This window comes from Triticum urartu, chromosome 7, assembly GCF_003073215.2.
Source record: "Triticum urartu cultivar G1812 chromosome 7, Tu2.1, whole genome shotgun sequence".
In the NCBI taxonomy this organism is placed as follows: domain Eukaryota; kingdom Viridiplantae; phylum Streptophyta; class Magnoliopsida; order Poales; family Poaceae; genus Triticum; species Triticum urartu.
In genome coordinates this window covers 639,018,127-639,090,215 of record NC_053028.1, presented here as the reverse complement: position 1 = coordinate 639,090,215, position 72,089 = coordinate 639,018,127, and the positions used below count along the sequence as shown (strand labels likewise).

Here is a 72,089-nt window from a genome sequence, read left to right as displayed (position 1 = left end):
TCATCCATAGCAATTGAGCACAGCAAGAACCAGCGGCAATATACTCAGCTCCAGCAGTACATAGTGATACGCAGTTCAGTTTCTTCGAGGACCAACAGACCAAAGATCGTCCGAGGAAATGACATGTACCAGATGTTGACTTGCGGTCCACACGATCACCAGCATAGTCAGAGTCAGAATATCCAATGAGATCAAAAGCCGAGCCCTTGGGGTACTGAGGGAGTCCTGGATTAGGGGGTCTCCGGATAGCCGGACTATCTCCATTGGCCGGACTGTTAGACTATGAAGATACAAGATTGAAGACTTCGTCTCATGTCCGGATAGGACTCTACTTGGCGTGGAAGGCAAGCTAGGAAACACGGATATGGATATCTCCTCCTTTGTAACCGACCTTGTGTAACCCTAACCCTCTCCGGTGTCTATATAAACCGAAGGGTTTTAGTCCGTAGGACAACAACAACCACAACATACAATCATACCATAGGCTAGCTTCTGGGGTTTAGCCTCTCTGATCTCGTGGTAGATCTACTCTTGTACTACCCATATCATCAATATTAATCAAGCATGACGTAGGGTTTTACCTCCATCAAGAGGGCCCGGACCTGGGTAAAACATCGTGTCCCCTGCCTCCTATTACCATCCGGCCTAGACGCACAGTTCTGGACCCCCTACCCGAGATCCGCCGGTTTTGACACCGACATTGGTGCTTTCATTGAGAGTTCCTCTGTGTCGTCGCCGTTAGGCTCGATGGCTCCTCCGATCATCAACAACGATGCAGTCCAGGGTGAGACTTTTCTCCCCGGACAGATCTTCGTATTCAGCGGCTTTGCACTGCGGGCTAATTCGCTTGGCCATCTGGAGCAGATTGAAAGCTACGCCCTTGGCCATCAGGTCGGATTTGGAAGTTTGAACTACACGGCCGACATCCGTGGAGACTTGATCTTCGACGGGTTCGAGCCACAGCCGGGCGCGCTGCACTGTCACGATGGGTATGACCTAGCTCTGCCGCTGAACAGTACCCCAGAGGTCGCGCCCGCATCAGCTCCGACCCTTAGCTCGGAGCCAACTACGCAAATCGAGGACGGGTGGCTAGACACCGCCTCAGGAATTGCAGTCTCAACGACGATCGAGTCGAACACCAGCCTAATCCTCTGCGAAGCCCATGACGCCAAGGTGTCGGACTCTTTTCCGGACTCCGAACCATGCGCGCCCCTGCCAAAAGAATCCGATTGGGCACCGATCATGGAATTCACCGCCGCAGATATCTTTCAGCACTCGCCCTTCGGCGACATTCTGAATTCACTAAAATCTCTCTCTTTGTCAGGAGAGCCCTGGCCGGACTAAGGCCAACAGGATTGGGATGCGGATGATGAAGAAATTCAACGCCCACCCACCACCCACTTCGTAGCCACTGTCGATGATTTAACCGACATGCTCGACTTCGACTCCGAAGACATCGACGGTATGGACGATGATGTAGGAGACGAACATGAACCAGCACCTATAGGGCACTGGAAAGCCACCTCGTCATATGACATATACATGGTGGATACACCCAAAGAAGGCAATGGCGATGAGATAACGGAGGATGACCCCTCCAAGAAGCAACCCAAGCGCCGACGTCAGCGGCGCCGCTCTAAGTCCCGCCAAAGCAAAAGTGGTGATACCGGCACGGGAGATAATAACACTCCGGATAGTGCCGAAGACAACAACAATCCCCTCCAGCAAGATTTAGAGCAGGAGGATGGAGGAGCCAGCCCTCCTGAGAGAGCGGCAGACGGAGAGGAGGAGGATGACAATTACATGCCCCCCTCCGAAGACGAGGCAAGCCTCGGTGACGATGAATTGGCCGTACCAGAGGATCCCGTCGAACAAGAGCGCTTCAAGCGCCGGCTTATGGCCACGGCAAATAGCCTGAAGAAAAAGCAGCAGCAGCTTCAAGCTAATCAAGATCTGCTAGCTGACAGATGGACTAAAGTCCTCGTGGCCGAGGAATATAAACTCGAGCGCCCCTCCAAGAATAACCCAAAGTGCAGGTTACTACCCCGACTGGAGGAAGAAGCGTATGATACGGCTGATCGGCCACCTCGTGGCCGCGATAGAGAGGCATTCCAGCCAAAAACTCATCCTCCACCCCGACGCCATTCAAATAAAAAGGCATGGGGAGATACGCCAGTCCTGTGAGACATATTGGAGGACAAAGCAAAGCATGCAAGATCGATCTACGGATCACGAGGGCGCACAACTCTGCGAGACGATAAATGTCACGCCGGATACAGTAAAAGCAAATCCGGCCGGGCCGAACACAGCGGGCAAGACCCATTCGAGCTGCGTCGCGATATAGCCCAATACAGAGGCGCCGCACACCCCTTATGCTTCACAGACGAAGTAATGGATCATCAATTCCCAGAAGGTTTCAAACCTGTCAATATTGAATCATACGACGACACAACAGATCCCGCGGTATGGATCGAGGATTTCCTCCTCCACATCCACATGGCCCGCGGTGATGACTTACACGCCATCAAATACCTCCCACTAAAGCTCAAAGGACCAGCGTGGCATTGGCTTAACAGCTTGCCAGCGGACTCCATTAGCTGCTGGGAAGATCTGGAAGCCGCATTCCTCGACAACTTTCAGGGCACTTACGTGCGACCACCAGACGCCGATGACTTGAGCCACATAATTCAGCAGCTAGAAGAGTCGGCCAGGCAATTCTGGACTCAGTTCCTTACAAAGAAAAATCAAATCGTCGACTGTTCGGATGCAGAGGCCTTAGCGGCTTTCAGACACAACATCCGAGACGAGTGGCTAGCCCGGCACCTTGGTCAGGAAAAGCCAAAATCTATGGCAGCTCTCACGATGCTCATGACCCGCTTTTGTGCGGGAGAAGACAGCTGGCTGGCTCACAGTAATAACATATCAAAGAACCATGGTACCTCTGATACCAAGGACGACAATAGCAGGTCACGTCGCAACAAACATAAGTGCCGCATTAACAGCGAAAATACCGAGGATATGGCAGTCAATGCCGGATTCAAAGGCTCTAAACCCGGTCAGCGGAAAAAGCCATTCAAACAAAGTACGCCGGGTCCGTCAAGCTTGGACCGTATACTCGATCGCTTGTGTCAAATACACGGCACCCCAGACAAGCCAGCCAATCACACCAACAGGGATTGTTGGGTGTTCAAGCAGGCCGGCAAGTTAATTGCCGAAAAGAAGGACAAGGGGCCGCATAGCGATGACGAGGAGGAGCCCCGGCAGCCGCACACCAGAGGACAGAAGAGGTTTCCCCCGCAAGTGCGGACGGTGAACATGATATACGCAACCCACATCCCCAAGAGGGAGCAGAAGCATGCGCTCAGGGACGTATATGCGTTGGATCCAGTCGCCCCAAAGTTCAACCCTTGCTCCTCCTATCCGATCACCTTCGATCGCAGGGACCACCCCACTAGTATCCGTCATGGCGGATTCGCCGCACTGGTCCTAGACCCAATCATTGACGGATTTCACCTCACTCAAGTCCTTATGGATGGCGGCAGCAGCCTGAACCTGCTTTATCAGGACACGGTGTGCAAAATGGATATAGACCCCTCAAGGATCAAACCCACAAAAACGACCTTTAAAGGCATCATTCCAGGTGTAGAGGCCCATTGCACAGGCTCAATTACACTGGAAGTGGTCTTCGGATCCCCGGATAACTTCCGAAGCGAAGAGTTAATCTTCGATATAGTCCCGTTCCGTAGTGGTTATCATGCACTGCTCGGGCGAACTGCATTTGCGAGATTCAGTGCGATACCACATTATGCATACCTCAAGCTCAAGATGCCGGGACCTCGCGGGGTTATTCATCGAATGAATACCAAGTCTTCAAGGTCACACCAATTTCTTCACTTTCAAAGTCTTCAGAAAGTCTTCAAAAATCCAGAGTCTTCAGTCGAAGAACTTCATTTTTAGGGGTCAACTTTCTCTGTAAATATCAAACTCCTCATAGACTTATAGACCTGTGTACACTCACAAACGCATTAGTCCCTTAACCTATAAGTCTTCAATACACCAAAATCACTAAGGGGCACTAGATGCACTTACAAGGTTACTACTATTCTCTAGAACCATCGTTGTACTATCAATGCAGGGGAATTAGTACACCTGCGTAGTGGCCTAGTGGGTACTCTCGGTGCTCTATTCAGCCGCTCCTCTCACGTAGCTGGCCTACTCAGTCGCTCCTCTCACGCACACACTAGCAGCCTGTTTATCAGCGACGGTTACTGCAGGGGCAGAACATTTGAGTTATTTGATACAACGAGACTAGGCTTTTCGCTTCCATTTGTGGAGGTGTAATGGATCTCGTCGAACTTTGTTAGTAGTTCCTTCTTTATGAATGAGATGAAACAAAGCTTTTGCCTCCATTTCAAAAAAACATGTTAAGAGGAATTTCTTTCATAGTAGAGCCGATAATGGAGTGAAGTCCATGCGTGCAATGCCACAAGCTACAGAGTAGTAGTACTTCCTCCGTCAAGGTGTGTAAGTCATCTTACATTGTGCATCGCGACCAAGGCGGAGAGGAAAATGAGAAAACTTAATGTATTTTTGCTAATTAATAGCATTGCATGCAATGAACTAACCACTGCATGTTATGTTTGGTAGTCTCAAGTCATTGAAAGCATGCACAACCCACATATCTTATTGGTTGATATGCCACAAAACAAAAAACGAGAAGGGAGTTAATGTACGGTGCCTAAGTGTTTTGGGATTATTTGGTTTTCGTAAGGTGACTTACACACCTAGACAGAGGGAGTAGAGCACTTTACGTACAGAGCCATATTGCATAGTTCCCAATGCCCCGCCAGGCTTTTCCGGCTCCTCGGGCTTAATTGGGAGGCGCTAGTTTAAATATGCTACTAGCTGATGAGGAAGCTACAAGCGAGGTGCGGCTAGGGCGAGCACGCGAGCCACGGGATGCTGGGAAGGAAAACCCGTTCACGTGGCTGGGTTGTCCAGTGCACCCAGATGTGGGCTGCACGTCTGTTTGACTTCAAAACTCAAACTACCCGTGTAAAATATTGGCTCGCAGTAAAATATTTAAAAAAAAGGCTGTCGTGCGTTCGGCCGGGATCGAACCCACAAAACGAGGTATACACTCCCGCGACCACTAGTAGTACTCGTTGGAGTACAACGCAACCTAGAATCGCCTTTTGTCGCTAGTAGTATGTACATTGTTCCTTACAAGAAACCCCTATCATCTGCTGCTGGCTATAAGCCAATGCCATGTCATCTACATCCCATCTTATAGCCAACATGTACAATAATAGATCAAAAGAGTGTACTACTTTTTTATTATGTGGCCCACTTCTCATTCTCACAAAGTGCCTAGGAGCACGTGCTAGAGCTGGCTCTTCACGAAGAGCCCACTTACCTTCTCTCTCCTCTTCTCTTTCCTCCAACTAAGCAGAAATATACTAGTTTATTTCTTATAGCCCGCTGACTCAGCTCTATTGTACTTGCTCTAATAATGCAAGAAACCACTAAAATGCCAAGAAACTACTACCACTTGCATACGTGGCAGACTTAAGATAAGACTACCTTATCAACCATTGTACATGCTCTTACCAACAAAAATCCTCGAGTGACCTCCTACCTTCAGCTCGTCCACCTAGTCATCCTCGGCCATGGGACGCAGCTACCGCCGCCGGCAGAAGGCGAGGTCAAAACCGCCGGCAGTGCGGAGCCCATGTTGCAGCAGCCCGGATGCCAGCTCCGTCCGGCGCTCGCGGCCGCTAGCTAGCCAAGATAGCTCCGTCCAGCTGCTTGTCTTCAAGGTTTGCTAGCTAGATTGGCACGACAGCGCGGCGGCTTGCTCGCGCGCGCCGCGCTAAGGCCAGCCATCTGGCTCGAGCGAAGGCCAGCGCGGCGGCCGGCCCATCCGGCGGAGCGGCGGCCAACTCGCTCATCACCGGCGCCACCGCCGAACACGCATCAGTACTGTTTGAAGTAATGTTCAGGAAAAATAATGATTTGAGGGGGATAACAGGATAGAAGGTCAGATGTGGGTCCCTCGTGTCAACGATCAAACAAAATGTGTTGGTTTAAGTTGCCTCGTCAGCACGGACGTGTGGGCCAACCCTGTCATAAATGGGTTTAAATGAACCTAATCGGTAGGAGTACTAGGTAGTTTTTGGCGTGGATTAAGAAATTTTGGGTGTGTTTTTGCTATTTTTTGTACAATAGATTCTTCCTAGGGCTGGTTGAAAGTGGTAGTTTTTTGTTAAATACTCTACATATTGTAAGTAGGAGTGAAAGTTAAGCTTTGGAAGCCAATAAAAAAGGCTAGTTACATAGTGCATATGTGTACATGATTGAAAGTAAATATCAACCATGAGTGACTAATATCTTGATGGAAAACTCGAAACTATGAATACTAGGAAAAAATGCATGGTTGGAAATACTAGCAATGTTCATGTCTGTTGCAACGAATCATAAATAGAATAATACTTATTAGCAAACTTGGTACAAAACACTCTAATTTTGATATACATATGTCACTAGAGATATATTATGTTTCAATTAGAATATATTCCTTGGGCTGTTTTGGTGAGGTTAGGGAGGGATGTGGTTGGTTTTAAGATACTAATTATGGGTTTTTCTACAAATTGGTAGACAAGTGGGATGTTGGTGAGAAAAGGCAACAACTTACCTCACAATCGTTAGATGTAGATCTAATGGTCAGAAACAACGGATGGCAGACACACCAGCATCACCAACTTAGTCTTGTGTAGGAGTACTAGCAAGATCCGTGCATTGCACAGAACATCAAGATGCATTTTTTTATGAAACACTTGTTGTGATTGACTCTTGCGGGAGTAATCCCATGTGTAAAAACTAATGATATCTCGAGAAATATGAGATAAGGTGAAGAGGAGTGGGGTGTGGTGGTGGTTGGTGGTCGGACTGAGCGGAGGCATGGGGATTGACGATGCCGACAGTGGCCACCAGGCCAGTTTGTTCCAGAGGCTTCCTTTCTTAATTGCTCAACAATGAGGTTTGTTGGAGATAAGGATGAACGAGGGAAGGCCTTGTCTGCAAATGTGGAGAGGGGTGCGGGTATCGTTTAGTTTAATTTCCATCCGTCAGATATAGATCGGACGGTCTATATTGCAAGATGGCACACGTACCATCACCACCAACTCGGTTTTTTATAAGAGAAGAAATACAAGTATGGAGATACAAACGTATTATCGATACTTGCTTCCGTAAACTAGCATCTACATTCTATTCAACGCCTCGGCATGTGGGGCCTTAGCACAATGACTTCTCGACTGTGTAAAACAAAGATTTTCCCGTCGCCGACAAGGAGGGGGTGACGGCGGCGCGCTTTTTGGCTTCCTCTAGTCCTAGTAGTCATACTAGGTGGTCTAAGCACGTGTAGATTTATTCTTTTTCACGTCTCGTGTTCGCCGTACTGCCATGACTGTTGATGAATAGATGGTAAGTTATTCACGGGGAAACCTTTGTTGAGCGTGTTTGCGAGAGAGAGAGAGAGAGAGAGAGAGAGGGAGGGAGAGAGAGACAGTGTGCGTGTGTGATATGTTAGAGATTAAGGCAATGATAACAGATTATTTGTGTCTATGTGTGTGGAGGATAGAGAGAGACATGTACATGGGGCTTTGTGTTGTGTAATGTGGAGACACATATACATAATTAGAGAGTGAGTGTGTGAGATACACATGCGGACATGAGGAGAGATGAGGATCCAGATAAATGGGTGTTTGTGCGTGTTTGTGTGTGTTTGTGCACGCGTTTGTGTGTGAGAGTGAGAGAGTGTATGTGAGACCACTGATGATGTAAACCTAGTATAAGGGAAGGGGGAATGGTGTGACATGTGTAGTAGCGAGATAGCACGGGTGTGGGCGGGGGGAGCAGACTATTTGGAAGAGACGTCGAGTGTGTGTGTGGGAGAGGGGTGTGAGAGCGAGAGAAAGAGAGAGCTAGCGACAGAGAGAGAGAGAGGAAGAGAGGGGGCGAGAGGGGTCGTTTGTGTCCATAAATGGCGTATAGATAGGGAGACAATGTTGATGTTGTCCGAAATTGGCCTATGAACGGAGACGCAAGGGAAGCGAGTCATCATGTGTGTATAGGGACTTCATGAGAGATCTAGAATAGATGGTGTAGAGAACAATGTGCGAAATCGAGAACGATTATACATTAGGGAGCTATGCAAAGAGTCACGACATATATGTATACAGGGAAGGAGCTGGGGCGGGTCCGCATGTGGGAGAGATAGAAAGAGGAGAGTGGTGCACAAGGAGACAAAGTGTGCTTGTTTGCAGTGGGGGTGGTGTGTGAGGTGAGTGCGCGAGAACCACATAACTAGGGAGATAGACGTTTGGGGGTGACTTTTTGTGTGTATGGGAAATATACACTCTACATAGTGTGTGTGCTTGGGTAAGAGAGATAGCGGGAGACCTAGAGAGTGAGGGAAGAGATGTGTGCATGCCCGAGAGACAAAGTGATAGAGACCTATGTTGGGGTCTGGACTTTACAAGAGAGAGGGGTGTTAATATGCTAGTGTGTTGGTGTTTGGGGGAGAGAACGACTTCTCTCTCTCTATGTGTGTGTGTATGTGTGTGTGGTGGTGGGGGTGACTTAAGATAAAGAGTGAGGTGTCTATATTTGAGGGACTTTAGCGTAATTGAGATATTGTGCACTCATGATTGATCAATTTGTTTCACAGTTTGTACTATGAGATAACGATACTTTTGAACATGCGTGATATACCTTGATGTACCAGAATTACAAACCTAAGATTGGAATTTTGGAATTCGACTCCTTCATTAGCTTTTGTAATTCATTTAAACAGAGGTACATTTTTTAAGCCGGGATTTCGTGATTTCAAATTCATATATCAAACCTAGAGATATACACATATGGGCATGTTCAAACTTTATAATCATCCACTTTATTCATACACATACACATTTTTGCTTTTGTCATCATATTTAGGATAAAAACATTTGGAATTTCATTTGAATTGGACCGTATGATGGTATTTGCTTGTAGTAGCTCAATGATCCATATTTGAATTGAATGGACAATCTAAGTTTCGAGTTGGAGACATTGATTTTCAAAACTTGCACATTTTTTTACGTGCAAAACAAACAAATTGTCGGCCATGATATCATAGTCGGTCGTATGAGAGCAGAATACTTATAATTTTAGGCCCCAAAAGCTTTCAAACTTCCCGCTCACATCGAAATATCACGCACCCGAAAGTTTAGCCCTGCGATATTCCTGTTTTACCGCTGCCACATGAACGGAAAAAGGCTGCTTTGGTAACTCCATTGTTTTCCCCTCTTTGCCCCCAACATTCTTCCCCAGAGCCCCTCCCCTTCCCCTCCCCGGCCCCCCCAACCACGGCAAGCCGCCGAATCTAGTCCTCCGTCGCAGCGGTGGACCTCACACCCCGCCGGATCTACCTTCCGCACCTTGGAACCCCCAACTGCCAACTCACCACTTCACCGGAGCTGCTTCAGCGACTGGCTTGTCCACCACTCCAGATCTCCTTGACCGCCATCATGGTCCACCACACCAGATCTGCTTAACCGGCGCCCTCGTCCACCACAGCATAGGCCCTTCACTGACTCCCTCGTCCGCCCCTTCGCTGGCCCTTCATACAAGACCTCATCCGCCGCAACAGATCCGCCTCACTGAAAGCACTGTACAACGCGCCCGCCGAAGCCTTCGTCCACTGCACCGGACCCGCTCCACGGACGCCATATTCAACTCCACCGCCCTGCTTTACCGATGCCGCAGCCTCATCAGGTTATTTCAATTTGTACTCCTTTGGTTTTTCTCTTCATCGTGCAACTGTTCACTTACCACAGATGAGCTTTCCTGTATGTCGACAGGCGCCGCAACCATAGCACCGAAGCCACTTCAGCGACGGCGACAGCCGGCCCAAACTCAACCGCAACACGACCACCATCGACGATCCTTAGCTATCAAGTATGACAACGATACCCATACACCGCCGAGAATCAGGTACTATTATCCAACGGCCGGCGCCTATGTTCACTTTCCTAGCATAAGCACCGCACCTTTGAATTTCTTCAGGGCATCATTCAGTTTTTCATGAGACGCGTTATTCTGCTTGCATCTGTAGGGCCATACTTCTGGCATTGAACATGTTACATGTGCTAAATTACATGCCAGTGCACATATAGTTAATATGCTTTAGTTTTGTTCTGATGCCACCTGTTGGTTCCATCAGACTGCTTAATGTTCTCTATGCTTAATTACACATCAGCAAACTAGCATGTGGTTCTGCTGTTTTTTGTTCGTTTTACCCTACATTTTCTGATGCTAGCTATTACATCACTGCTCCGAGCCTCTGTTCATTACTTGTTTGTGTGTTCTTGATCTTCCCAAGTTGCATGACTAATTTGATGCTTCTATTAATTATGGATCTGCCAACCCCATCAAGCAAAAAAATTGTTCTTTTGGGGCTGGCACCTTGAACAAGCATAAAAATAGAGGGAAGCAGATATGTTGTCGTGTATGCACACACCTTTCTTTCATTAGTTTAGATGAACCATTGATGATCAATTCGGACCAGTGCATGCGATTAAAATTAATTTTACCTAAATAGATGGTGCAGAATAAACTACAACAACTAGATTTGCAACCATGGGATGCTCACGATATCTTCAAAGAACATTGCAACAGCAGCTAGGCTTCACAGCAACATATGGTAAGCCAGTGTGTTTTAGTACATGTGAAATGTAATGCGAGTGGGCTGCTTTCTTGGCTTGTGCCCTCAACGTGTAATCCTACCGAATTACAAATAGTTCAGTTGTCTGCTTTGCTGTATTGCTTGATTCGAATGCTTATTTGTTGTTACGCTATACCTGAGTTGGCCAATATGTCAGCAGTGCCTGTTGTACTATCGTAAAGAAATGCATGCCTATTTCATTTGAGTCCTTAACTTTTCCTCTCAACTTCATCACAAGACTGTCTTCGTAGTTTATATGAGGCCACACTGTTAAGTGCTTTCTTAGATTATTTCAACTGCTTAGATGCCTTGGCAACTTAAATATAGCGGTTGTACACTCCCTTTCAACTAGGGATGTCAACTGGGTCCCGTTTAATCCTGATTAAAGTCCACTAGTGGTATGATAGTTCAAAAGAGTTTTTGTTTTTTGAGGAAAATGAACTAGGGAGGTAGCAAAAACTAACTAGATGGGACTGGCGGATGTTGTTTATTTGCCACTTACATCCCTAGTTTCATCTTACCATTTTAATTTCTTTTCGGCTGATGCTGCTTCGAACCATTTAAATATAGTTTGCCATGCTCGGCAATAATTCGTCCGTCGTTTACCATGTAATCTTACTGCCTGGATCATACGATAACTATCTCTTACTGATGTCCAGCGGAAACCTTTCAGGATGCCGTTCACACTAGGACACAATGTACAACCCCAGAATCTATTTGTGGAAGCAGTGTGCCATCCACGTTAGCAGATAGTAGCAGTTCAGAGGCAACACCGCCGGAGAGCAGTCTGAGCACAGATATTATAGTGCTTGAGGCTCTACTAGAGGCAGAAAGAGATGGTGTGGCTGCCATGAATGAGGTAATCTTTATCTTGAGGCTGGAAATTACGGAATTAGCGGCACGCATTATGCAAGCAACCCAAGAATTGGAGGAAGTAAGAATGTTGCATTTGAAGACGGAGGAGGTCCTGCTATTTCTGCTATCTGAAGCCCAAGGTAATCCCGGTTCTTCTTTAGATACCAGTTGAAATTGTCATTAGATTATTGTACTTGCATGTTGTGTCATGTCTCTAAATGGATTATGTTGCAAGACCCCTTATGTTGTCCATGTATTGTAATGATCCGAATTTTTTAGGCGAGGTAATCCTCAGTAATTGTATGATTGACATAAGATGAAATAACTGTTTGACTCGGAGTGTATCCAACCTACTGAATTCGAAGATCACGGCATTTCTAAATCATAATCATTTATAAAGGTGGAATAAATCTTTGTTGTGGTTTTGAAGAAATAAATAACAAAATGTATAATTATCTGTGGATATTCGTAATCGAATACAAATTGGATTTGAATTTAGTTTGCCAGGTCCCAGGGCAAACGTGAATGCTAATTCTCCCAAGTTTTGAACAAAGCGGCTAAACACCCACTATAATGTGTGGGCTGCCCGAAGCAAGTGTTTGCGAGATGGAAATTATTGTCTCCCCCTGACACTTGACATCCTTATCGACCGGATTTACACTGCTATCGATAGGGGTAGACTAGTAACTTCAATCAGACGTGACACGACGGCCTCTGAGCCCATTCAGACACGGTGGGCGCCAAACGTGGGCGGCAAAACACATTTGATTCAAGCTCGTCCGAAAGACATGTGTCTCTTCCTCCATTTCCCCATTCATACACGGTGGGCGGCAAAACAAACTCTCCTCGTCCAAAATTGATGTAGGCTAATATTTTAAATAGGGGCAGATGTGTAACTTCCATCAAACGTGACACAACCGCCCTACCTGTCAGCCCCGTTCATAAACCGTGGGCGCCAACCGTGGGCGGCAAAACACCCTCTCCTCGCCTGAAATAGTTACCGGCAAATATTTGGGAGATGCGAGATTACCGTCCTATCCCCAACCGACGCGATGTCCGAAATTTTAAACGGGGGATAAGTTCGTAACTTTCCCCCACTTCAGAGAAGCGCGTCCCAAAGTTTGAGATCCCCCCTCCCCTCCATTTCCCCATTCATACACCGTCGGTGGCACGACAAACTCCGCACTGCGGGCAGCCTCCTCCGTCCGCCACCCCATCCTCCACCTTGTCGGAGCCGCTACCCCTACCCCGTCGTCCACTGCAAGAGATGGACGTCTCTCATCCACGGCACTGGACTAGGATCCTTTCATCACCTCCTCTCGCTTCATCGGCGTCGTCGTCCACCTTGCCGTTGCCGCTCCTACAACCGCCTCGTCCACGGCAACAGGATATATCCCCCGACCCGGCCGTCTGCCGTCTAAAGTCTTCTTCCCCGCCGCCGACAGCCATCGCACCCGCAGCACCCTCAACGTATCAGCATAGGCCTACAGGGCATCGCAAGAGAGGTGGTACTCTTCCATATGTGCTTAAGTTATTGATCTCACCCGAAAAATAGATCGTAATTTGTTTACTGTACTTTTCTTGTCCGTACCAAATCGTAGTGGCTAGTTGAAAGCAAACATTGGTTGCGAAGTAGCTTTGTCCGGTTTGCACCTTCAGATCCGCCATGGCACGGGCACTATACTCGTAAAGCTTATGGTTCCCCCCCCCCTTTATATTCACTACCATCATCGTAGGTGCTTCGTGTCATGCTAGCACTGCTCCTCAAGGCCTTAACCCAAAGCTTACGTGTTGAAATACAAATCTGATGTGATGCTCATATCACTAAAATAGAGAACGTTTAATTGGTCGCCTGATGTTCCTATATTCGTTTCGAAAAGCATGTGCGCCACCCACTGGTCCAGCTAGTTCCACTTTCCTGATTTTTCTCTTGATGCTTAGGGTTTTCCCCTTTTATCTACTCTACTATGATCGGCATAGGTGCTTTCTGTCATACTAGCATTACTCCACCCTTCAAGCTAAACAACACAACACTCAGAATTCGAAAGCTTAGTTGTTCAAATATGATTGTGATATGATACTGATATTAGTTAACTGACATATTTAATTGGTTAGCTAAAGGTCCCACTTGAGTTTCCAAATGCATGTCGCGACATATAGAGATACATCATAATTGCATTTCTTTGTCACTTGTTGACCGTACTTTCTTGTCCATACCAAATCTTAGTTGTTATTTCAAAGAAAACATTGGTTGCTAACTACCCTTTGCGTGGTTTGCAGCTTCAGATCTGCCATCCCACTGCCACGGTCAACACTGTACTCATCATGCTTATGTTTTCCCCATTTTATGATGACCACAATCAGCCTACGTAGTTCGTTTCGTAATAGCACTGCTCCACCCATCGAGCTAAATAAGCTTAGTTGTACAAATCCATATCTGATATTATTGCTGATATTAGTAAAACTGAGAGATGTTTAATTGGTTAGCTAAATGTTCCTACTTTAGTTTCGAAATGCATGTGAGCCACATATGGAGAGACCATAAAGAATAGTATTTCTCTGTGCGCTCTGGTTCATCATGGGTGGCCAACCGACATTGTATTGAAAGACTTGTAATATCTTCAGTCTGCTTGCTTTTCTGCTCTTCTTTAAGATGATACTCTTCTCTTGCGGTCGACTGGTCAGGTCGAGTTGTTCTCCCTTAGTATATTTTGAATTTGTCAGGTCAGGTCGACTTGTTCTTCTTTACTATATGTTGAAGCTATCATCTGCGAAGTGTCATCACTTCTGGAGCTCTCATATTTTGAGTAGTAGGCCACATTATATTAATGCACACAACAAATTACAGCATGCATGGCATCTTTTAAAAGAATTGCAGAGATAGCACAAAGGGGTTTACAGGGAGGCAGTATTGGATTAGAATCACTTCTGCATTACAAAGAAAATCTCACTTGTTTTTTATGTTTTCATGCATGTCAGATATTGAACATTATCAAAATGAATATGAGAATGGGCGCACGAGAGGAATATTGCGGAACGATCCATTGGCTAACAAACTTGGCATGGTGGAGGATGGCCTATCTTATTCACCCATCAAGGTGCTTGCTCTAACTTTGCAAAGTTGTATTGGTCGCACAATTTTTGCATCTGACCTCTTGCATTACTTCTACTTTGTTACACCATCTGCTTAGTTTAAGCATCATATATGAGTATATGCCATACCTATCCATTTTCTATACCTATTCCATGTGTCGTCACACTATGTTTTTCCAGTCAAATGTTGTTCTTTCGTAATAGATGTCCAAAATGAAGAGGGTGCGTGCAGATCCTCTAGGAGTACAAACTAGGTATTTGGAAAAGGTAGTGATACCTGTTAAATCTGATAGATCAGCAACCACAGAAAACACAGGCCCAACTGTACCACACTTTACCCCTACTCCAGTGGCCAAACCCCTATTAGAACTGTTGGGAGCCCAGCGTCAGGTACTGTCTATGATATCAATTCAAAATTTGAACTCCTAAATTTCTGCTTGTGCCGTACCTTCTCTCTTGTATGAAAACTAATTTCAGATGAATCTCCTTGCTCAAAGGATCATACGATCTCAAAACAATAATGGGCTCTGCATTGCTCTTGTTAGTACCTCTCTCCCTTTTGCCTTGTAACGTTGTACTTAATTATTTGCTATTTGCTTATGTATCATCAGTCTGCACCTGAGCTTCATTATCCTCTGTTTCTTCCAATATTATTTGATCTATATTTACTCTTTGCAAAATGTAGAATAATGGCAACGCTTATAAAGAATTTTCTTTGGGGAATTTATTGAATTATCCTTCCATCAACATGGAGAAGGGCTTTGTCCAGCCCGTGTTAACATGTAATGTAAGTTCATCCTTCTCAAGCCTTCAAACTTTGTTCTAGTATAGATTTGGATAGGCATCATTTCCTCCACTGTTGTTTGCTTTGCTGTTTACATCTGATTGGATGTTTGCAACACCTACCAGTTTCAAATTGTAGTTGTAAAAACATGTTCCTTATGCAGAATAGATCCATTTATTTGCTTATATAATTGTGAAACCTGTTACGTGTCTCCTCGTTTCTCTTTCAGACTCGTATCTCTTACGCCAGGCAGAACTTTAGGGAAGATAGTGAGCCAAACCATCTTGAGGACAGCGAGATTACCCCAAGGTCCTGTCTTGATGAAGACAGTGAGTTGAAGCTACTCACCAGCAGGTGTGAGACAACCTCTGTGCAGTCGCTGCCTCAATCAGTCCGACTTATTTAGTCTCAACTTAAAGCGGAAAGGCTTGCTTTAGCTCAGCTCCAACTTGAAGTCAAAGATGCAATGAAGATGTCAGAGGACTGCCATGCGCACCATCATGCCTTAAATCTAGTGTTGATGCATCTATCGTTGACACAACTGAGGTCTACTCAGCTTCTTCAGCTGTTTGGGGGGGCCTGACCTGGCCAGGCCTAGTGCCTTCTGAGGTGCTCTCAGTTTTGTATATTCTTTTGTCGGCGCGTTTATTTGCACTGGTGGCGAACTTTGATGCTCAGTGGATGTAATATGTGTGATAGCCGTGATAGCCTAGCGTAAGTTGCTTTCTTATTTATTTCCTTGTTGTCTTGTTTATTTATTTGCTTGTAGTCATTGCAGTTCTTTTTCCGTGGTTTGCTAGTGGCTGCAATAACCTATTTTTTAAAACTAGGCCACAATAACCATGGGCTAATATTTACTGTAGTGACACTGGGCCTCTACGGGCCGTAGAAATAGTGGGCCTTCTACGGGCCGTAGAAACAATGGGCCTTCTACGGGCCGTATCATCAATGGGCCTTATACGGGCAGTATGATAGATTGGCCAAACATGGGCCAATAACAGGCCGCATTATGGCCGTAAACGGGCTAGAGTTGGAATCATCTGTTCATGGGCCGACCATAGCGGGCCATCGTTAATAGGCCGTATTTGATGACACTATGAAAACGGCCCAACATATTAACGGATCACAAACGGGCCGATTGTAACCACGGGCTGAATTTGGCCCACAAGCAGAAAATGACAGTAACGGGCCGTAAGTAAAAGAATGCTGGAAATGAGCCCAAGAATAAATGGGCTCTGAGAAGGCCGAAAGATAACATGGGCTGGAAACGGCCCAACGGAATAACGGGGCGTTAATGGGTATAAAGTGATACACTGTTCATTACGGGCCAGTTTCACCACGGGCCGTTAATGGGTGTAAAGTGATACACTGTTCATTACGGGCTAGTTTCACCACGGGCCGTTAATAGGCCAAGAGTTACATAGGGCCTCGTATGGGCCGAAAGACGTCATGGGCCATACATGTGCCATAAGTGAAAACAGGCTGGAATCATATTGGGTGGCCCAGATGACACTACTGGGCCTAATTCGGATAGGGCATAACGGGCCTTGGGTTAGCGGGCTGTAAATGGGCTATATGCGAACAGGCCGTTAACAGGCTTTACATGGGCCGGCCCGCCACCTTTTGACCAAGTCAAACGGGCCGGCCTTTTCACAGGAATGGGCCTCTGTTGGGCCGTGCCATGTGTCGACGTATCATCGGCGCCTTCTGTCCAATGAGTGGATGACATCTGTCCCAACGATGAGCCGACACGTGTTTCCTCCAGCCAATGATGATTTTACATGTGGAAAATCACCATTGGTCGGGGCTGTTAACGGGTTATCGGATCCAAAACCCGACCCGATAGCTTAACGGCGTTCCGTTACGGTGGATGCCACGTGTCGGTCACCCTTGACGAAAGCACTTTTGTGACGCGGGATTTATCGTCATGGAAGTGGACACTTCCGTGATGATAATTTTGGTAATGTCATGGAACACTTCTACGACAGCACAGGTATGACTATCTTGATTCTGTCATAAACTCGTCATGGATGTACATGCATGACAGAAAATGTGACCTACTGTGACAAACACGTATCATCACGGAAGTGTATTTTTTTGTAGTGTAGATGCATGTTGGATAGCGGTCGATGAGTGGAGTAATAGTAGTAGACGCAGGCAGGAGTCGGTCTACTTGTCTCGGACGTGATGCCTATATACATGATCATACCTAGATATTCTCATAACTATGCTCAATTCTGTCAATTGCTCAACAGTAATTTGTTCACCCACCGTAGCATACTTATGCTCTCGAGAGAAGCCACTAGTGAAACCTATGGCCCCGGGTCTATCTTTATCATATTAATCTCCTACTACTTAGTTATTTCCTTTGCTTTCTACTTTGCCTTTATTTTACTTTGCATCTTTATCACAAAAATACCAAAAATATTATCTTTATCATATCTATCAGATCTCACTCTCGTAAGTGGTTGTGTAGGGATTGACAACCCCTATTCGCGTTGGTTGCGAGGATTTATTTGTTTTGTGCAGGTACAAGGGACTCGCGCGTAGCCTCCTACTGGATTGATACCTTGGTTCTCAAAAACTGAGGGAAATACTTACGCTACTTTGCTGCATCATCCCTTCCTCTTCGAGGAAAACCAACGCAGTGCTCAAGAGGTAGCAAGAAGGATTTCTCGCGCCGTTGCCGGGGAGGTCTACGCAAAAGTCAACATACCAAGTACCCATCACATACACTTATCTCCCGCATTACATTATTTTCCATTTGCCTCTCGTTTTCCTCTCCCCCACTTCACCCTTGTCGTTTTATTCTCCCTCTCTCTCTCTATCCTCCATCTCTTTCTCTATTTGCCTCTTTTTGCCCGCTTGCTTTTTGTTTGCTTGTGTGTTAGTTGCTTGCTTGTTACGATGGCTCAAGATAATACTAAATTATGTGACTTCACCAATACCAACAACAATGATTTTATTAGCACTCCGATTGCTCCTCTTACCGATGCTGAATCTTGTGAAATTAATACTGCTTTGCTGAATCTTGTCATGAAAGATCCGTTTTCCGGCCTTCCTAGTGAAGATGCCGCTACCCACCTAAATAGCTTCGTTGATTTGTGTGACATGCAAAAGAAGAAAGATGTGGATAATGACATTGTTAAAGTGAAGCTATTTCCTTTTTCGCTTAGAGATCATGCTAAAGCTTGGTTTTCGTCTTTACCTAAAAATAGTACTGATTCTTGGAATAAGTGCAAAGATGCTTTTATCTCTAAGTATTTTTCCTCCCGCTAAGATCATCTCTCTTAGAAACGATATTATGAATTTTAAGCAACTTGATCATGAACATGTTGCACAAGCTTGGGAGAGAATGAAACTAATGATACGTAATTGCCCTACTCATGGTTTAAATTTGTGGATGATTATACAAAAAATTTATGCCGGATTGAATTTTGCTTCTAGAAATCTTTTAGATTCGGCCGCGGGAGGCACTTTTATGGAAATCACTTTAGGAGAAGCTACTAAACTCCTAGATAATATTATGGTTAATTATTCTCAATGGCATACTAAAAGATCTACTAATAAAAAGGTGCATGCGGTAGAAGAAATTAATGTTTTGAGTGGAAAGATGGATGAACTTATGAAATTATTTGCTAATAAGAGTGTTTCTTCTGATCCTGGTATGCCCTTGTCTACTTTGATTGAGAATAATAATGAATCTATGGATGTGAATTTTGTTGGTAGGAACAATTTTGGTAACAATGCGTATAGAGGAAATATCAACCCTAGGCCTTATCCTAGTAATCCCTCTAATAATTATGGTAATTCCTACAACAATTCTTATGGAAATTATAATAAGATGCCCTCTGATTTTGAATCTAATATTAAAGAATTTATTACTTCGCAAAAGAATTTCAATGCTTTGATTGAAGAAAAATTGCTTAAGATTGATGATTTGGCTAGGAACGTTGATAGAATTACTCTTGATGTTGATTCTTTGAAACTTAGATCTATTCCACCTAAGCATGATGTCAATGAGTCTCTCAAAGCCATGAGAATTTCCATTGATGAGTGCAAAGAAAGAACCGCTAGGATGCATGCTAAGAAAGATGCCTTTATAAGAGCGTGTTCTTCTAGTTCCTATGAAAATAATGATGAAGATCTAAAAGTTATTGATGTGTCCCCTATTAAATATTTGTTTTGCAATATGAATCTTGATAATGATGGGACTGAATATGATCCACATTTACCTAGAAGGCGTTCCAAGAATTCGGAATTTGTTGATCTTGATGCTAAAATTGATAAAAGTGGGATTGAAGAAATTAAAACCCTAGATGTTGCTAAACCCACTATTATGGATTTAAAGGAATTTAACTATGAAAATTGCTGTTTGATTGATTGTATTTCCTTGTTTCAATCCGTGCTAAATTCTCCTCATGCTTATAGTCAAAATAAAGCGTTTACTAAACATATCATTGATGCCTTGATGCAATCTTATGAAGAAAAACTTGAATTGGAAGTTTCTATCCCTAGAAAGCTTTATGATGAGTGAGAACCAACTATTAAAATTAAAATTAAAGATCATGAATGCTATGCTTTATGTGATTTGGGTGCTAGTGTTTCCACGATTCCAAAGACTGTGTGATTTGTTAGGTTTCCGTGATTTTGATGATTGCTCTTTAAACTTGCACCTTGCGGATTCCACTATTAAGAAACCTATGGGAAGAATTAATGATGTTCTTATTGGTGCAAATAGGAATTATGTTCCCATAGATTTTATTGTTCTCGACATAGATTGCGATCCTTCATGTCCTATTGTTCTTGGTAGACCTTTCCTTAGAACGATTGGTGCAATTATTGATATGAAGGAAGGAAATATTAGATTCCAAATTCCATTAAGGAAAGGCATGGAACACTTTCCTAGAAATAAAATTAAAATACCTTATGAATCGATTATGAGAGCCACTTATGGATTGCCTACCAAAGATGGCAATACCTAGATCTATCCTTGCTTGTTATGCCTAGCTAGGGGCGTTAAACGATAGCGCTTGTTGGGAGGCAACCCAATTTTATTTTTATTCCTTGTTTTTTGCTCCTGTTTAGTAATAAATAATTTATCTAGCCTCTGTTTAGGTTGTGTTTTTTGTGTTTAATTAGTGTTTGTGCCAAGTAGAACCGTTGGGAAGACTTGGGAAAAGTCTTGTTACACTTGCTGTAAAAAACAGAAACTTTAGCGCTCACGAGAACTACTGCCATTTTTATTTGGAAAGTGCTATTTAGTTAATTATTTTTGAAGATGATTAATAGATAAATTCCTCACGTCCAGCAATTTATTTTAGAATTTTTGGGGTTCCAGATCTTGCGCTAGCTACAGATTACTACAGACTATTCTGTTTTTGACAGATTCTGTTTTTCGTGTGTTGTTTGCTTATTTTGATGAATCTTGGCTAGTAAAATAGTTTATAAACCATAGAGAAGTTGGAATACAGTAGGTATAACACCAATATAAATAAAGAATGAGTTCATTACAGTACCTTGAAGTGGTCTTTTATTTTCTTTCGCTAACGGAGCTCACGAGATTTTCTACTTTAAGTTTTGTGTTGTGAAGTTTTCAAGTTTTGGGTAAAGATTTGATGGATTATGGAACAAGGAGTGGCAAGAGCCTAAGCTTGGGGATGCCCATGGCACCCCCAAGATAATCTAAGGACACCTAAAAGCCAAAGCTTGGGGATGCCCCGGAAGGCATCCCCTCTTTCGTCTACTTCTATCGCTAACTTTACTTGGAGCTATATTTTTATTCGCCACATGATATGTGTTTTGCTTGGAGCGTATTGTATGATTTGAGTCTTTATTTGTTAGTTTACCACAATCATCCTTGCTGTACACACCTTTTGAGAGAGCCATACATGATTTGGAATTTGCTAGAATACTCTATGTGCTTCGCTTATATCTTTTGAGCTATATAGTTTTGCTCTAGTACTTCACTTATATCTTTTAGAGCACGGTGGTGGATTTTTTTATAGAAACTATTGATCTCTCATGCTTCACTTAGATTATTTTGAGAGTATTAATAGAATGGTAATTTTCTTAAAATCCTAATATGCTAGGTATTCAAAGTTAGTATAATTTTCTTAAGAGTGTTTTGAATACTAAGAGAAGTTTGATGCTTGATGATTGTTTTGAGATATGGAGGTAATAATATCAAAGTCGTGCTAGTTGAGTAGTTGTGAAATTGATAAATACTCCCTCCGGTCCTTTTTAGTTCGCATATAAGATTTGACTGAAGTCAAGCCTCGTAAAGTTTGACCAGCTTTGTAGAAAAAAGTGTCAACATTCACAATCTGAAATCAATAACACTAGATGTGTCATGACTTAAAGTTTCATATTATATAACTTTAGCATGGCAGATGTTGATATTTTTTCATATAAATATGGTCAAACTTTGTGAAGTTTGACTTCAGAGAATTCTAATATGCAGAGTAAAAAGGACCGGAGGGAGTACTTGTGTTGAAGTTTGCAAGTCCCGTAGCATGCACGTATGGTAAACGTTGTGTAACAAATTTGAAACATGAGGTGTTATTTGATTGTCTTCGTTATGAGTGGTGGTCGGGGACGAGCGATGGTCTTTTCCTACCAATCTATCCCCCTAGGAGCATGCGCGTAGTACCGAGATTTTTGATGACTTGTAGATTTTTGCAATAAGTATGTGAGTTCTTTATGACTAATGTTGAGTCCATGGATTATACGCACTCTCACCCTTCCATCCTTGCTAGACTCTTCGGTACCGTGCATTGCCCTTTCTCACATTGAGAGTTGGCGCAAACTTCGCCGATGCATCCAAACCTCGTGATATGATACGCTCTTTCACACATAAACCTCCTTATATCTTCCTCAAAACAGCCACCATACCTACCTATTATGGCATTTCCATAGCCATTCCGAGATATATTGCCATGCAACTCTCCACCATTCCGTTCATCATAACACATTCATCATTGTCATATTGCTTAGCATAATCATGTAGTTGACATAGTATTTGTGGCAAGGAAACCGTTCATGATTCTTTCATACATGTCACTCTTGGTCCATTGCATATCCTGGTACACCGCCGGAGGCATTCATATAGAGTCATATTTTGTTCTAGTGTCGTATTGTAATTATTGAGTTGTAAATAAATAGAAGTGTGATGATCATCATTAATAGAGCATTGTCCCAAAAAAAAGGAAGGGCCAAATAAAAAAGGAAAAAAAGAAAGGCCAAATAAATAAATATATATATATATATAAAAGGGGCAATGCTACTATCCTTTTTTCCACACTTGTGCTTCAAAGTAGCACCATAATCTTCATGATAGAGAGTCTCTTGTTTTGTCACTTTCATATACTAGTGGGAATTTTTCATTATAGAACTTGGCTTGTATAATCCAACAATGGGCCTCCTCAAGTTCCCTAGGTCTTCGTGAGCAAGCAAGTTGGATGCACACCCACTTAGTTTCTTTTGTTGAGCTTTCATACATTTATAGATCTAGTGCATCCGCTGCATGGCAATCCCTACTCCTTGCATCAACATCAATCGGTGGGCGTCTCCATAGCCCATTGATTAGCCTCGTTGATGTGAGACTTTCTCCTTTTTGTCTTCTCCACATAACCCCCCTCATTATATTCTATTCCACCCATAGTCCTATGTCCATGGCTCGCGCTCATATATTGCGTGAAAGTTTATAGAGTTTGAGATTACTAAAGTATGAAACAATTGCTTGGCTTGTCATCGGGGTTGTGCATGATGAGAGCATTCTTGTGTGACGATAATGGAGCATGACTAAACTATATGATTTTGTAGGGATGAACTTTCTTTGGCCATGTTATTTTGAGAAGACATAATTGCTTAGTTAGTATGCTTGAAGTATTATTATTTTTATGTCAATATGAACTTTTGTCTTGAATCTTTCGGATCTGAATATTCATACCACAATTAAGAAGAATTACATTAAAATTATGCCAAGTAGCACTCCACGAGCAGGAATTAAGCTTGGGGATGCTTGATACGTCTCCAACGTATCTATAATTTTTGATTGCTCCATGCTATATTATCTACTGTTTTGGACATTATTGGGCTTTATTATCCACTTTTATATTATTTTTGGGACTAACCTATTAACCGGAGGCCCAGCCCAGAATTGCTGTTTTTTGCCTGTTTTAGGGTTTCGAAGAAAAGGAATATCAAACGGAGTCCAAACGGAATGAAACCTTCGGGAACGTGATTTTCTCAACGAACAAGACCCAGGAGACTTGGACCCTACGTCAAGACACAAAAGAGGAGGCCACGAGGTAGGGGGCGCGCCTACCCCCCCCCCCCCCCCCCCCGCCCCCCCCCCCCCCCCCCCCCCAGGCGCGCCCTCCACCCTCGTGGGCCCCTTGTTGCTCCACCGACATACTCCTTCCTCCTATATATACCTACGTACCCCCAAATGATCAGATACGGAGCCAAAAACCTAATTCTACCGCCGCAACTTTCTGTATCCACGAGATCCCATCTTGGGGCCTGTTCCGGAGCTCCGCCGGAGGGGGCATCAATCACGGAGGGCTTCTACATCAACACCATAGCCTCTCCGATGAAGTGTGAGTAGTTCACCTCAGACCTACGGGTCCATAGTTATTAGCTAGATGGCTTCTTCTCTCTTTTTGGATCTCAATACAATGTTCTCCCCCTCTCTTGTGGAGAACTATTCGATGTAATATTCTTTTTGCGGTGTGTTTGTTGAGACCGATGAATTGTGGGTTTATGATCAAGTATATATATGAATAATATTTGAATCTTCTCTGAATTCTTTTATGTATGATTGGTTATCTTTGTAAGTCTCTTCGAATTATCAGTTTTGTTTGGCCTACTAGATTGATCTTTCTTGCAATGGGAGAAGTGCTTAGCTTTGGGTTCAATCTTGTGGTGTCCTTTCCCAATGACAGTAGGGGCAGCAAGGCACATATTCTATTGTTGCCATCGAGGATAACAAGATGGGGTTTTCATCATATTGCATGAGTCTATCCCTCTACATCATGTCATCTTGCTTAAGGCATTACTCTGTTTTTAACTTAATACTCTAGATGCATGCTGGATAGCGGTCGATGAGTGGAGTAATAGTAGTAGACGCATGCAGGAGTCGGTCTACTTGTCTCGGACGTGATTCCTATATACATGATCATACCTAGATATTCTCATAACTATGATCAATTCTGTCAATTGCTCAACAGTAATTTGTTCACCCACCGTAGAATACTTATGCTACTTGAGAGAAGCCACTAGTGAAACCTATGGCCCCGGGGTCTATCTTTATCATATTAATCTCCTACTACTTAGTTATTTCCTTTGCTTTCCACTTTGCCTTTATTTTACTTTGCATCTTTATCACAAAAATACCAAAAATCTTATCTTTATCATATCTATCAGATCTCACTCTCGTAAGTGGCCGTGTAGGGATTAACAACCCTATTCGCGTTGGTTGCGAGGATTTATTTGTTTTGTGCAGGTACAAGGGACTCGCGCGTAGCCTCCTACTGGATCGATACCTTGGTTCTCAAAAACTGAGGGAAATACTTATGCTACTTTGCTGCATCATCCCTTCCTCTTCGGGGAAAACCAACGCATTGCTCAAGAGGTAGCACCTACCACCGGTCTGTTTTTATCTTTAGCACAAGGTTTAGCAATTCTAGCAGTTTCATCACAGAAATAAATAACATGCCCATCAATATTATCAGACAAGAGATCTTTAACAATAGCAATATTAGGTTCAACTTTAACTTGCTCAGGAGGTGTATAGGTTTTAATATTGCTTTTACGAACCACAGTTGAAGCTTTAGCATGATCCTTTATCCTAACAGGGAAAGGTGGTTTCTCAACATAAGCAGTAGGAACAATAGGATCATTATAAGTGACAATCTTTTCTTCAACTTTAATAGGTGCAGCTACTTTTACTTCTATGGGAGGATGATATTTAAACCACTTCTCCTTGGGGAGATCAACATAAGTAGCAAAAGATTCACAGAAAGAAGCTACTATCTCAGAGTCAAGTCCATATTTAGTGCTAAATTTACGAAAAACATCGGTATCCATAAAAGATTTAACACAATCAAACCTAGGTATCATACCTGACTCCTTACCTTTGTCGAGGTCCCAATCTTCAGAGTTGCATTTAATTCTTTCCAATAAATCCCATTGAATTCAATAGTCTTCATCATAAAAGAGCCAGCACAAGAAGTATCAAGCATGGTGCGATTGCTATCAGAAAGCCGAGCATAAAATTTTTGAATAATCATTTCTCTTGAGAGCTCATGATTGGGGCATGAATATAACATTGATTTAAGCCTCCCCCAAGCTTGAGCGATGCTTTCTCCTTCGCGAGGCCAAAAATTATATATATAATTGCGATCACGATGAACAAGATGCATAGGATAAAACTTCTGATGAAATTCCAATTTCAATCGTTTGTAATTCCAAGACCCCATACCATCACATAGCCTATACCATGTCGATGCATCTCCCTTCAAAGATAAAGGGAAGACCTTCTTCTTAACAACATCTCCGGGTACACCTGCAAGCTTAAATAATCCACAAACTTCATCCACATATATTAGATGCTCATCAGGATGTTTTGTTCCATCTCCTAAAAAGGGATTAGCTAGCAGTTTTTCTATCATACCCGAAGGAATTTCAAAGCAGACATTTTCATTTTCAGTAGGTTCAGTATGTTGAGGAGCAACTCTTTGCTCTACTGGTCGGGGTGAAGATACCCCGAACAAGCCCCTCAGAGGATTACTTTCCATAGTAACAAGTGACAGTAAATTTCAGCATACTATATAAATTTTTCCTTACCAAATTCCACCTACCAAAGGCACTTCACTCCCCGGCAACGGCGCCAGAAAAGAGTCTTGATGAGCCACAAGCATAGGGGATCTATCGTAGTCCTTTCGATATGTAAGAGTGTCGAACCCAACGAGGAGCAGAAGGAAATGATAAGCGGTTTCCAGCAAGGTATTCTCTGCAAGTACTGAAATAAGTGGTAACAGATAGTTTTGTGATAGGATAATTTGTAACGAGCAACAAGTAACAAAAGTAAATAAAGTGCAGCAAGGTGGCCCAATCCTTTTTGTAGCAAAGGACAAGCCTGGACAAACTCTTATATAGAGAAAAACGCTCCCGAGGACACATGGGAATATCGTCAAGCTAGTTTTCATCACGTTCATAAGATTCGCGTTCGGTACTTTGATAATCTGATATGTGGGTGGACCGGTGCTTGGGTACTGTCCTTACTTGGACAAGCATCCCACTTATAATTAACCTCTATTGCAAGCATCCGCAACTACAACAAAAGTATTAAGGTAAACCTAACCATAGCATGAAACATACAGATCCAAATCAACCCCTTACGAAGCAACGCGTAAACTAGGGTTTAAACTTCTGTCACTCTAGCAACCCATCATCTACTTATTACTTCCCAATGCCTCCCTCTAGGCCCAAATAATGGTGAAGTGTCATGTAGTCGACGTTCACATAACACCACTAGAGGAGAGACAACATACATCTCATCAAAATATCGAACGAATACCAAATTAACATGACTACTAATAGCAAGACTTCTCCCATGTCCTCAGGAACAAACGTAACTACTCACAAAGCATAAACATGTTCATAATCAGAGGGCTATTAATATGCATATAGGATTTGAACATATGATCTTCCACCAAATAAACCAACTAGCATCAACTACAAGGAGTAGTTAACACTACTAGCAACCTACTAGCACCAATCCCGGACTTGGAGACAAGAATTGGATACAAGAGATGAACTAGGGTTTTGAGAGGAGATGGTGTTGATGAAGATGTTGATGGAGATTGCCCTCTCCCGATGAGAGGAGCGTTGGTGATGACGATGGTGATGATTTCCCCCTCCGGGAGGGAAGTTTCCCCGGCAGAACAGCTCCGCCAGAGCCCTAGATTGGTTCCGCTAAGGTTCTGCCTCGTGGCGGCGGAGTTTCGTGCGAGAAGATGGCTTTTTATTTTTTCCCATCGAAAGACTTTATATAGAAGAAGATGGCCACCAGAGAGCCACCAGGGGGCCCACGAGGTAGGGGGGCGTGCCCAGGGGGGTAGGGCGCGCCCCCACCCTCGTGGGCAGGGTGTGGCCCCCCTGGTGAACTTCTTCCGCTGAGTATTTTTTATATATTCTGAAAACGTCTTCCATGAAGTTTCAGGACTTTTGGAGCTGTGCAGAATAGGTCTCTAATATTTGCTCCTTTTCCAGCCCAGAATCCCAGCTGTCGGCATTCTCCCTCTTTATGTAAACCTTGTAAAATAAGAGAGAATAGGTATAAGTATTGTGACATAATATGTAATAACAGCCCATAATGCAATAAATATCGATATAAAAGCATGATGCAAAATGGACGTATCAATGCATGACATGGCAAGAAATGGTGCTAGGTGTGCCCTAATGCGGTGGGAGGTGATACCGACGAGAGGGGGGGGCATCCGGAAAGTATCCCCGGTGTTTCACGTTTTCGGACAGATGAACCGAAGGCGGAAAGTTGCGTGTTCGCTATGCTAGGGATGTGTGGCGAACGAACGGGCTGCGTATTCGGAATTCGTCTCGTCATTCTCAGCAACTTTCATGTACAAAGTATTTCCATCCGAGTTGCGGATTATTTTATATGATTTTTTTAAGTTTTAAATCATTTTCTAAATTGTTTTTAATTCGGAAATTAAATGTTAAATTGCTATGGGTACACAGATGTGTACCCACAGAAGGGCTTGTGTGGCTGACCAGTAGGCCCAGTTGACTTGGTCAACTGCCCAGTCAGTAGAGACTGGCTGGTGGGGCCAGTCAAAGTCAACAACCCAGTCGGTATTGACCGTTGACTGGTCAAATTGACAAGTGGGTCCCTACTGTCATAGGTTGTTTAGTTAATTAACATTAGTTAATTAGGTTGATTAGTTATTAGGTTAATTAAACACAATTAATTAATTAACAATTTTATTTATTTATTTTTAAAATTATTTTTAATTTTTTTCTCTTTTTAAAAAAACGTTCTAGGGCTGGGCCCCGGCTGTCATAGGCCTGGGGGCCTTAGCGGGCGTGTGTGCGGGCAGGTGTGCGCTACGGGTGGACGGGGCTGAGTGCGGTGGCCGCAGCGGAGCAGCACCGACGATGCAGCAGCGGTGCGGGGCGAGCGAGCGGTGGTGACCGCGGAGAAAGGAGGAAGGAGGGGGCCTCGCGAGGGGTTTCGTAGGGCACGGGCAGCGGGGCGTGGGGAGGACGACGGGGACGACCGGGCGATGGGGAGGTGAGCGGCTGCGGCGTGGTGTCGAGGAGGAGGACGGCGAGGCGTCGATGACGGGGAGGAAGTCTGACGGGGAGGCGTGGTCGAGGCGGAGCGATCCGGCAAGGGAGGTCCCGCGAGGTGGCCGCGAGGTCCAGCAGCGTTAGAGGCAGGGCGACGTTGGGCGTCTAGCGACGGGGATCGATCCCGATCCAGATCGGATTGGGAGGGGGGAAGTGACGGCGTGGGGGAGTCGGAGCGAGTGGGGAGGGGGTTAGGGTTTTTGGAGGTTAAACGCGGGATGGGGTGGGCCTCCTGGTGGCCTAGATGGCCAGATGGGCCATTCGGCCCAGTGAGGGAGGGGAGGCTTTCCCCTTTTCTTTATTTTTTTATTTGTTTTGTATTTTTCTTTTTCTGTTTTTTTCTAGTTTCTCTCTTTATTTTAGTTTTATAGATTATAAAAATAGTCCCTAATTTAGTCTAAATAAATATATTACTGCCACATAAGTTTGGGCAACTAAATAAGATAGTTTAATATTTTATAAATTTTAAAAGGCATTTCATTATTGATTTTAGCTACTGTCTTAAATACCTTAGTGCATTTAATTATTTTATAAAAATGTGGCTTCTCCACCATAATTACCTTTGCATTATTGGTCACAACCCAAACATTTTATATTTTATATTTGAATACTTTTATTGTTTGTCAAAAAATCAAATTTGATTTTGAAACTTTTTGATTTAACGCGAGGTTAGCAACAGTAATCGAGGCAACGTGGCATCATTAGCAGAGGTTTACTGTAGCTTGATTATCCGGGCGTCACACTTATAATGACATTCTAAAGGTTTTAGAGAGGGCTCATGTATGAACATATAGTTACATGAATAGTGTTAATGCGTTAATCAAGGGCATGTTGAATAACTTGTTGCGTAGGCACCAAAATTGGATGCGATACGAGGTACATGCAAGCTTTGTGAGGCTCAAGGAAGTTCCTTGCAAAAAAACTCAATGTTCCTTAAGGGTTTTCTTAAATGTGTGGCACATAACATTATAGAGATCCTTGATCGCCAAACCAAGATTCTATAACTAACAAACCAAAAACACCACTTATAGCCTTTTTTTCTTTGTGGGTACACTTATAGCCTTATGGCATGAGACTCTCGGTTATGGTCATTGTTAGGGTCCAATGTGCACATTTCATTAGAAATATTATTCGACTGTAAAAGTTAGCATAAGTAGCTACTAAGACTCAATTGACAAAACAAGGATTCGATGTCAGCAAGAAATATATGGCTTTTCTGGTCAAAACGTATATTTGTCTTTATCATGAGTTGTTTTCCTTGGTCAATACTACTTGTTGTTTTGTCGATATTTGGAGGTTCACTAACTTTCCTTTTACCTCACAAAGGAAAACAAATCTGTTAGGGCCCCTTCCGGGCAGGGGTGCGAGGGGGGGATGGGGGTGGGAGGCAAGTAAGTGACACAAACACCAAGCCAAACTATGAAACTATAGTTATGGAGAGCAATATGCCCGAAGTGCCAAAACGCCATCCTTGAACTGGCGAGTTCTTTTGGTGCAGCCTATAGCGGACTGTAACATTTCATTTCATAATGGTTACAACAGACTGGAGTTTTGGGTTAAAAAACATGTCATTATACGAGATGTTTTTAGAGAGAATGCTATGAAAGGCTTATTGTAACACAATATTTCCCCCCTCCACTCACGGTGCAGAGCTGTCCGAGCTATTGGCGTGCCAGATGGCTTTGATCCCAGCACAAGAACTATAAATCCAGAAGGTGGTTCTCGAAACGAACTCTCTAGGAGCGGTGAGTAAGATCAAGAATGTGCAAAGGATCTCTCAACTAATGGGCAACCAGTTGAGGAGAACAAAGGTTTACTGGACTCTTTTGAGGAGTTTAGGGTTGCTTGGGTGCGGTGTTCGGCGAATAAAGCCATAGATGTCCTAGTTAGGGAAGGTTGTATTAGATCTCTCTGTAAAACTTGGCTCCATCATCTCCTGGGTGTGTTAGCTTGGAGATTGCTACCGAGGGAGCTATGAACAATTAATAAAGTGACAACGATTTTCTCTAAAAAACACATTTTTTTGCATGGTGACACATGTCTCATTTATATCATAAAAATCATAATACCAACCATGTACAAAACTGAAAAGATAGCAAAATGCTAGACTTTACACAAAACGCCATTCAAAAAGAAAAAAAATACAATTAAGATTGAGGAATCCCCTAAGCTTGACAACAACATCTGTCACTTGCCTCCGACGCCATCACAACAACCACCAAAGAGGGAAAAAATGACGGATCACATCCTCACTTGAGCTCGACGCGGCTCCGTCGCTTATATGCAGCTTTGGGGACCTCTAGAATGGCTTACCAAAGGCGAAGCCATTGCCGTTGAACGAATCAGATCAAGGCAACACACCCATACACGCCATCGAACTCCATATCTGGACCCCCACACAACCAATACGTCGGAGGAGGAAACCATACCTGTCAAACACAAAACACGAACCCAACACATGATCCACCATCTTCCAGATGCCCCTGATGCAGACCACAATCTATATCCGTTCCTGGACCACATCCCAAGATCCGCGCTGGTGCTGAAGCAAACACAGTCGCAATGACGGAGCCCGAGGTCATAAGTCGACAATGAGGATGCCGCTGCCGCCACGCCATCCTTGCTTGATCAATCTTCTTTCCAAATCCATCTCCAACCATAGGGCCGATCACCTTGTCGGGGAAGGATTTGAAGATTCTTTATTCAACATCGCCATCGCCGCCGCTAAAGCCAAGACATTAAACAACCCAAAAACCTAAGCTACCAAGGCCTAAAACCTAAAACTATACAATCCACACACGTGGATCCGGCAATCACCCTCACCACCAACGACCAAGGTCATCGGCGGAAGAAAACTCTCGTGGCGGCTGGCGAGATCGCCTTTTCTTTCTTCATGTGGAAGAAAGAAAAGCGAGCCATGCACACGCACAATAATATTTTTTAGCCTTTTTTAGGCATCTTTTTTTGGGGATTTTTAGGCATATTTTTTTAGCCAAAATTGCACCGTACACAAAAGAAATTCCAGGCCCACGCTCATGGCTTACACAGGGCCTAGTTTTGCTACCCAGCCCATCTCCTGAAACGGTCATCGCAAAGAGGCCCGCAAAAACTCCGCCTAGGTTTTCTCCTTTCCCACGCCGCGCCACGCGCTCTCCTTCCACTCGCCGCCAGGGAGGCTATAAATAAACTCCGAAGCGATCGCCCAATCCCACCACCATCCTAGGGTTCCCAGCCCGCGCCGCCGCCCCGCCCCCGCTGTATCTTCGTCCCCTACCTCTCGCTCTCGCCCTCTCTTTTCCCGTCCGCGATTTCCTCTGACTTTTTTTTATAAATCGAAATCCTGCTTACTTGCGTTTTCCTCTCTCGATTCTTGATAAGTTGGCGGCTCCCATGCCGCCAATCTTCTCGGGGAGGGGATAGATCGACGCGTCAAGAAATCGTTTCAATTGCCATGGCTTCCAGTAGGCAATATGATTGTTGCTTGCGTACAATTCTTTTTTTGTTCTCTCTCCCTTCGTTTTGCTTGTTTTTCTCTTGTCGCCGATGAGTGATTTTCTTGGTTCTGCACGATGCTAACCCCGGGCTTGTCGGACGGACCTCGGTCCGCTGTGATGAAGGAAAGCCCCAATGCTGTGCTAGATCCACACCGCCGTTCAGTGTTGCAGGCCGCGACACTACGCGTGGATGAGCAGCCTGTGTCAGAGTAACGGATACATTCACATCACATCTGTTTTTGCTTCGGATCTTGGGTGGTTTTTTGGTGGCAGTGATTAGAATCTTACCCGCGCTTCTGATTAACTCATGAAGTACAAGGGAAAACATGGTTGAATTTCTTAATATGAGCCACTGTAAATACCAAATCCTTCCTTTTTTTACTGTTCTTGGTTTGATATTGATTGTACATGGCGGTGATGATAAACACTTCAAGCAAACATGCCAGTTCTGCTTCTGATAATTCATGACTGAAAAACCTGTTATATACTGATCTGAGCCATGATCTAATCTTCATTCCTTCTTTTGGTTGTTGCTCTCTGTTTCACTGGCTTTATTTATGATTGTTGCCGAGTTTAACTATCCTCTCGCAAGTTCCTCTGATTTGTGGAAGAGGCTGAAAATCTCGGTACAGCATGTGTTGTCATCAGCTTCGTCTCTTGATCCTACGAGATGGGAGTTAAATAACGGCACGAAATTTCACAAATCTTCACTGCATCCTCGCAACAACTGCTACTCTGGAGAAACAAGTTACTTAGACCATATTGTGAACTTGAAACCCGATTCAGAAACAAATGCCATGAATTGAATTGGATATGAATTGTTTAAAGTAATCGAATTTGCTGGACTCTAGCACGAATTAGTAGCTAATGCAGTAACGGTGCAGACATTGAACTTGTAAGTGAAATGACGCTTGGAACATCTTTATGGCTTGGTTTTATAACCAAGAGATTTCTATTGGGTAATCTTATTGCGTTAATTTCTGGAACTCAGTCGTTTGACTTCCTTTCATGGTACTAGGAGTTATTGTAAATTCTTCTGGAAGAAGTTGTCTGACTTGGAGTTTATGTAATTTCAGCTTGTCTTTATTCCCACAGCCCTACATGATGAAATTAATGTTTTAGCTATGGATTTAATTCAAGATGGAGCTATATTTTTTGTCATAGTTACTCTGATAGGGCGTTTGTTGTTATTTCATTTCATTGATTTGATATTGGGGAAATAACTAAAGCATTTGCCACTAAGAGCTTTTGCCCTGCCAGGCTTGGGAGCTAATACCTTCCTTGGATGTCGGAGCTTTGTTAATTTTGTCCAGTATTTTTTCTAACTATAATCTTTACTTAATTTTTCATTTACAAAGTTCAAACCATGATCTTGTGATAAGTAGGGTCTTCAATCAGAATGATAATTATTCTCTATTTTAATGAGCTGCACTACGCAATGAAATAAACTCCCAGGCGCTTCCTACTACTTATTTCTCATTTTAACAGTTTGATGTCTTGCAAATTCTTGTACTCTGCAAGTTGATAAATGTAAACAACAGGTAAAAGTTGCAGAATGCAGGTAACTCATGGATCTGTATCTGCACTAACATGTAAAATTGGTAACAAACTGAATCTGTATCACCTGAACCTGTGTCTATGCAGTCAAATGAAAGCTACAGTTAGATGCTGATCAGGCTGCAAAGAACACTACAGGCACCCAAAATGCATCGTTGTCACAACCAAATTATGGGAAAAATGTGCTACAAATACTGAATCCCTTTTTCTTTCTGATCTTTTTTGTTTATTATGTTTTTTTGTACATGTCGGTGATGATAGACACTTCAATCTAACATGCCAGTTGTGCATGTTAAAAAAACATGCCAGTTCTGCTTCTGAAAGTTCATGATTGAAAAACCAATATACCGATTTGAGCCTTGATCTATCGTAGTTTAGTTTTCTGATTCTGTGACGTAAGAAATTCGTATTGGCTGGATCGCGTCAAGAAATCTTTTCAATTGCCATGGCTTCCCGTAGGCAATATGATTGTTGCGTTCGTACACTTTTTTGCTCTGCCCCTTCTTTTTGCTTGTTCTTCTCTTGGCGATGAGTAATTTTTCTTCTGCACGATGCTAACCCCGGGCTTGTCGGACGGACCTCGGTCCGCTGAGATGAAGGAAAGCCCCAATGCTGTGCTAGATCCACGCTGCCGTTCAGTGTTGCAGGCCGCGACACTACGCGTGGATGAGCAGCCTGTGTCAGAGTAACGGATACATTCGCATCACATCTTTTTTCCTCTGTTTTTGCGTTGGATCTTGGATTGTGGTTTGGTGGCAGTGATTAGAATCTTACCCGCGCTTCTGATTAACTCGTGAAGTACAAGGGAAAACATGGTTGAATTTCTTAATATGAGCCACTGCAAATACCAAAGCCTTCTTTTGTTACTGTTCTTGGTTTGTGAATGTTGCTATATTGATAAATGGCGGTGATGATAAACACTTTACAAACATGCCAGTTCTGCTTCTGAAAATTCTTGACTGAAAAACCTGTTATATACCGATCTGAGCCATGATCTAGCATCTTTATTCCTTCTGTTGGTTATTGGCCTCTGTTTTATCACGCGCTTTAATTCTGATTGTTGCCGAGTTTAACTATCCTCTTTCAAGTTCCTCTGATTTGTGGAAGGTGCTGAAAAGCTCGGTAGAGCGTGTGTTGTCATCAGCTTCGTCTCTTGACCCTACGAGATGGGAGTTAAATAACGGCACGAAATCTCACAAATTTTCACTGCATCCTTGCAACAATTGCTACTCTGGAGAAACAAGCTGGAATATCGTTCTGAAACAAGTTACCTAGACCATGTTGTGAAGCAAATGCCATGAATTGAATTGGATATGAATTGTGAAAAGGAATTGAATTAGCTGGACGTTAGTAGCATGAATTAGTAGCTAATGCATTAATGGTACAGACTTGTAAGTGAATGACGCTTGAAACATCTTTGTTTATAACTTGAGATATCTATTGGGTAATCTTATCACATTAATTTCTGGAACTCAGGCGTTTGACTTCCTTCCACAGTACAGAGTTACTGTAAATTCTTCTGGTAGAAGTTGTTTGACTTTCATGATACGAGTTTATGTAATTTCAGTTGGTCTTTATTCCCACAGCCGTACATGATGAAATTAATGTTTTAGCTATGGATTTAATTCCAGATGGAGCTATATTTTTTGTCATAGTTACTCTGATAGGGCATTAGTTATTTCATTTCATTTCATTGATGGCTTGTTTCTCAAAACATGCAGTTGCCGCCTTAGAGCTTTTGCCCTGCCAGGCTTGAGAGCTAATGCTGTAATTCCATCTGTAGTTTACATTCCTAGTATAAACTTGTAGAAGTACGACATCAAACTGTCAAAATGAGAAATACAGTAGGTAGCTGGTAGGAAACCGAGTTTATTTCATTGCGTAGTGCGGGTCATTAAAATAGAGAACAATTATCATTCTACAAGTAAAATACTTAAAAGGGGAAAATTAACAAGGCTCCAACATCCAAGGAAGGAATTACAGCATTAGCTCTCAAGCCTGGCAGGGCAAAAGCTCTAAGGCGGCAACTGCATGTTTTGAGAAACAAGCCATCAATGAAATGAAATGAAATAACTAATGCCCTATCAGAGTAACTATGACAAAAAATATAGCTCCATCTGGAATTAAATCCATAGCTAAAACATTAATTTCATCATGTACGGCTGTGGGAATAAAGACCAACTGAAATTACATAAACTCGTATCATGAAAGTCACAGGTTCAGGTCTTGACCAAGTTTATACTAGGAATGTTAATCTTTTCTTCCGGAGGTTGTTCACGATGATTAAATTCTTGGTTTCAAGTGCTCGTCTTTCTTTTCCGAAGTTCCAAGCTCTAATTATCACGGAGATCCATCTAAATCATTACAAGGTGTCACCTTGTGTTTCCGACTTCTCTTTATTTTCGTTATTCTTTTTTGTCTACCGGAGTTCTTCATGAAGGTTCTACATGTTGGTTCATCAAGGATTTATATCCCTTCTCCAAGTGTTCATTGAGATTCTTTTCTAAGGAGCTCAAGCATTTTTCATCTTGCTATCCGGAGTGCAATTCTTTCTATTGTATCATTGGAGGTGGTATTATGTCATTTTTGATAATTTGAGTTCATGTCTCAAGATTCACATGTTGTCAAGAATGAGTTATTTAAATCCATCAATCTCGTCATTGGAGTTATCTTGGCTTATGTTCCACCTAAAGCTTTCCCTAAGGATTGTTGCTATTTATGGTGCCCATACAGGACCCAAGTTCTTCTTTCATCCTTCCGGTGAAATAAGCTTTCTCGTCTCCTTGTTCATACCAATCCAATTCTTTTCCCGTGAGTGGCAGGTTGTCACCTCATAATTTTGAGATGTATTCCATAAGACCATTTCAAGCTTATTTTTTTTGTTGTTGGTTTTTCCAACAACTCCATTCGACCCTTCTCCTAAGGATGCCTTCTCAAGCTCTTTTGTGGCATAAGATGGCATTTTCGTCTCCATTCTTTTATTTCAATTATCTATCCTCTATTCTTTTGTTCCGGAGCCATTGTCATGTTGCTCTTTTCTCTCATCATCTTGGATCGTGTTCTTTTCGTGCTTATCCATTCAATCGGAGTGTTCTGTCCTTTTTGTTCAAGTTCTTTTCGCCTTATCAAGCCTTGCATCCCTTCTCAACCAGAGTGCTGCCCAAAGTTATTCTTCCTTGTTCCTCTTTGCTAACAGAGTGTTTTCAACTTCATTTATCTCCGTTGTATTCTTTTCTCGAAATGATTTAACCTTTTTCAAGGTTCTTTGGTCTCACTCGTTTGTCAAAGGAGCAACTTAGTCTTACCTCTTCTCTTTCTCCTCCGTTTTCCCTCCGGTGCCATTCTAGATCTCAGGACGAGATCCTCTCGTAGTGGTGGAGTGTTGTGATGCCCCAAGGCCGGAGCTTCAGATGCCTTCCAGGGTTTCCGGGTTTCGTTGTGTGTTTTTGTTTCATCTGTTGCATTTCATCTTTGCATCACGTCATCATGCAACCCGTTTTAAAACTCACTAAATAAAATGCATAGATCTTTGATCTATTTAAATTGAGGGAACTCACCTGGTGATTTCTCTTTATAACATATCCTCCTAATAATTATGGAGCTATTCTTAAATATTCCATTCTTTTGGACTTAACCATTGACACACTTGCAAACTAATCCCAATGCCTTTGTTATCTCAATTCTTGGTCTCCGACTTGTCCTCATATTCTTTTATCGTTTTATCGAGGCTCTTCCTAAATGTTCAAAATTTTGGAAACTTTGGATTCCTACTCCTTTCAAACGAGTTGAATTAAATTCAAATGCATTTGAATTTAAATCTTGCAATCATGGTCATTCCTATTTTCTCAGAACAAGCACATTGTTGTGAGTCCGGGAAAATTATTCGTGTGTCCAACTTCTTCCCTTAACCTCTCTTTCTTTTCTTTCTTTTCTCTGTTTTTTTTCGTTTCTTTCTTTAAAGGGAGAGCAGAGCCCAGCTGGCCACTTGGGCCTCCTAGCTAGGCTGGCCCTTTAGGCACATCCGCCCCACCTAACCCTAACCCTCTCCCGAAACCCCCAGCCTTCTCTCGTTTCCACCTCGCCGCCAGGCGAACCCACGGGAAAACCCCCACCTCCATCGATTCCCCTCGCTCTTCCTCCCCTCGTCTCCCTGTCCTCCCTTCCACTTCGAGCCAGGGAGGAGCCCGCGCCCAATCCTCACCAGACCCGCCGCCCTGACCTCTCCAGCGCCGTCGCGCCCCTCTGCTACCCCGTTCCCACGCCGCTGCGGTGACTCCCTCCTGCCGCGAGCTCCGCCTCCCTCCGCAGCGCCCCCGTCTCGCTCGCGGGCCCTCTCCTCTCCTGCACCATCCCCGACGCCGGCAAGCCCGCTGCCAATCGAGCTCGAAGCTCCGCCGCTGCACCTCGTCGCGGAGTCCCATTTCTCTGCTTCCCCTATTTCGCCGAGTGCCATCCCCCGCTGCAGTCGTCGTCTCGATCCAGCGGGATCGAGCATGATGACAAGGACCGGTGCCTCCCCTGCGTTAACTCCGCCCTCCAGGAGCCCGCGACCCGTGCGCCTCCTCCATATTCTTCCTCCTTGCCGCCATGGGCGCGAGGGTCGAGCTCGCCCGCCCCACCGCGTCGCCACGGGTGCACCAAGGGCGCCTCCCATGGCCGTCGTTGCCCGCTGCTGCCCTCCGCCTTCTCCTGTGCATTGCCGCCATCCAAGACCAGCAGGACGCCGCCGTAGCGCCGACCAGCGCCGGCCTCGACTTCCTCCTGCCCGTGCCTTTCCTTTCGCCCCTGCCTTTGTCGTGCGAGAACGTGAGGAAGACGACCGGCGCCAAGTCCTGCTCGAGCACCCGCCTGCGTTGCTGCGTCGGTGCACCGCGTCGCTGCTCGTTGCCTGCCAAGACCGTCTCTGTGGAGTTTCGCCAAGTACACCACCGACAAGACCACACGGTTGCCCGAACGAGTACCGAACGAAATGCCAAGACCTACGAGAACGACTTCGTGGACCGCTGAGTACCACGACGACCGTTGTTCGCCAAGTACACCTTCGGATGGCCAAGTTACTCTTCAAATGTACGACTACACGGTGGTGCGCCAAGTACCACGATGGCCGGAGCCCTCGAACCCGTCAAGTCCGACAACGATTGTGTACAACTACCAACGACGTGCACGTTGCCAAGTACCCTCTCCGGATTGTCATGTTCGACTACCGATAAACATGTACCACTACCGCCGTGCGAGAACGACTACTTCCACTACCGCCGTTGCGAGAATGATTACTTCCACTACCGCCGTCGCGAGAACGTCTACTTCCTCTACTTTGCACCGAACGAGAACTATCACGCTTGCATGCTCCGAAGGTATAACCCCGAGACGACGCCCGTGGACCGAATGCTTGTGTTGTATGAGATGCATGGTTGGTTGTTGTTTTTGCTCGTGAACCTTAGTTGTTCCTCCTCGTTGCCATGCCGTCGACACGTGGGAACCCGGTAACCGGGAGCACCCCACCATTCTTCGCATGACACGCTCCCGTCACACTTGTTCTTTTCCACCGGCATCTCAATCGAGTTTCCGGAACCGGAATGTTGCCGTGGTACCGTTTCCGTTATTGTCGCCGTGGCATCCTTTCTTTCCGCCACGATGACATATGCTCCATATAATGCTCTTATCAACATTTTCTTTAAAACTTGCATAAAACTTGCCCATGTCATCCGCATCATAATAACAACAATTAAAATGTTTAAATTGTTGTTGCATAAAATTGCTAATGCATATGGGGATTTACCGGATTTGTTGTTTGTTATATCCGACCCCATTTAAATTGCTTAGTTAGATAGTTTCTTTTATGCTGCACCTCTTGCCATGCTTAATAACATTTAATATTGTTGGGTACATAACTGAGAGAGAACTAAATAAGTCATGTGGTGTTCCGTCAATATGCAACTCGTTGCATATTGAGATCCACTTAATTTGTAGTATTGTTTGTGCACTTTGCCATGCCATGCATATTTAAACCGGACATGCATCATACTTGTTTGCGCATCATGCCATGTTATGTGATGGTTGTATACTATGTTGTTTGCTTTTTTTTCCAGTGTTGCTTCTTCGGGTTGGTTCCGATAACATCGCGTTTGTGAGGATTCGTTCGTCTACGCCCGTTTGTCTTCCTCATGGGCTCGTTCTTCTTCCTTGCGGGATCTCAGGCAAGATGACCATACCCTCGAAATCACTTCTATCTTTGCTTGCTTAGTTGCTCGCTCTTTTGCTATGCCTATGCTGCGATACCTACCACTTGCTTATCATGCCTCCCATATTATTGAGACAAGCCTCTAACCCACCTTGTCCTAGCAAATCGTTGTTTGGCTATGTTACCGCTTTGCTCAGCCCCTCTTATAGCGTTGTTAGTTGCAGATGAAGATTGGAGTTTGTTCCTTGTTGGAACATGGATATTTTGTTGGGGTATCACAATATCTCTTATTTAATTAATGCATCTATATACTTGGTAAAGGGTGGAAGGCTCGGCCTTATGCCTGGTGTTTTGTTCCACTCTTGCCGCCCTAGTTTCCGTCATATCGGTGTTATGTTCTCGGATTTTGCGTTCCTTACCCGGTTGGGTTATAATGGGAGCCCCTTGACAGTTCGCCTTGAATAAAACTCCTCCAGCAAGGCCCAACATTGGTTTTACCATTCGCCACCTAGCCTTTTTTCCCTTGGGTTAGGCCAGCCCAAGGGTCATCTTTATTTTTAACCCCCCCGGGCCAGTGTTTGTCTAAGTGTTGGTCCAACCGAGCGATGTCCGGAGCTACCAGGGGCAACTCTGGGCTGGCCCACCCGACGTCTTGCTCATCCGGTGTGCCCTGAGAACGAGATATGTGCAGCTCCTATCTGGATTTGTCGGCACATCTGGGTGGCTTTGCTGGTCTTGTTTTACCATTGTCGAAATGTCTTGTAACCGGGATTCCGAGTCTGATCGGGTCTTCCTGCTAGAAGGAATATCCTTCGTTGACCGTGAGAGTTTGTGATGGGCTAAGTTGGGACACCCCTGCAGGGATATGATCTTTCGAAAGCCGTGCCCGCGGTTATGGGCAGACGGGAATTTGTTAATGTCCGGTTGTAGAAAACCCGAAGTTGACCTTAATTAAAATACATCAACCGCGTGTGTAACCGTGATGGTCTCTTCTCGGCGGAGTCCGGGAAGTGAACACGATGTTGGAGTTATGCTTGACGTAGGTTGTTCTAGGATCACTTCTTGATCACAATTGTTCGGCCGTGCTTTTGCCTTCTCTTCTCGCTCTCATTTGCGTATGTTAGCCACCATATATGCTAGTCGCTTGCTGCAGCTCCACCTCATACCTTTTACCCTTCCTATAAGCTTAAATAGTCTTGATCGCGAGGGTGTGAGATTGCTGAGTCCCCGTGACTCACAGATACTTCCAAAACCAGTTTGCAGGTGCTGATGTTATTAACTTGGAACCTTGAAACCTGATTCAGTAACTAATGCCTAGTAGCCGTACTACATTTCACTCGCAAGTGAATGACGCTTGGAACGTCTTTATTGTTCTAACTTAACTGTTGAACTGCAAATATCGTGTTTGAATGGTTATAGCAATAACCAAGAGATTTCCACTGGGCCATCTTTTCACTATTTTTAGATGTTCATTAAAATTTGACTTGTTCATGTTAGTAATTTCTGCAGGTATTTATTCTCACAGCCCTATATGATGAACTTAACATTTTAGCTATGGATGTATGTCTAGATGGAGCTATATTTGTTTGTCATAGTTACTCTGATAGGGCATTTGCTGTTATTTCATTTCACTGAATTGATATTGGGGAAATAATATGGCAATGATGATAAATCTATGGCTTGTTTCTCACAACATTCGCAGTTGCCGCCTAAGAGCTTTCGCCCTCCCAGGCTTGAGAGCTAATGCTACAAATTCCTTCCTTGGATGTCAGAGCCCTTTCCCCAGTGAAATACGTAATGTTTTGTTAACTTAATTTTATGTTTTCCAAAATTCAAATTGTATTTTCAATATGATTTTTATGATCTTGGGAAAATTCTGCTAATTCTTGTACCTTAAAAATTTGAAATCTTGCATATTCTTTGAAAGTCAAAAAGTGTGGTTAGCATTCTGTTGCTCCTTGGTCGCCTGGGCACTCGACCGTGTAAATGCGAAGCCTGGAAAGCCCAGCCCATATTTACAAGGAAACTGCCCCTTCCAGGAACGATCTCCATGGCTATCTCTGCCTGCTCGGAGGGACTCCGCTCCACAACTTCGCTCTTGGAGCAGGTGGAGCCAACTCGAACAGGATACCGGCTCAGCCTGGAGCGGAGCGAGGAAAGTGAACGTACCAGTTAGTCCTGAGTTTGTATCTCTCGTGCTTGGGCCACATGCTAGATTTGGGCCCAACTCATGAATCGGATTGGAGCGAACAAACAATTTCCCTGCATTACACGGTCAATCGAGGAGTGGGAGCTCGCTCAGAGGAGCCAGAGCTAGACTTTTCGATCTAGTCCACATATTCCATGTTACTCCCTCTGTTCTTTTATATAATGTGTATTTGTTCAGAAGAGAGAGAATTCACCTTCGTCCAGTAGATTCCCCTTCTCATCTCTTCTTTCCTAGACTAGATAACCCGTTGTGCCATTGGAGCAAAGACAAACTGCAGCCGGGAAGTTAAGCAAGCTATGGGTAGGATGTCTAATAAGTATGATACTAACCCATCGGTAAACCTGTCAACCGCCGTTGATTCTATTGGAATCTCACGGTCAAAGATTTTGCGCCATATATGAAAAAAAATCACGTGAATCTGGAGCTAACCACCCGTCCTCCTTTCCCCTCGCTTGGCAAGCAGCCTTACTCGACCCCGTGCGCCAACTGCACTGCTCCATGCTCTCCGACATTGTCGCCGACCTCCTGCCTCCCTTTCTCACTCCGTCGTCGAGCATCACCACCCAGGTTCACTTCTCTTCTCGCCTCGCACGCACCTCCGCCAATCTCGTTGTCAACCGCCCCATTCTCTCCGATTTCATCACTTCGCCCTCTCCATGAGATCAAGCACAACCTCTTTCGGTCCATCACGGTGTCTTCATTAGGAACAGAGCTAGCACATAAGTCGCCGCCCCCTCACCCCCAGTATCATCCTCATCTGATCGTCATGAGCCTACTATCTTCGTACAATGCTAGTTGATTTCTAATAACTTTTTGTTCTGGGTATTGTTTGATATCTTTTTTCTGAAACTATTATTGTTTGATATCTACATGTGCATAGATTGGTTTGTTTGTCGTGAATTTTCTCTGGCCATTTTGTGTTGAATCATAATTCACAAAGTCATATGTGAATTAGATATTTTCTTGGACCAAATATGCTCCCCATATTGGCGGCAATACTAGTTCGCATTCCACTTTCATGAATCCATGCTTCCAGTTAACACTACTAATGTATCCATAGCACTCTTGTCATGCTTTCTACCTTTTGTGCTTCTACATTTATCACATATATGCTGCTGCGAGCTAGATAATTTGCCACATTGGTCCACAACAATGTCTTTAATTTGCATGTATGCCACACATAACAATTCATATTTCCAATGGATATATTATGTTTTATAAACTAAGATGAGTAATGTTGACCTAGCATATTCTAGTTTGGTCAGAAGCAAAGTATATTTTTCTTTCAAAACTACTTAGGTCGGAATATTTGGTTCAAACATTGCAACCATGTGCTTTTATCGTACAAGCAAGTTGCTTCAACCACTGGGTGTTTTGTGCTGCGAACGATGCAACCGTCGCTTCTTTGAATTGTATGATGAAATTGGTTTAAAAATGATATGCTCAGTTTGCATGCCCGAATGTGAAATAAATTTTGTATGCTTCCATCGGGCGCCATATATATTGTGATAGCATTAGATTGATGCTTTGACTCAACCATGCTTTATAATTTTGTGTCTCGCATATGTTTCTACAACACCAATTTTTTGCTTCAAACTTTGTTAATGTGTGCTTCTTTTGTCATATAAGCATGTTACTGCAACCACTACATATGTGTGCTTCAACTATTACCAATGTTGCTTCATTGAGTGAATTTCTTCTACTGTGTTGGAAGCATATGATTCAAGACACGCTTCTTTGTATCAAGCACAATGTCGGACGGTGCTGCAATGTTTTTGAGTGCACTAAGGCCAGAATGTGGCTGCCACGTTGACGATTGGGGAGCTCAAAACACACGTGAGAATGTCCATTATATGTTTGTTCAACACGAGAGCTACTGTGGATAGGTACGACCACAATCTCAAGGAAGCGCGATTACCATCACAAGGAAGCACGACCAGCATCGAAAGGAAGCATGACTACCATGCACAACCAGCACTGGATGCACACCCGCCATAAAATAGAAGCACGATTACCATCACAACAAAGCACGACAACGATCGAAAGGAAGCATAGTTTCCATCGGGTGTTTGAACCATTCCTAGATGCCATGTTTTATGGAAGCAAATTTTGATATATTTTTTGGATGCACATGTTAGTTTCTTAGGAAGCAATAGTTTAGTTTGTTTCAAACAATGCAAATTTTCTATGGTAAATAATTCTGCTAGGAAACAAATATCCTTGGAAGCAATTATTTGGTCTTTTCAAGTATATTTGTATGGCATCACAAACAAAATAAATACACTGATACACTGGTTATAAATTTTGGTCAAATCAAAACAATCTTAGGTTGACATGGAAGCAAACTTAAATGAAATGATGAATTCCAGGCCCCTACTACCAGGCATGTGCTTCTATATGTTTGCTTCTTGTAGTGTTTTCCTTCTCAACCACTAATGTTATTCATTATCAATGATGCTTCAATTGTACATACATCTTGCCCCACCTGATAAATTTGTGCTTCCTCATTTCCAAAATAATGCCAACAATGTTGCAGCGATATTGAGTGCGATGCAGCCGAGACCAGTCTTGTTAATGATGCCAGTTCAGCCCACGCATCGAAAACTTTTCATATCAAATGGATTTGTCTCGGTGTATATTCATGTCGTTTTTTGTTTTGTTTTTATGTTCATGTCGTTGATCCACACAATTTCCATGCGAAGCTAATGTTTCCATCAAACGTAAATTACTTTCTGTTACACAATTTTTGTCCAAAGCGTCTAAAAAATTGTACCATGATGTTGAAACAATGTTTCGTTGAAACAAATATTTCTATCATAATATCAAATAATATGTTTCCGTCGCATGATGCTTCCATTGAAATCATCCCGGAGCTGTTTTGAGGTTGTTATGGAGCTATATATATTTTGTCACAGTTACATTGATAGGGCATTTGCTATTATTTCATTTCTTATGTAGCATGTAGACCAAACTAAGTGGTATATTAAGCCATTGTGGTAGCTTATTTGAAACAGCGGATGTAGGATCTAAGTATATCGACCAGAGGGGGCGGGGGTGAATGGGAGATTTAAATTTCTTTGGAAACTTCAAAACTCTCAGCGCAACACAACGGAAATAAACTTAACAAATGTAGTTCTATTGAAGAGAAACTACTAACAAACCTAGAGTTTACAAAACACTCCTTGACCCAATATTTTCTCCCAAGTATTCCCCATCGACCTAGTGAGCGAGTAAGGACATATGGACCCCCATGGACAGTGGGAGTCACGGAGCAAGGGGCGAGGCATCGATGATAGCGACCAGGGGCCTGGCGGGTCCCTAGTGCGTGTGCTGCCGCGCACAGGTGCAGCGATGTGTGGTCCTAATGTGGCGGATAACATGGGCACTTGAAGCAAATGTGAACCCTGCTCGCCGGCGGCGGGGGCGACGAGGCCGACAAGACCCATCATTGGACGGCGGCGTGGGTTCAAGGCAGCCTAGTATGTAAAGCTTTCAGGGCATCATTTGATCTCACAGGTTGGATCCAAGCATCTTGAACGGATTGAGCCGCATCTTGTTCAGGATCAAAGTGCGATGGTTCCAAATAGAGGTAGAACTAGAAGTACGAAGGAGAAATTTGGTACTGCAGGAAGGGCAACTCCCAGTCTTTAGTGTGCATTGTAATTACCGTGTCACTGCACCAAGTAAATCTTCGGCCCTGCAGATGCATAGGGAGCTCACACAATTCAAGATCTTCAATGGCCGCTGTGAATTTGCACATCTACTCAGTTTGATCAAGGTGCAGATCCGTAAGCATGCAACAAAGAACGGAGTGGATGCTGGCTTTGAGGTACAAAAATTCTCCATGTGCTTCTTCCTCTTCACTAAATATCCAAGGGCTGGGGGAGGGGGGCGGCAACAACCCCCTCACCCTCAGTAGTGCATGTAGCTCTGCCACTGGTAACCTCCACCACATTTTTTACCCGGACCACATATGTGTGGACTTCTACGAGTCTGTCTCACTTCTCATCGGCTCATCTGAACTTAGCAGGTTAGATTATGTGCGTGATGAACATCGTTGGAGAAAGCGATCGAGATCAAGCTGCTCTCCCGGGGATGAGATCCATCGATGGGGGTGGTGAATGAGGCCGATGGGTGCTAGCTTAGCTCAAATGAGGACACTACTAGAGGAGATTTAACTATGTAGTTCTGTAGTGAGTTAACCATGTGGGTGCTAGGGGCCCGGAGAAATGAGAGTAGTCATGGTGAATGGTACTAGCACTCTGTTGAGCTGAGTTGACAGGGATGGCCAGATAGGAGAGGAGAGGTAGCTTAGCTATGGCCTTCCTCCCTTTCCTCAAGTAGGCAAAGCATGCACCCCGAAAATGGAAACCTCTCTTGCTTGCGGGAGAAGGATGCGGCATTCACAACCCCACAATCGAACCCATGCATGCACGTCGTACACACCCCTCCGCTCCCGTGTCGTCGACTTCGCTTTAATTTGGTCATAGTTAGCACTAGGATACAAGCGCTCTCTCTCTCTCTCTCTCTCTCGGTCTTTCCTAAAAACAAAATCTCTCTCTTAGCTCATGCCCTTCTCTCTCTCTCTCTCTCTCTCACACACCGCGACAAGAGTAAATTAAAGGCGCTCTAACACACACAAGTTCTCTTTCTCACTAGTGGCGGAGCTTAGTGCAAGTCTGAGGGGGCCGTGGCCGCCCAGCCTTAGGCAAAACAGTGATGAAATTTTACCGTGCGTGGATTAGATAAGAAAAAGATCAATCTTTGCCCTTTGAGTTGTTCATGTGTTGAATTCCCCCCTAGATTCCAGCCTAGCTCTACCAGTGTTTCTCACTTCTCTACAAAAAATATAAAAAAGTAGAGTTCTCAATCGCAGTTTCTATCTCTTCAATTTCTCAAAGAAACATGTTCTCTTTGAAGCCTCTCTCTCATGGTTTCTCTCGCTCAAAAGTCCACATTTTTCTCTCTTTCTATAATTCCCCACTTTCCGTCCCCACTTTACTGTAGGATCATCGGGTTGTTTCGATGGACATCTTTGCATGCAACCTGTGACTGACCTACTAACTAACCCCCAAAAAGCTGACTAAAATTCTGCAACATACACTCTCTGATGTTATTTTGGGTCATGGGGGAACTTTCCACTAATGAATTGCTTAAACAAAAGATACACCCGTGCATGTTCAAAAAATAACTTCGAAAAATAAAGAAAAATGATCAAATTCAATTTCATCATTCATCTCCTGAATTTGTGTATTGACCTGCATTGAAAATGGTTGCCCTTTTTTGGGGGCAGATGCATGAGCTTGACCTAAATATGCTTCCATTCGATATTAATGATGACAATACATATGGATAGAAAGCCGTTTGTCATCAGTTGATAATAATAGTTTAAATAGTAAAGAAGTTAGATGCAACACTATATGAAATTGATACGGCCGAGTTATCCGTCACAATATTTTTAAGTACAACTCCTCAAACTAAGGTGCCGAATGACATATCAATATTTTTTTAATAAAGAGAGCTCCCTCTCCGATTTCATTTAATTGAAACCAAGTATCTTACAAACAACTACCAAAAGTAAAGAAAGAAAACCATATATAGCCTAAGCAATGGTGTCATTACACGACTAACACCACACTAATTGAATAGCCGATGCTTTTACGTGGGTTTGAGCACTTCCTTTCAATAACATGGCATGTACTTATAGAGTACATGTGCACTGCAGTTCAAAAATCACATGTACTTCTAAACAAAACAAATGTGAACAATTTCTTTCTATGATCTGGAAGAGAAGGTGGTGTCCAAACATAAAGATATTCAAAGAAACGGAGATGGAAAATAGAGGAATGTCCTTTTATTTAATTAGGTGATTTACAAATGCGTTCATATTAATGCGTTGCCGAGATCAGTATAAATTCATATCTTTGAAGCAAGAAGAGAGAATATCACCATCCTTCAATAATTTTCTCACCCTTAACTATAGTTTCAATAATTCCCACCATACAAAGCAATGCATACCTTTAACAAGTAATAAATCAACTATCAAGGGAAAAGGCTTTATGAATGAAGGTGGGTTGGGAGAAATTTCCATGGATGTGGAATATTGGCATCAAGGTTCCAACCATGATCCACCAAAATCGTCTTGAAAGATCTACTCAAATCAAATAAATAAATGTAGCATAAATCATAAGAACAAAATTAACCAAATCAGGGTGTTACATTAGAGTTGTAGATGTCAACATCATCAAGCATCACCACTAGTTACTAGTACAACACAAGCCATAGACGAATATTTACTATTAAAGATAGTTGGTGGTTGTCGTCGTGATGCATGGTTGATGCTCCATCCATCACATCGTACAACTAAGAAATGAAATAACACATGATTAACATATGATGGCATGTAAGGAAATAACAAAAATAATTAATATATTGAGCATATAATCCTCAAAATGTACAAATAAGGAACGAAATGGTACATATACATGATGATTAGTAAGGAAATAAGAAGGGTAAATAATGATAATGGTTATAAATCTTACACCTCATACAAATAAGGAGGAAATAATATGTAATTAATGCAATATGACAAGTATCTAAATAATAAGGGTATATGGTGATACTAATTAGTTTGCAGAAACAACTCCAGCAATGCCATTCCTCGACGTGCACCATGCATCATGGATCCTCGGGTGCGTCCCCTAAGGTAGAGACATCAACCAATGACTGGAACAGACAACGTTCCACACTTGGCATCCTTTGGCAAACAGAGTGGACCGGCCATAATTTTTGCCCCAAGGAAGAAATTGGTACCTGCATGAACTAGGGAGCCTTATCCCTTGGCTATTTCACATTTTAATACTCAAGTGTTCATATTCATGCATTACTTTATGAATCTTAGACACAAGCTATCAAACTTGCCATACTTTTCAATCTAGTCCACAGATTCCATACTATTTGCTAATAAGTCCTTGTTTTACATAAAGAATCAACGAAGCACTAGGTTCTATATGCCAAATTCCTTTTCTCCTAAGTTTCGGGAAGGAAGAAGTGATGATTTGGTGGTGATTGGGTACAAGAGCGATTAACATAAGTACTCAACAATATTGAGGGGAGTTGGACCTCAAATTGTTTCATGAGAAAATGAGGAAAACGTGAAATGCAAAACTAATCCTATGCATCAGTTCTCTTAGTTAGTATAGGAAGTCGGTAGATTGGTGATGAGGGGATTGATATGACAACCTAGAGCGATAGTTCTATGCAGGGCATGATGACATAATACCAGTTTAGCCATGACAAAGCCAAAAGATCCTTTACAAAAAAGAGCATCTAACATAGCAAATTACATGCCGTTGACTAACAACTAATTGACAAGATGGAAGCTGCCATACTAGCCTTAACTAAATACATCCAAATGGATTGTAGGACCTCACATAGGCACCTGGGCACCCAAAAAATATGTCCAACATTGTTAGCATGGGCTAAAATAAGCAGAGCAAACCACACACAAAAGCAAATGATAGTTTACCATTGGGAAATCATCAGTCCAGGCGTATGAAAATACCCCATGTCTCCGAGATGGAGGATGACAAGAACAATCAAAAGAAAAGCATGTAGCTTTGACATTCAGTTGTTTCAGCGATGCCCAAAGTATATGATATAAAGTTTTGTGAATATCCAATGCAACCTTGCAAGCATTTGAAGGAACACGAGTTAGCTCCAAATGATAGAATTTGATAAGTGACCTTACATTCCCCAAGTAACTCATTTGCATGGGTTCCAAATTGTGGTGTATTTAATTATAGCAGCTCACATGCATCAATAACATCTTTGTGTTGGCATCAGAAGCTATTTTGATGGTAAAAAATCCCCAAATAATCACATGGACAAGGAAAAGCTATTTTCATACAGCTATGAAGTTCTTATGAGAGGAGGCCACCGACGATTGGGAATCTACTGACCCGTCATTGTCTGAAAAGAATAAAAGAGGGAACAATGTGTGAAGCTAATCTTGATGTGTTGGAATCAGATGCGCTCATTGTAGCTCGACCAAGCTGCGTCCATGGTCTTGACCGGCGCTCCCGCTGCCTGTATAGCCAACACACAGGTTACAAAACAAAGGAGACAAGGGCAAAGGTTAGCAACATATCAAAGGACAAGGTGCCGCATTAGAGTTGTAGGTGAAAAGTACAATATCATCAAGCAACACTACTAGTCACTACAACACCTACCCACAAATAAATATTTACTATTAATAAAAGGGCAGTTTTTCTAGATTATAATAAAAGGAGAGTTGATGGTCGTCGTGCATGGTTGATGCTCCATCACCTCGTACAATTAAGAAATAAAATAATACATGATTAATATATGATGATAAGTAAGGAAATACCAAAGATAATTAATGGTTTTGAGCATATAAACCTAAAAACATACAAATAAAAAGGCAATAATGCAGATACATGGTGATTAGTATGGAAATAAGAAGGGTAAATGATGATACTGGGTATAAATCTTACACCTCATACAAATAAGGGGGGAAATAATATGTAATGAATGCAATATGATAAATACCTAAATAATAAGGGTATTTAGTAATACTAGTCTCGTCGCCCCCTGGTCCAAGGTTCCCTCAAAAGCTGGCTTTGGGCGGGTAACTCCCTCACCGGGAGTCCCTTTATCGTTCCCACCTGTCGTCCTCGTGTTCACCACGAGATCCACCAGGGGCAAGGCATGAAGGTAGCTGGCGCCGACATCATTGTCGACCATGCATAGGAGTTCCCCTGAATGGTGCTTTGCAAGTCATTATCCAACATCTTATTGATTCTCCGAGCGATCTGTGCAAGCTCAAAAGTAGGTCCCTTGTTATATGTTGCACGTGGATCAATCCACCCTCCAATCGAAGTTTCCTTCGGCCTCACGTATTCTGATTCCAAACACAATATGACTTGAATATTTCCATCTTTGAGCATAATTGACTTGGCAATGAACTCCATGAGAGTCCCACTTATGGGGTTCTCCGAGACGCGGGCGAACAAGGCCGCAATAGGTCCACCCTGCAACCCTTCAGTGCACGTGGAAACGGTGCCGGTGGGCCTCACAGTTGGTCAGCCAAGCTAGAGATCGACCTAGAGGGGGATGGAGTGCTCCTAAATTAGCTACGAGGCGAACATGATGCAGACTTTAAAGGGCATTCCATGGCAATATTGCAGAGATCCTTTGATCATCGAGTACAATGTCTTAGGGTGTGTTTAGTGTTTGTGAAGAGGCAGATTATTGGCATGCTGGGTTTGAGTTAGAGGCTACCGATGGCAATGCACATGTCCTTTTCGTGGATACACTTGTAGGAGCGGTGCAGAAAAATGGGAAGGTGGAGATGCAGCAAGTGGTGGGGAATGGAGAACAAGCATATGTGGTTGAGATATCTATAGAAGATGATGGCAACAACATGGCGTGTTAGGCAAATTTGGAGGATACAATAGGGGTCGCAGGTAAACTGACATGGCCAAATGTGGTGCCTCGTCAGGAGCAATGAATTGCTCAGCGTGGAACTGTTGGGGCGCGGCCAACAAAACCCAAATTTCGTGATATGGTGGGACTAGTCAGGATCGCCAAGGCTCGTTTGATCTTTCTTTGTGAAACTAGACAAAAATCTGAAAAAGTTTGTCATCTTCATGGTATGTTAGGGTTGAGAGGTTTTGCTGGTTGTGACATCGTTGGTCTTAGTGGTGGATTAGCTCCTTTTTGGTGTGATCAATTATGTGTGGATGTTAAAGAAGTTAATGAAAGGTTAATTTATGCGTACGTTCGTGAGTCAGCGAAAGAACCCCAATGGAGGCTTACTTGTGTTTATGGCAAACCTCAGGTTGAGAACAGATACCGCATTTGATCCTTGTTACAAACTTTGGAAACACAATCAAACTTTCCTTAGGGCGTAATGGGTTGTTTTAATGAAGCTATGTGGTCTTTTGAACATCTATTAGTGACACCCTCAGGTGAACGGCAGGTGCTTTGCTTTCGGGATACTCTAGAAGTATGTGGACCCCACCTTCTTCTTCTTCTTCCTTGGTCTCCCCCCCTAGATGGGAGGAGGGGTTCACCCTCTGGTCCATGGCCTCCATGGCTCCCTGAGGGCAGGAGCCCCTCGGAGATAGTATCTCTCTCTCTCTCTCTGTTCTCTTCTGTTTTGAGTTCATGTTTTCTGTCCGAAAACCGTTTCTCAAATTCCCGGAGATCCGTAACTCCGATTGGGCTGAAATTTTGAGGGATTTTTAGCTAGATAATATCTTTCTTGCGGCAGAAGGACAGCCCCAACCGACTTACAGGGAAGCCACACGCCTGCTAGGCACGCCTAGGGTAGGGGGTGCCCCTTGATCTTGTGGGCCCCTCAAGCATCGTCTCGCGTTGATTATTTTTCCCGAAAATCACATATATTCCAAAATAAATCTTCGTAAATTTTTTATCTCGTTTGGACTTCGTTTGATATGAATTTGCTGCTAAGCAAAAAACATGCAACAAACTGGAACTTACACTAGGCATTGGATTAATATGTTAGTCCAAAATCTTATAAATTGTTCCCAAAAGTATGTGAAAGTTATAAAATAATGGCATGAAACAATCAAAAATTATAGATACAACAAAGACGTATCATTCACGAAAAAAGAGATTTCAGATAACTTGTTCCAAATTGGTCCCTTGAAGGCTCCCGGTGAGGGTGGTTTCCCGACGAGCTTTTTTCAAAGGAATTGGGCCGTCATGATATTATACATGTTGTCAAGGAGTTCTTCACAATTGGTGTCATTCCCCGTGGTGTCAATGATATGGACACTAGTGCTAATACCAAAGGTACCAACCCCCACTCATCTCATAGATTTTTGCCCCATCAGTTGATACAACATGGTTTCTAAAATTGTGGCAAAGTGTCTTGTGAACCGGCTGCTGCCTATCCTAGCTGACATCATATCTCCTTCACATAATGCCTTTGTCCTGTGTCGTTTGATCACTTACAATACTCTCTTGGCCTTTGAGTGTTTCCTTTTATTCAGAAAAATCCGGAAAATAGTTTTGTGCGTATAGGCTTGACCTATCCAAGGCATATCACCAAGTGGGTTAGGATTTCTTGAAGCGAGCAATAGAAAAGTTGGGCTTCTCTCACCAATGGGTACAATGGCTTGGTGAGATATTTTGTCAAATTTAATGGAGCCATCTTGGATTCGTTCGCAACGTCATGAGGGCTTTGGCAAGGTGATCCCCTAGCCCATTTTTGTTCCTTTTTGTTGCTGATGGCCTCTCTACCCTCTAGAGACAGGGTGTGGTATCAAACAACTTGTAGCTAGTTAAAGTGTGCAGAAGAGTTTTGGGTGTATTGTACTTACTCTTTGCGGAGGACACTTTGTTATTCTTTAAGGCAAGTCAGGACCAAGCCGAGTTTATAAGGGGTGTGATTCATAACTATGCACAAGCTACAAGGCAACTAATTAATCCTCAAAAGTGTTCTATGCAATTTGGAGATGCATGTCCAGTGAAAAAACCAAGATCAAGTGCGTCAGATTCTTAAAGTATAGAAGCAAGATGTTAAGGAAAAATACCTTGGACTCCCAACCCCGGATAGGAGGATACACTGTGCCAAATTAGCAAAACTGAAACTTCTAGCAATGACGAGAACTTGTTGGAATCACCTTTCAATTAGCAATTCTTCCCATGGGTTTGATGACCTAGGGTCACCTCTAGGAAAAAAAGGCATGCCTATATACATTCAAAACCGTATCAAAGGAATCACACCTATCTTTTCTACTTTTCGAGGGTTATAATCTCCTAGATCGTCTAGGTATGCTTGGGAGCCTTCAATCTATGAACAAACCAATGAATTTGTGAAGGTTGGAGATCGCCTACTTCTCTATTCCTCCCCCCCCCCCACACACACATATATATATATATATATATATATATATATATATATAGAGAGAGAGAGAGAGAGAGAGAGAGAGAGATTGATTTTATATTCAGTACGAGCCGGTCATGGTAACCAACAACCTAAACATTTTTTCACTTAAAGCCGGTTACAAAAAAGTAATAAGACAGTGAAAAAGTACCAAAAGACTCGAAGACCGTGGGAAGGTCTTCACGCTACGTTGATGACGATGATTGCTCCATACCGGGTGAGGAATAAGCATCGGTTACTCTGTGCCAACAGCCACGGTAAGACAGAGAATGCGAGCGTTATCTGGAATGATTGTGCGTAAAATGTCTGTAGGTGGCTTTTCAAGTCCGCCGTCAAATCCTAGGGCTCAACCCCGGACAGGCGGTGGAAACTACCAAGCTGGAGTACGGTAGTGGCAGATGGAATTTTTTGTGAGGCCTGATTTCCACATTGTATAATGTTAGCTAAGACTGACTCATATTTTCTTTGAATTTTGACCCCACCTTGCTTCTACATTGGACTTGCACTGGTGTACTTTACCAGATATGTGCTCCTAGCTTATAGAAAATGCAACCTTGTACATGCCTTCAACCTCTATATTGTGTTGATTTTTTTTTTGAGGGAAGGGCAGCAAAGCCGCCTATATACAAAAAGAAAAAAAGAAAAAGACAAAAGGGTGGGGGATAGACTAATATCCACAGCTAGTCAGGCTCCGGTTCTGGGGCATTCTCAGTGTCGCTGAGCCAGTGTAGTGAGAGAGAAGGCTGGAAAATGTCAGAATTTATGAGCTCCAGCAGATCATGCTCTGGCAAGAATTTGCTGTCAAAGATCCTCCGATTCCTCTCCTTCCAAATGTTCCACCCAGTGTAGATAGCCGCAGAGCAGGCCTTGGCCCCGAGGGGTGGAATGGCCTCGCTCCGCCAAGTCGAGACGGGAGTATCAGGCAGGGGCGCAGCAGCAAGACCAGGAATGCCAACCCGAGCAGCAACTAGCAACCATACAAGTTTGGAGTAGGGGCATCCAAGCAAAAGGTGAGCCGCGAATTCCTCCATTTGGTCGCATAAGCTGCAGATCGAGTTGTGGGCAATTGCCCTCTTGGCTAAATTGTCGGCAGTGAGAATTATGCATCGCAGGGCCAACCAGAAGAAAAATCTGCATTGTGGACCAGTCTTGGCTTGCCAGACACGGTCGAAGTTGATGCACGAGAAGAAGCCCAGGAACTGACATTTGTATGTTGATGAGGCCGAGTATGAACCAGAGGTGCACATGTTCCAGGCAACGGTGTCCTCGGCCGTCGGATCCAAATGGACATGCTGTAACATACCCCAAAGGAGAGTGAATTGCCGTAGCTGTACCAAATTATGCATGCGCTGCATGCCAGCCATCCAACGATGATTCTGCAGTGCCGAGCAGACCGTGCTGTTCTTCCTGTGAGCAAGCTTGAAGGCATCTGGAGCAAGGTCCTTGGAGGCCATACCGTTCAACCATCTGCCGTGCCAGAATAGAGCACGATTGCCACTGCCAATTGTAATAAAGGTTGCCGCTCGGAACAGGGCCTTGTCAGAGTCATCACATGGGATCGGGGAGCCCACCCATGACCCATGGGCGACCAGTGTCATGCCACTCGTACCAGATCCATCGCGGGAGAAGCGCTCTGCTAAAGCGAGTGAGATCCAGCACTCCCAAGCCACCAAGGTTTTTAGGCCGGCAGACCACTTTCCAATTGACCAGCGGCATGCCACCCTCCGCGTCCTATCTGGTCCTCCATAGAAAATTTCTCCGCAGTTTGTCAACCTGCTTGATTGCCCAGCCATCAAGCTTCAACACAGTGATTAGGTGGACCGGAATGGCAAAAAGAACGGAGTTGACGAGCCGCAGCCTTGCATCGCTGGACATTAGCATGCCTTTCCAAATCTGCAGCCTAGCCGCCAGCTTATCAAGAGTGGGCTGCACGTCACCATGGGTGAAGCTTCTGAAGTGCAACGGAAGACCCAGGTAGGTGCAGGGGAACTGAAGAACGGGCACTGGGAACTGCCGAAGCAAGGATTGCAGGTCGATCCCATTGCACGCAATCGGGAAGATGCCGCACTTTTGGATATTGGCCATGAGACCCGATGCCTGACCAAACGTGAGTAGAATGCTCTTGGTGGTGGCCAAATCATCGGCTGTGGGGGAAATGAAGAGAGCCACATCGCCCGCAAAAAGGCTCACCCGCAGCTGGGAGGGCGGAACCCAAAGAGGAGACAGTGCACCGGAAAGTGCTGCCTTGTTGAACAACCAGTGAAGCGGAGCAATTGCCACAGTGAACAGCATTGGGGATATTGGGTCTCCCTGGCGCAAGCCACAACGATGCCAAAAACTCTGGCCAAGGTCCCATTCGCCATTACACGGGAGGAGGAGGAGGAGGAACTCCAAAGCAGGGCAAGGATGTTGCACCATCGTTGCCTGAAACCCAGCCTCGGCATTAGTTCCAGCATGTACGCCCAGGAGACCGAATCAAAGGCGCCAGCGACATCCAACTTGAGAAATAAGGAGGGCTCCTTCAGCTGATGCAGACTTCGAATCGCGTTGCGGACGTAAAGAAAGTTGTCATGCAGGCAGCGCGACTTGATGAAGGCACTCTGGGAGGTAGGGATCAGCAGGTGAAGGAAAGGTGCTAGCCGGTTTGCCAGGAGCTTACAGGCAATCTTTCCCACCGAGTGCATGAGGCTAATGGGGCGATAATCCTTCACGCGGCAGGCATCATTAGACTTTGGAATCAGCGTGATGTGGGCGGAGTTCAGCAGGTGCCACCGGCGTCCCCTTAGATCGAACAACTGGTTTAGGGCCTTAACGACATCCGAGCCAATAAGTGGCCAGCAGGCCTTGAAGAAATCAACAGTGTACCCATCCGGACCCGGTGCTTAGCCCGAAGGAAGGGAGAAGACCGCAGCCCGAATTTCGTCGACTGAGAAGGGAGCATCAAGCGACGACAGGTCCAGCCTCGGCAAGTTTAGGAAGTCCCAGTTGATGGACGCCGCTCTGTCACGGACAGAGCCAAGAGTGGAGGAGAAGTGCCGAAGAAGCTCGCGATGCTTATCAGCTTGCAGAGTGAGTTGACCTGAAGGAGTGTCAAGAAGTGGGAAGAAGTTTCGCCGGCGTCGCCCGTTTGCCTTGATGAAGAACAATTTGGAGTTGGCATCCCTAGCACGCAGCCACTGAATTCTGGATCTCTGTCGAATTCTGATGCGCTGAACAGCAGCCAGGCCGAGCAGTTTATTACGCAAAAACAGGCGCAGACCCAGTTCAGCCAGAGAAAGGTCCCGTTGATCTTGAGCAGCGTCGAGAGCCAGAATGACCTGATCCGCGATGGCCGAGAGGAGGGCAATGTTGCCAACTCGCTGGCGACTCCAAGCGCGAAGGGAACGGGCCAGTCGAGTCAGCTTATGGTGCAGGATCCACATGCAGTCGTTGTGAGCAGCAGGCGCAGACCAAGATTCAGAGACCACCTCACGGAAACCCTGTAGCTTCAACCAGTAATTCTCAAAATGGAAACCCCTGAATTTCCTTTGGTTGACTTGACCTGTGAGCACCATGGCGCAGTGATCAGAAACTGAAGGAGAGATCGCCCTGAGGTGGCACTGGGGAACAGTAGCTCCAATCAGCAGTGCAGAAAACATGGTCAATCTTGGAGTCAATATTGTGTTGATTTGGTGCGCTCTCGGAGGTTGCAGGTTTGGCTTGCTTTCTTCGATTATTTGCTGGCCAATTCCGTTAGATGGTCTTGGCAATGGATCGGTTGGATTCGGCTCTCTCGGGCTGCGTCAGCAAATCGTTGGGTGACATCTCGACTGTGGCCTGCACCCTCGGTGTAGCCCGGCGATGAAAATGTCAAAAATGCAAAATACGAAGCTAGGGTTGTGACTTTAGATGGCCTTGATATAACTTTAAGCATCTTTAAACCATTTCGGTCTCTTCAATGCGACACTTTGCTTAATAATTCCATGAAGTTAGACTCTTCACTAGAAAAAAAAAATGATCAGTTTCATTTTGTAAAGTTTATTTTCTTAAACCCCCTTGGAAGGATATGTCTACGTAGCTTTCCCATCCTGTCGATGCATAAGGAGAAACGCGACAAACGTTACATTTACCGAGCTTAATGAACGGTTTCATTTTATAAGGGGATGAGATTAGTGAGGGGAGAGATGCATGTACCTCTGTAGATTGCATTCTACTCCCTTCGTTCCTAAATATAAGTCTTCGTAGGGGTTCTATTATGAACCACATACGGATGTATATAGATGCATCTTAAGTTTAGATTCATTCATTTTGCTTCGTATGTAGTCCATTTAGTGAAATCTCTACAAAAACTTATATCTAGGAACGGAGGGAGTATAGGGTTTAGTTCGTAGGATTAGTATTTTTGTTCCTTTAGTTAAGAACAAGGGATCTCGTCTCCGTCTGTTTTGGACGCCGGAGGTGATCAGGGGCAAAACGCTTCTTATCATTAGCAAGACCCGACAATATGACTCACTCGATACAAAAAGAAGGCGTTCTCTGCTCTCACATAAACAAACACCATCCCTACGTCTTTAATTTCCCTTTTTTTTCTTTTGCCAATTAAGCGTTGCAGTTAAGCTCGTCGGCCGACAGTGGCAGCGACGACATGAGCTGCTGCATCTCGAGGCCGAACTCGTCCTCCGTCGTTACCACGGACGATGGCCCTGGTGACCCAACACCGGTGCCAAACCACTCCCCAGATATCGACCCATGGGCGCCACCGAACATACCGGAGGTCTCGTTCTCGGCCGCGCTCGTCACCCTCCTCATTGTTGGCTTCACGTCATCTGCATCAGGTCAATTAATTTCCCAATACATGCAACAATATGTGAGATCGTTGATCAAATCAGTCAAGTTACTAAATTGGTTTTCAATTCGGAATGCACTCCCTCTTTTTTTGTTTACTTTATTATATATTAGCTTTGTTCTAAGTCAAACTTTATGAAGTTTGACCACAATTTTATAAGAAACAATATGAGCATCTAGAATAACAATTAAGTACATATATAACATGTGGAGATATATTTAATAGTGAACCTAACGGTATTGATTCGGTATTGTAGATGTTTTTTCTTAAGAAACTTGTTCAAAGTTATACAATTTAACTGAAGAAAAATGTACCGGGTAAACAAAAACAAAAGGAGTAAATTAATTTTGCTAAGTAGTAAACATTTTTTTTGCGAGGGTAAAAGAGATTTATTCCAAGACCACGGGGTTACAATCAAGAGGCAAAAGTTCCTCCACGCAAGGTGGACCTCTACCTAGCCATACGGCAGTAGTGTTCTTCGTACGACTATACAAAGCCAATCGATCTGCTACCCTATTTTGTTCACGCTTAACTTTCGAAGAAATAAACTCTGGATCACCCATAAGATGCTGAATCTCAGCCATCAAGTGTCCATAAGCGGAATACCGAAGGCTATCCCCCTTCAATGCCACCAGTGCATCCGATGAGTCGGATTGGACAATGACAACCCCTCACTATGTTGAATAGCCAGGGCCATTCCTTGCATTAGAGCATGTATTTCGGCTTCCAGTGCGTCATTGCAGTTAAATATGCATCGGTACGCTGCAAATATAACACTGCCATCATACCTTTGTAGAACCATCCCTGCTGCTGCTGAACCATCTGCCTCGGAAAAGGCTCCATCCATAGACAGAGCGATCTGTCCGGGTGGAGGCCTCAGCCAGGGCAGCGCCGGGGCTGCAACTCGCGGAGCAGCCGGGTTGATATCCATTGTCGACACCTTTCCCTTCAATATTTCTTCAGTGGTATACTTTCTTGCCAAATGCAGTGATGCCATGTAACTTTGGAGGTAGTCTGCTGACGTTGCGGTAGAAGGGATCGCCTTGCCATGTGTAAGATCAAATCGCAGTGACCAGATTCTCCAAAGTAGCATTATTGTGCAGTCCCTCATTGTATCATTACAATTTATGTGAATATTCAGTAGCCAATCCTTCCCTGTATCCCTCAACAACTAATTATCCGGCAAAGCCCAAACCTGGCGCATTTGCATCCATAATGCTTGTGCATGATCACATGTGATAAGTGCGTGGAAACTTGTTTCCTTCTCATAACCACATAGCGGGCATGTGTCACACGTAGATATGTGTCTATACACTTCTTGCATGTATTTGTTGCAAGTGCCCCAGACACCACCTTACAGGCTAGTATCCGCATCTTCAGAGGTAGGTTGGCATTCCAGACCCGTCTCCATATCAAACGATGCCCGTCGGGTGTAGCACTAGAGGCTCCCAGCCCTGCGGACACGTTTGTAGTAGCAAGGTGATATGCACTTTTAACTGTAAACTTTCCGCTCTTCTCCGGGAACCATGCTAAAAAGTCTTGCCCGCCCCTAGGGGACGTCCAAATCTTCAGTATTTCACGAACATCCATGTTGCAAAAATATTGCCTTAGTCTATGCACGTTCCATGCTCCTGACTCATCCTAGAAATCAGCCACCCAGTTATATTTGCAATTGCCTTTCGGGGTGACCGGTTTGAAATCATGTCTCCTGGGGATCCATGCATCTCTCCATGTTTTGATCAACGTACCATTACCCACTCTCCAAATTAGTCCTTTCTTCAACAATTCAAGGCCATGTATGATTCCTTTCCAGACTGCAGACAAGCTAGAAGGGAATATCGTGTCCAATAGAATACCATTTGGTAGTATTTGGCCCGAAGAAGTCGATCGCAAAGACTGTCCGGGCTGTCTAGTAGCCTCCAAGCCTGCTTAGCTAGCAGCGCCTGGTTAAATGCCCACATATCTCTAAACCCCATACCTCCCAAGTCCTTGGGTAGAATCATCTTCTCCCAAGTGAGCCAAGCCATTTTCCTTTTACCGTTCTCCACTTCCCAACAATATTATTTCATCATCCGAGTTAAATCATCACAGACGGCTAAGTAGTAAACATTGTCTTCATAATAATTTGGTGGAGGAAATACTTTATGCTATTGTCTTTGGATTTAAATTGTACTCCCCCCATCCCACAATATAAGATCGTTTTTCAAGCTATATCAAAACTACCACAGTTGGAGCTATGTTTGGTATCATCTCTCAATTAAAAATGAATTGGTATCACTATTTCTTTTATATAAAAGTCACTATGTTTGGTTCAGAATGTCACACATTGACCGGTGGGGCTATTGGTCAGGGCCGACATGGTGAAAAGTCCACGTCGACATGTTTGACTCATCTCTCTCTCTCATCTTTGTCTCCCTCTCTCCCCCCTTGTGTCTTATGAGTCAGGCTATGACCCTGCCCCGAGCGAGGGCATGGTCGGAGAGTATGTAGAACACAGGGAGGATGCAAAAGCACCATGGGCAAAGGTGGCGAGCAGCGTGGAGTGAGGACGAGGGTGCTTCCTCTGGAAAAAAAAAATTGGCATGCGTTTTTGGCTTTTTAGATGGTTTTTCCGGAATTTTTCGGCTTTACGGTTTTTCAACAATTTTTCTTAGCTTTTGGACAATTTTTTATTTTTTATTGGCATGAAAAACTCGTTTCATCCCCCTCCCCACAAGAAGTATGGTTTTTCTTCCGCGAGAGGCATGAATTTGCTTACGCAAGAGGCACGGCCGTGTCTCTCGTAAAGGAAAAAAAACACGTTTTCATTCTTTTCTTCTGCAAGAGGCATGGCTTTGCTTCCGCGAGAGGCACGGTCGTGCCTCTCGGAAACAACAAAAAACCACATTTTTTTCCTTCCGCGAGAAGCACGGTTTTGCTTCCGCGAGAGACACGGATTTGTTTTCACGAGAGGCACGGTTATGTCTCGGAAACAAAAAACGCGTTTTCCCCTTCCACGAGAGGCACGGGCTTGATTTCGCGAGAGGCCCGGATTTGCTTTCACGAGAGACACAATCGTGTCTCTTTCGGAAAGGAAAAAAACATGCTCCCGGTTTGGCTTTTTGTCTTTTTTCTCGTGAAAAAGGAAGTTCGTCAAAACCTATCGACATAGGATCTAGTTTTGAAGATCTCAATGTGAGGAATCCAACGGCCAAAACGATTTGAGATTTGGACGCACGTTTAAGAGATAAAACTTTTGAATAAACGGATTTACGAAAAAAACTCACAGGTTGCGAGAGGTGACGCATATGCAGTGTGCCATTTGTCACAACCTGGGAGGTGAGAGTGAATTTTACAAAGAGTGCTACTTAATTAATGACTTTTGCTTTTTTTAATGCTATTAGAGCATCTCCAACAGCCGCGCTACGCGCCGCGCGCAAAAAACTACTTTGCCGCGCGCCCTTTGCTTGGTTTTGCGTGGCCGGCAGCGCTGGCTCCAACAGCCGCGCTAAAATGCAGCACGCGCGCCGCTCAAGCAGCGCGCGACTCGCCGGGGCATTGCATATGTTGCATTTTGGACACAAAATGGATTTGAAACCTTCAAAATGCAATGAACATGACATATAAATTCCACACAAACAAGTTGATGAATAAAAATTCATGCCCACAAGTTCAAAATCATGCCCACAAGTTCAAAATGCAAACCAAGTTCATGACACAAGCGAAAGACACATCAAGCCTCGTCCTCGTCTTCGTCCTCATCTTCGGAAGACGATCCTTCCTCCTCCTCATCTTCGGACCGCGCGCCCAACTACATATGCCGCGCGCGCGGTTATTATGCGCGCGCTGGAGCTTGTCTACAGGTTGCGCGCGCGCTAAAATGGCAAAATTGGTGGCGCGGCGCTTGTCTAGGAAAGTGACCCGCTCAATGCGCGGGCTAGTATTTTGTAATGTTGAATGCTGAGGACATATGATTTTGTAATTTTGAATATCTATTATCCATATATAATTTTACATGTTAATTATGTATGTTGTACTAACTATTTTTATGATCACAGACGTCGTGCATATTATATTAATATATCATTTTTGTTGCTTTTTTCCACTTTTTTATATTTTATTTTCTAAACATAGATTTAAGTATCATTCTTTACATTTAGGCATGGTAAATTTGCTAAAGATGTGCAAAATAGTCATTTAAAAAAATCACACATAAAGTTGGGAGTGTATATATATATATATATATATATATAGTACACATATCCATTAAATCTGTCATGGTAGGTATTTATTTCCATGGTCATTTGATTTAGTTAAGTTTGATCTCACATTGTCCACGATTTCAAGAAACATCTTCCATAGTACTTCGCTGAAAATTAAATCTTTATAGGTTGCATCATTTTGCAATGTAGATAAATCTATGTTTACCACATTTTTTCTCTAACATCCTTGTGGATAGCAAATTAATATAAACTGAATTAATTTGTATTGCGTTTCTTGTAAAGAAAGGATTATACATAGAAAATGGTTGACTTCTGTACATAGAAACTATTTGTACTTTAGCTTTCCATTCATGGTATATGTAAGATAATTTCATAAGCTTTTTATAGGTAAAATGTACATTATGTTATCTGTATTACCATTACATTGATATATAGAATCATTCTCTTGCTCGTTTCATTAAGTAGTAGAACAAAAAAATCTTGTTCAATCCTAAAATAGTTTTTCATGTTTCATAAGGTTCTTCCATTAAGATGCATCTTAATACAGGGGTGTACAAAAAGTGCTTGTAAAGTATAATTCTTTGTGAGGCATAAGGTTCTATGAAAGTTTGATGTGCATTGAGCAAAATAGATATTTTACTCCAAGAAAAGCATGACACACCCTAGCCACAAACAACCATAAGAATCACAACATTGGACAATTTGGTATTTGTACCTTTGCAGGCTCATCCAGAATGAATCAAGTTGATTTTATCATATGAAAAGATATCCCATACAGTGTGCTTCATTTCCGATGGAATCTCTAGAGGCTCTTTGCCGAGTTGATATTTACACAACTATTCAAGTCTTTCAATATACTATATATAGTATAATGCACTGTTGTGATAGAGGGGCGACTACCCGTTAGATTATAACATAAACAGGAGAATTGAAACGACAAACGTATAATGCACTGTTGTGAACTTGTGACAAACATACACATGGACTAATACTCCTTACAACTCGAGTAGCTTGAAAAAACTGCAATAAGGAAGAAGGTAGCATGTATATGTTATTATTTCTATCTGACATCTTAGATCACTCTTGCCAGATTAGCAATGACCAATCCTATATAAGAATGATCATTTTACTTGACAGTTAGTGGAATCATGCATTAATCGATTGGGACTGGCGGTTCGTAATGGTCTTGAGGCAAGCCCGAAATAGGTGAATACCTACCTATGGGGGAGAACCACAGAAATTTTGGGTTTGTCAGGCAGCACATGTGTTCAAACCATCAAACAGTCTTCTTTAGGCGGCGATTCCTGTTGGTAGCCCTTCAGTTTTAGGTAGCTCCTGTTTGGTAACTCCACATCTGAACTGTAATTGCAGACCCATTAAAGAATACTGCATTTGTAAACAGTCCACAACAACTATTCAACTTCTAGCTCTTCTGGAGAAAGCTACCTTGACCTAACTCATGTGAGCTTTCCATCATATGCCTGCAATTAAAATCAATGTACTTTTTGCTGATAGGCTTCTTCCAATCTGTTTAGCATCTTACATTGAAAACATTATAGCCTAAATCAATTCAAAGTGTTCAGTAAACAACATGGGAGATAATTTCAAAACAAATATAACAAAGCTTGAGAGAGAGCCGCTATTTAAGAAGACTTTCTTAAGGAAAATTGTATTTACAGAAAAGAATGAAGACATATCTCTGATGGAATGATAAGATACTATGAATGGACAGCTTTGCCAATATTCATGGCAAGCGATCATAAGCATATATAACTACATTAGATGTATGATATCAAGGTATGTATGCTAGCAGGAATACCATTTATGGAGACTGCGTGAATATGTAGCAGAAATGAGCTTCAATCTAAATTGGATGCGAGTACCTGAGATTTTTATTAAAAATGTACAGAAATATTGCCATACTATATTTACTTAGAAATAACAGACAACTTCAAAAGGGCAACAATACGATTTTTCACTACTATAAAACTCATCCAGCTAAAGGACTCTTCTATAAAACACATCCAATTAAATGAACTTCCAAATAATTCTACATATACAAAAAAAACAAATAAGTTGCGTGAGCAACATCGGTATGAATAAAACATTTTCCCTTTAACATATAAATTGCTTGTTTTGTGGTTGGATCATCTGATTCATAGTATTTCCATTTTCCTAACAGTGTCAATGTACCAAAATGTTCAGATTTTGTTCAGATCAAATAATTGCTACTACGTAAGATGTTGAACTTTATTTGCATACGCAGCGAAGTTATGCCAACTTATTTAATTTAAGAGTAAGTAAACCACTAAACAGGATGATTGAGTCTAAATCGGATGGAAATACCTGAGCTTTTAGGAAAAGAGATTGTACCGGAGTAAAGCTCGTACTTATTTTTTTCTCTGAGAAATAATAGACATCTTCAGAAGGGCAACATTATGACTCTTGCCTTCTACAAATCATCCAGTTAAAGGATCTCTTATATAAAACTCATCAAATTAAATTAACTTCTGAATAGTTCTACATATACGTAGAACAGTACTGGTAAACAAACTGGTTGGGTGAGCACATCTGTATGACGAAAACATTATCCGTTCAACATACACATTGAATATTTTGTAGTTGGATAATCTGAATCTTAGCTTTTCTATTTCCTAACATAGTTAATGCATCTAGCTGTAAAGATTCAGTTTAGATCAAAACAACTGCTACTACATAAGATCTTGAACCTGTAACTGCAGATGCAGCAAACTTATGCCAACTTATTTAATATAACATATACACCCACCGTCCCAAAATAAGTGACTCAAGTTTGTACTAACTTTTCAAACTTGAGTCACTTATTTTGGGATGGAGGGAGTAGTAAACATCTAAAATCTTATCCCGGCTGTTCGTCTAAACCTGACATTGACTTACAACACTCAGTTAATCTATCCATCAAAATCATAAGAAATAGCAGCATGGTTGCCGAGCCATATTAGATTACAGACGGAAGAACGAAAAACCGAGTATATGCAAACGTAAGAATAAAGGATCAGCATGTCTCGAGGGCAAGTTTCGTTTGTTCAAGGAGACGAAGTTGCAGCTCGATGATGCCCAATAAGATGATACACTGCATCACTACAATCTCCAAGGAGTACACAAAGGATTAAATTAACTTCTGAATAGTTCTACATGTACGTAGAACAGTACCTGTAAACAAACAGGTCGAGTGAGCACATCTGTATGAAAAACAAATTATCCCTTTAATGTACACATTGACGATTTTGTGGTTGGATAATCTGATTCCTAGCTTTTCTATTTCCTAATAGATTTAATGCATCTAGCTGTACAGATTGAGTTTAGATCAAGCAAGTGCTACTACCTAAGATCTTGAACCTGTAATTGCATATGCAGCAAACTTATGCCAATTTGTTTAATATAACATAGTCAACATCTAAACAGAGTTTGAGACAAAACAAACCATCTTATCACTCCTGTTCTTCTAAACCCGACATTGACTTGCAACACTCAGTTAATCTATCCAACAAAATCATAAGCAATGGCAGCATGGTTGCAGAATCATATTAGTTTACAGGTGGGAGAACGAAAAACCGAGTATACAGACGTAAGAATAAAGGATCCGCGTGTCTCAACGGCAAGTTTCGTTTACTCGAGGAGACGAAGTTGCAGCTCGATGATGCCGAATAAGACGATGCACAGCATCACTACAATCTCCAAGGAGTACGTGAAGGATGAGTGAGGAGGCGTAACCTAATTTGTGAGCTGGGAGGGTTCCAACGACGCATCACAACTCATAATGGCCTTTTAGATCTGGAGCTTATTTTTGCATTGATCCTACTTTACATTCCTCCACAGCTCCCTCATCCTAATTATATTGGTAGGAGGAGGTGCAGGAGGAGGTATCAAGGCCAGTGGAGGAGGCATGGCGAGTGGAGAAGGATGGATCGGCAGCGGCGATGTGGAAACGTGTTGATCGTGAAAGCTAGGGTTTTTCAAGATGCAGGTTCTTCCACGATGGCCTAGCTTTTAGACTTGTAATATCTGGTCCCACATGATTCTAAGGACCCACGATGCAAGCTTCCACAAGTTTTATATATAGACAAAGCTTTTAGACTTTTACCTGGCCTCTCACGTTATTGTAAAGAGGATGGCATTGGTGGGTAATTTAATTACTTTTGAAGTGCATCTAACGGTTGTGGTTTTCTGATGTGTAAAATTAAAGGTTGGATGTTTTTAATTTTTGTGGAATTTTCTAGTTAATTCTCTTTTTTCTAGTTAGCCCATTAAGTACTTTTTATATATAATAGAAGATTAGTGATTTTGCTTTTTTTAGCTAATCTGTACTCTTTATTAAACGTTCAAAATCAGCGGAATACAGATAATTTCGGGCAAAATAGCGAGCCACACACATGGCGCCCGGGAGGGAGGGATGCAGCAGCCTTGGCTAAGGCATGTGCCTCTCCATTATGTCTCCTACTCTCGTAAATAAAATCAACATCACTAAAAGACCTCCTTTGATGCTTGATATCTTGTAGAATTGGGAAGAACCTGCACGGGGAGTCATCTGCAATCCTAGCCACAACTTCTTGACAGTCCGACGCTACACATACGAACTGAACGTGTAAATCCAAAGCGAGTGCTAGCGCCTCGCTGCATGCCCGTGCCTCAATGATTGCCGGATCCAAAAGACCCTCAAAAATGACGACAGAAGCGTCGAGATATTTACCATGCTTGTCTCGGCACACCACGGCTGATGCGCCCCTATCCCCAATCTTGGAGAAGCCTCCGTCCGCGTTTATCTTGACGTCATGGGCTGCCGGTGGCAGCCATGCCGGTTGTACTGGCAGCCCCGCAGGTACTCGGGGCCTTACATGCATGTCCCTGGGAATTGCATGCATGCCCTTGGATGTTACATGCAGGTCCTTGGACAACGCATGCAGTTCTTTGGTGCGTGCCCCCTTCTCTGGAATTTGGTCGAGCTCCGCCATGAACTTTTGAACAAACACATGGGTACTGAGGGGGCTTTGAAACTGGTTATCATGGATAGCGCGACGCCTAGCCCACCAGATTGCCCACATCGTTACGAGCACACGCGCAAGGGCCGCCGTGGGTAGGGTATCTACCAGCCAAAACATCCAAAGCTTTGCATCTTCAGTTCGGTTGGAGATGATCGTTTCAGTGATATCCTCATCGGCAAGCGCCCAAACACACCGTGCCATATGGCAGTCAAATAAAGCATGGAGCCATGAGTCCACCGCCGCATGACAAATAGAACATTCTGCGGAATCAACCATACTTCTATGCTTTCGGACGGCCCCTGTGGGTATGGAGGTTTTGGCTAAACGCCAAGCAAAGACCCGCACCTTGGAGGGAACCGCTGCTCCCCATAGCTTGGCCCACGACCGGCTATCAGCTTGGACGTTGGAATGGCTGCCATTGTGTTCAAGCCAGTCGGTGCGCTGCTGCTTTGTGGAGGCTAGTAATCTGTATGTTGAGCTCACTGTGAAAATCCCTTTCCGTTCATAATGCCACGACCAGAAGTCCGCCTGTATCCTGCTGCTAAGAGGGATGTTTAAGATTGCCTCCATGTCCATCGGGTACAGGTGCTCCTGAAGTAGTGCCCGGTCCCAGGTGAACATGACAGAGTTGATAAGTTCAGAGACCTGTTGCAGAGGGTTCGAGGATTTTGGGCAGACCGGCCGAAGCTTGTAGTCGCGAGGGAGCCAATTGTCATGCCAAATATTAGTATCTTCTCCCGATCCAATGCGCTTCACAAGACCGAGCTTGAGTGCATCCCGCCCCTCAATAATTGAACGCCATACTTGTGATGGGTTCTTGCCCACTTCTGCTTCGAGAATTGAAGAGGAAGGGTAATATACTGATCTAAGGATTCGAGCGCTGAGAGAGTCAGGTTGGGTCAGGAGTCGCCAGGCTTGCCGGGCAAGAAGTGCCAAATTGCAGAGCTCAATATCGCGGAAGCCCATTCCTCCCATGCATTTTGGCTGTGACATTACCTCCCAAGAGACCCAGGCAGTCTTCCTTTCCCCCTTCTTTGATCCCCACCAAAACTTCCTCAACAATCCGTTTATGTGCTGGCAAAGACCCCGTGGCAGTTTGAAACAGGCCATGGAATATGTGGGAATAGCCCGAGCAACTGATTTAATGAGCACTTCCTTTTCACCAGCGGGTAGAGCCTTCTCCATCCAACCTTGCACATGCTTCCATATGCAATCTTTCAGGTATTTGAATGATCCTTCCTTTGCTCTCCCCACATCAGCTGGAAGACCAAGATATCTGTCAGACAGTTGCTCATTCAGAACCCCAAAATTTGTTTAACCTCCTGCTTCACAGGATCCGTGCAACCTTTGCTGAAATATATAGAGGACTTGTCCTTGTTGATGCGCTGGCCAGATGCGCCGCAATAACGATGAAGCAAGAGATCCATCTTGGACGCCATCTCAGGTGTAGCATCAAAAAATAATAGGCCATCGTCAGCGAAAAGTAAATGATTTACCTCGAGAGCACTCTCCGCCACTTTAATTCCCCACACACTCTCGTTCGAATCAACCGCCTTCAGCAAACAAGATAGATCTTCAGCAGCCAATAAGAAGAGGTATGGAGATATGGGGTCGCCTTGTCTGAGTCCTCGGGATGGACTGAATTCCTCTTGCTTTGCACCATTGAAAACGATAGAGAAAGAGACCAAAGTGACACATCTCATAATGATCTCTGTAAAGCGTGGACTAATGCCCAGTTTTAGCATCACCCGTTCGAGGTAATTCCACTCGATTCTATCGTAAGCTTTCATCATGTCAAGCTTCAAAGCACAGTACCTGTTGCTCTTTAATTTCCTTGTCTTCATATAGCGGAGACACTCATATGCAGAGATGAAGTTATCCGTGATAAGCCGTCCTGGTACAAAAGCTGATTGTTCCTTAGAGATGATATCGGGGAGAATAAGCTTGAGCCGGTTAGCCAAAACCTTGGATGCAATCTTGAAGATCACATTGCAGAGACTAATCGGTCTAAACTGTCCTAAATTTTTTGTACTTGCAATCTTGGGAATTAACACGATGAACGTTTTGTTTATCTCCTCCAGAGAATCCTCTCCCTTCAGAACTCTCAGCACCATACCAGTTACCTCATCACCACACAACTCCTAGTGCCTTTGGAAAAAGTGTGCTGGAAAGCCATCAGGCCCTGGAGCCTTGGTAGGGAACATTTGGAATAAAGCGGCTTTCACTTCGGAATTGGTGTATTGAGCATTGAGCATATCATTCATGGCAGCATCCACCCTGGGTGATATGTGGGACAACACTTCCTCAATCCCCACTGTATTTTTAGAGGCATAGAGATTACCATAGAAACTCGTAGCCATACTAGCCATCTCTTGAGCATCCGTGCACACCGTGCCGTCTGATCGTTGTAGTTCAGTGATGCGGTTTCTTGCTTTTCGTGAACTAGCCTTCCGATGGAAAAATTGGGTATTGATGTCCCCCTCCGCGAGCCACTGTATACGTGCACGTTGGCGCCACATAATTTCCTCGCGCAAGCATAGCTCAGCCATGCAGGCCTCGACTCGCTCCTCCGCTAGTGACGGTCCCACATGGTCAGGTAGTGCACGCAGCTCCGCAAGTTGCTGACGTAATGAACGCAGCTCCGCCCTGACTGCACCAAATGTAGTGCGTCCCCACTTTTGCAATCGCCCGGCTACAGAGGCCAACTTTTCATAAAGTGTGGCGACTGTCTGGGCCTTGCCAGTGGAATTCCAGGCTTCCAAAACAACATCACCAAACCTCGGATCACGTTCCCACATGCACTCATACCGAAACTGTTTTTGCTTTGCTCTCACACTTGCACGAACAAGCTCCGTTTCCAACAATATAGGGCAATGATCAGACTTTGCTGCAGTTAAGTGTTCCACCGTGGCAAAAGGAAAAAGTATAGACCAGTCGGCCGAACCCAAGGCTCTATCCAACCGGATCCTGCAAAAATGACCTCCTGCCACTTTCTTCTCCCAAGTCCAGTCGAGACAGCAGTATCCCAGATCCGCAAGTCCACATATATCCACAGCCTCTCTGAAAGCTTCAATCTGTGCGCTATCCCGCTCGTTTGGCCCGAACTGTTCCTCAGGGCGCAATATCTCATTGAAATGACCAATACAAAGCCATGGAAGAGTGCTCTCGCCCCTCAGCCGTTTCATTGTGTTCCATGTTTTGTACCAGAGGGATCTAGTTGCCTCCCCATAAAAACATGAGAGGCGCCATTGTTCCTTCCCTGTTTCCAGCACCCAAGCATCCACATGATACTCCGAAAAGTTTTTTATTGCAACCTCCACCGAATTTTTCCAAAAGATACAAATACCTCCACTACGACCACCACTACCAACACCAAAACTAAAATCAAAACCTAAAGAGAAACGAAGACCTTTAACACGACTTTTTTGTAACTGAGTCTCAACTAAACAAAGAATAGTAGGCGAACTAAGCTCCACCAGGTCACGGAGTTCTCGAACTGTCGCGGGATCGCCTATCCCACGACAGTTCCAGCTTAGTATTTTCATTAGGCCTGGCGGTGCTCCGAGGAGAAGCCCGCCAATAATGCCATCTTCTCTGTTCCTTTCTTCAAAGGTGACCCTGCCTTCTTAGCTTTCTTGGCATCCCTCGGGGAGACATATGATGGGGGTGGCGGCTCCTTGATGACCCACAAGTATAGGGGATCTATCGTAGTCCATTCGATAAGTAAGAGTGTCGAACCCAACGAGGAGCAGAAGGAAATGATAAGCGGTTTCCAGCAAGGTATT

At 43.7% G+C, this 72,089-nt stretch overlaps 10 non-coding genes and 1 pseudogene across 10 annotated transcripts; 10 read left to right on the top strand and 1 right to left on the bottom strand.

Annotated features, from left to right (window-relative positions):
• Positions 1-32,247: 32,247 nt before the first annotated feature.
• Positions 32,248-32,368, top strand: LOC125526193. The gene has a single exon (XR_007291608.1). It is a non-coding gene; the product is annotated as a small nucleolar RNA snoR111 (small nucleolar RNA).
• Positions 32,369-32,439: 71 nt separating this feature from the next.
• Positions 32,440-32,595, top strand: LOC125526200. Its single transcript, XR_007291616.1, has one exon. It is a non-coding gene; the product is annotated as a small nucleolar RNA snoR134 (small nucleolar RNA).
• A 43-nt stretch (positions 32,596-32,638) lies between these two features.
• On the top strand, positions 32,639-32,723 carry LOC125526195. Its single transcript, XR_007291611.1, has one exon. It is a non-coding gene; the product is annotated as a small nucleolar RNA U36a (small nucleolar RNA).
• Positions 32,724-32,777: 54 nt separating this feature from the next.
• Positions 32,778-32,874, top strand: LOC125526096. The gene has a single exon (XR_007291559.1). It is a non-coding gene; the product is annotated as a small nucleolar RNA Z223 (small nucleolar RNA).
• Positions 32,875-32,963: 89 nt separating this feature from the next.
• On the top strand, positions 32,964-33,069 carry LOC125526184. The gene has a single exon (XR_007291599.1). It is a non-coding gene; the product is annotated as a small nucleolar RNA snoR97 (small nucleolar RNA).
• Positions 33,070-34,472: 1,403 nt separating this feature from the next.
• LOC125526199 lies at positions 34,473-34,628 on the top strand. Its single transcript, XR_007291615.1, has one exon. It is a non-coding gene; the product is annotated as a small nucleolar RNA snoR134 (small nucleolar RNA).
• A 53-nt stretch (positions 34,629-34,681) lies between these two features.
• LOC125526196 lies at positions 34,682-34,766 on the top strand. The gene has a single exon (XR_007291612.1). It is a non-coding gene; the product is annotated as a small nucleolar RNA U36a (small nucleolar RNA).
• A 61-nt stretch (positions 34,767-34,827) lies between these two features.
• LOC125526097 lies at positions 34,828-34,922 on the top strand. Its single transcript, XR_007291560.1, has one exon. It is a non-coding gene; the product is annotated as a small nucleolar RNA Z223 (small nucleolar RNA).
• A 94-nt stretch (positions 34,923-35,016) lies between these two features.
• LOC125526185 lies at positions 35,017-35,122 on the top strand. The gene has a single exon (XR_007291600.1). It is a non-coding gene; the product is annotated as a small nucleolar RNA snoR97 (small nucleolar RNA).
• A 762-nt stretch (positions 35,123-35,884) lies between these two features.
• On the bottom strand, positions 35,885-35,988 carry LOC125526074 (annotated as a pseudogene).
• A 5,777-nt stretch (positions 35,989-41,765) lies between these two features.
• On the top strand, positions 41,766-41,886 carry LOC125526073. Its single transcript, XR_007291540.1, has one exon. It is a non-coding gene; the product is annotated as a small nucleolar RNA SNORD14 (small nucleolar RNA).
• The last annotated feature ends 30,203 nt before the right edge of the window (positions 41,887-72,089 follow it).